Below are 72,089 nucleotides of genomic sequence, written 5' to 3'. Positions count from 1 at the left end.
TTCGGCAATAGCCGCCTGGCATTATACTCCATGTTCTCCCAAAAAACTGCTCTCGAATCACTTCACAGAGAAGGTCCTAAGTATCCATAGCACCTGGTCCTAAATTTTAGCATATTTTGTGTGCCACCATAGTTTGGCATCACCTGTCAAGTACATCGTTATAGTCTTCACCTTTCTCGTCTTGTCTTTTACGTTTGTAGCAAAGAAGTATTGTTCTATATCAAAAAGGAAACTCTCGACCTCCTTCGCATCACGAGCACTATCGTAGGTGGACTTAGGAATTCGAAGCCTAACACCAAGATCATGAACAACAACAGGGGCTGCTCATCGCACGTTGGGGCTAACCAATATGAGTAGACATCTGCTCCATCTTACACCATATATCAGCAATGCCACAGCCTCCAAGGGCATCGGTCATTTCTTGGACCACCTGTCGATATTTCTCCAATTTGGAATTTAACACCGTAATCTCTTATTCTAGGAAAGAGACATTCTCCTCCAAATTTTATCACCATTTCAATTAACTTGGAGTTTTCATCCTCCTGGTTTGGGCTCGCTCACTAGGCGACATCGCTAGTCCCGAGTTCTTAGCATCTTGGCCCGACATTCTAACAGAATTTGTATGGGTCACAGCAACCCACCTAGGCCCCATGGTCAGGTATTGAGGCTCTGATAACAGCTGTCACGAGGCGCCTTTCGTAATATGAGGAAAATATCACACTGTGGCTAGTAGTCCGTAGTAAACGACTGCTTCTACTTGACAGCAATAACAACAAAATTCCTAGCGACACTCACAAAGGGAGGTGACAAGAATAGCAGCACGACATCAACAGCAGCAATACAAGCAAGCAGGGTGCAGTACAAAAGCAATAAATTGAGTGTAATTTCAAAATGTGGATTTTATTGATAGTGGAAAGCAATAAACATTATACATGATGCTAGTACAAAGGGATCGCCTTGAAGGGGTCACTAGCACGCAGACTACACCAAGCTTCAAATACTCATTCCTCCTATAATAGTCTTAAAAAAAATTCTTTCTATTTACAGCACTAGATATTGAAAAGGTTAAAAATCACAGCGTAGGACGCACAAGTCCCTCATGAGTAAATATAAGTATTTACAAGTCTACAAGGCAAAGGACCTATACCTAAAACTCTAAGAATGTTGTAGTCCAGCGTCTATGGGCGAAGGTTGTCGGTTAGCTTGATTGAGGGTTGCCTGGTCGAATGTGTGTCAAGGGTGCTTGGAGTGCGGGCTGCCCTTGACACCTCATTATTTGAGGGGTACTCGGATATCAACGCACATGCCACAACTTGTGAAAACTAGCTAAAGTAACGGAGAGCCCCTTCTCTCAAAATCTATGTTGGAACCTCTCAAAACAAATGAAAGAGTTTAGTTTAAACTGACTAATGCAAAGGCCATAATTTTGAATCACCTCTACTAGTAAGCGGTGGAGAGGGATAGAAAATCCGCTATCATAATAAGTAGCATAAACGGTGAATTACCCCTCAGCGGTCTCTCTAATCCTTTGCCCCAGAGAAGGAAGAACAAACTTATGGGTTGAGAGCAACTGATCTTCCTATGAATAATTAAGAGCACTTCACGACTAAGTGAGCATCTCACTCTCAATTTCCACAACATGGACTCGTGAAACCCCCTCCCGTTGACGATTTCCCCACCTACACCTAAGGCCATGACTGCGCTTAACCTCTATCACCTAAAAAACGTCCATCTCCTCCTATTCATCCTCACATACGGCCTCCTCATCCTGACTACCAGATACTTCCTCCTCCACATGTCCATCATTGAAATGAGACTCATCGCCTCCTAATTCACCCAAGTCAAAGTCGTTCGATTATGCTATATAGTCACCTGAATCAAAAGAAGCGCACTAAGGAAAATCCGTAATTGCCGCATTATAATCCGGCAAATTACCCCTCCCCCCCCCCAAAAAAAAAAAAAATTAAGGATGTCCTATTGACGAAACACTGAGTCGAATGGAGATAACAGGGCCCTGAAGCGGGCACCAGCTGGAGCTGGGAAACCGACCGTACTAGCCTCGAGCTAGCGAGATAACTTTCACAAGCCAGCTCTCACCTTTAGCTACTTGCATCACAACCTCTCTCACCTACTAACCCCTTACTGCTCTCCTAAATTTTGAAGAAAATGAAACAAGAAATGTAAGGAAGAAAGAGTGAAGTGAGCTAACCTTTGGAAGCCATGCCTTGTTTACTTAATGTGAGGATGTGAATGTATTGGGGGTGGGAAGAGATCGCACTTAAGAAGCTCCCACTCACCCACCCCTTGCTACATATTAATGAGGTTTATGGTGGCTATTTTTTCTTACTCTCGAACTACTTACTCGATAAGATCAGTAATTCGTCTGAAAGTGAAGAGTTATATGATGGATATATTTGTGATACCAAATTATTATTAAAGGTAAAAAAGTAATTTTTATGCCTTAAATACACCATAAAAATATATACCTTCTACACTCTAAAAATCCAACCTTCATTATAAATACTCAAAAGATATTATATTTTAATGCAAGTGACTATTTATGATTTGACTTACATCCTCTACTAAAAAAAAATCTCTCACTAGACCAAAATTAGAAGTAGAAATGTTATTGTTTTGAGGATAATTTTTTTGTGCCATCCCTTACTTAAAATCACTATTATATTAATAAAATATTAAATATAAATTTCAAATTATAAATTTTTTTATATAATATTATAATATTATTGTTAACCACATTCCATTGAAAATATTTATTTGAGTGGATTGCGTACAATAAAGCCCTAAAAATAAGGTACAAATATTTAAGGGATAATTACACTCCCTTCCTTGAGATTCCATATAATTATACGTAGATTTTTTGTGGTTTATGAAATTATATTTAACACTTTTGATATTTGTTTCCATCTATCAAATAAGTTCATCTATTAGTAAAAAAATCATTAAATTTACTAATATTAACGACTAAAAGAAAATTGATATTTATTCTCGATTGACTTATTACTGACTTATTGCAGGTCAAATAATTTTTTTTCGACTAAACTACTCTTACAACGGTGAAGATATACCTTTTCTCATGCATTAACGCATGAAAACGTATGAGGGTAATTTGATCATAAAAATATTTGTTTGACTTGCAATAAATTAGTAATAAATCAATCAAAGGTAAATATAGATTTTTTTTCTAAGTTTTTTTGTTAATATCAGCAAATTCAGTGAATTTTGACTAATGGGTGAGCTTATTTATTAGACGGAAGTAAACCACAAAAATGCTAAATATAATTTTTCAAACTATAGAACAGTTACATGTAATTATATTAAACTTCAAAGGAAAGAAGTGTAATTATCCCAATACTTAATTTCCACACGAGTAAGTCATCTCGTGATGCAACTAAAACCAACACAAGAGCAATGGCTTTCTTCGATTTTATTTTGGGTAAATTACTTGGGCACTTTCTAAAATTAAATTTTAATGGATTTTTTTAAAATCTGTATTACTACAAATACTTTTTTATTATTTATATAATTATTAATAATCTCTGAAATGAATGATTATCTAATAAATATTTTCTTGTGACAGCCCTTGTAAGGAGAAATGTGTTTGACGACTATTAATCCTGAGAAGATATTAGTAATATTATAAATAACGATGTGGTATTTTTTATTATGACAAATTTTATGAAAACTCATTATAATTTACCCTTAAATTCGATCACAGAAATATCTGTCTTTTTTTTTTGGCAAAATTATATTTATACTTTTCAAGGTTTGTAATTATAATTTACAACGAAACTATTTGAGGCAAAAAATTATAAATACACCCCTTAAAGTAAATTATATGACTAAAAGAGAAAATTTCTAGTCTTCTTGAATTTATATTGTGTCAGTGAGAAAAAAAAGGAAAATAAAGTAAAACCCATTCAACTGTGTATTTTTCGAAAAACTCAAACAATTTTTGTAATGTTTTCAATTATTTTTGAAATAATTAAAAGAGATATTATACCGTCCTCTTTTAAAATTTGATGTAACTACATGTAAATTTTCTGTAGTTTTGAAAAATTATATCTAATACACCTAACGTTTATATTTGTCCAATAAATAAGTCATTTGTTAGTTAAAATTCACTGTATTTGTTGATATTAACAAAAAAAATGAAAAAAATCAATATTTACCTCTGATTGATTTATTGTCAATCAAATAATTTTTTTCTGATTATTGGAGTGCAAATATAAATTCGTTTGATTTTATAACCAATATCAGTAAATTTAATAAGTTTTAATTAATGATGCAATTTATCTGTCAGACGAAAACAAACATCAACCATACTACACGTAATTTCTCAAATCACAACAGATCTATGTGTAGTTATACTAAACCTTAAGAGAGGATGGTGTAATCATCCTAGCTAAAAACTAGAAACAAAAATAGGAGGCGATAACAATAACTTCTACTTCATAAAGAAAATATCCTGTAATAAAAATTGTAAGTTAAACAGTTCTGAAAATGGACCAGTGTTTAAAAATAAAAATAAAATATAAATTAAATTATTAATTAAGAACAACTTTAATATTCATAATTTTAATATAAATTAATTAGTTTAAATAATTTAAAATATATATATAAATCAATGGTACTATTTATAATTTATTTCAACAATAAACTAACCTCCATAGATGCATAGATTACAATACACTTCTGACTCTCACGCGCCCTTTACTCGCGAGTGGATAAGTTGCAGCGTGTGCGCATCCCTAAATATACAGTGATGGTACATCCGCGTAAACCTGTGGTGGGGAGGAAAAGTCCAAAACTGAAAACAAAAAGTACAATATCCTAAGCACCCGCACATGTCCAAGAAATCCGACAAAAGCAGATCATGTGTGGAGATCCGCACAGTAGATATTTCTGCTCCAGTGTCGGGTTACCACACACGTGTCCTTTGGCTGATCGTCAGCTGCCGTAGATTCCGGATAAGATTCCATACCTGTCCATCAAATTCTGACAGCAGACGGTGTTTGTAACTGAATTTTAGTACTCTCTTAAGAATTTTTCATTAAAAAATATATTAATAATAGTTTTTATTCTTTCGTATTTTTGTGTTTTATTTTTTTATACATTCATTATTGATATTTATATATTTATTAAAAAATTGATACTAAAATTCTCGTGATTTTATTATTTAAATTTATGAAATTTAATAACTTAAGAAATTTAAATGTGTAGTTTGCTAATAAGATCATATCCGAAATCAAAATTAATAAGTATTTGCGTGAGTTTATCAACTTTATAAAATATTTGAAAGGTCATAACGTCGGTAAAATTTTTCAAAAAGTTATATTTATAAACTTTGAAAATAAAATATCGGGTTTATAAGCTTTTCTTAAAAAAGAAAATAAAAAGCTCCTAATTTATTTTAGCATACTCCTTCAATAGTATCATGTTAATTAAAAAATTATTATTACTAATATATTATAATTAGGCTTTATGATTTTATTTTATCATAGTAGTTGAAAATTATTTATAAAATTTAATATCTTATAAATTTTAAAATTATTTCAAAAAAAAATATGTGTATGGACTTAATTATAAGAATTTGCTTAAATAGTTTAATCCAACATTCTATTAATTAATGACATATATATACATTAAACTTTCTCATTAAAGACGATATATATTTTCATGAAATATATATTTTTTCAATTTACGAGGGTATTTTAATTTTATGGGTTCAACTTCCTAATATAATATAATTAGCCAAAAGATATATAAAAAAAAAAAACAAGACATGAATTTTTTTTATTCAAATCAAATTTGGTCGGTCAGACAAAATCAATTACATAACAAATAAAATATTTTTTTAATATAATTAATTATTTTTTTAAATTATATATCAATCACGTAATAAATATATAATATTTTTTTATTATATAATTAATTTAAATTTAACTGAACCTAATCTAGACTAAAGTTGTCCAATGGAACATACCAATTTGAAATTGGGAATATTCTGACGGCCATAATAGTAAAAATATTGCGTTATTTAAGTGATAAAATTAATGTTTCTTGAATATTTTAATTAATAGTTTAGTTAATTTAATTAGTTAATTTATTGAATAAAATATTAAATTCATCATAACACTAGAAAAAAGAAAAAGAAATTTGATGAGTGAAAAAGTGAATGACAATTTTAACATTGTTACTAATTATATATATTTAGTGAAAATAATATTTATTTTATCTCAATAATAAATTTTATAATTTCAATAGTGATTTTTATTTTGTAAAATTAGTTTGGTATATATTAGTAACAATTAGTAATAAAATATAGTGCGTAAAGTTGTCACCATAGACAATTAAACACATATATAATAATGATCTAGTGACAATAAATAATTTATGTTATTATATTTTATTTTTATTAATTTATCAATATAGATGCATCACTAATTATTTATAATTTTCATTATGAACAATCTAAATTTTTGCATTATTTTTAATTAAATCATGATCAATAATAATTATTTACCATGATTTTAATTTATAGATAGTGATGCATAATATAGGGTTAATTACACTTACATCCTCGGCAAAAATATGAATTACGTTTTCCCCCCAAAATGTTTGAAATTATATTTGCATCCCTCCAAGAATTCTCCATTTACAACCGTACTCTTTCTGTTAGGATCTGGATAGAAAATACTAACCTCATAAAAAAAGATACATAAACTTCTAATATTTTACGCATTATTCAACATTATGTATAAATTATTTATAATATGATTACTTTTTATTATAATCACACCATTTTGATTATATATATATATTATATTATATTATATTATATTATCCACTTACAAGTACAGAATCTGAATATGGTATCGTTGCAATAAATTATATGGAGTGCCGAATAAGGAGCAAAATTGAAAGTTTATATAATTTTTTCGTTGACGTCGGCATTTTTGTCCAAAACCCTAATGAAAAGAATATAATTATAAACGAAAAATTCTCGAAATGGCTGCAAAATGTATTTCAAAAAAATTTTGAAGAAAAATATAAATTTATATTTTCGGAAAAGTTTAAGTATAATTACTTCTATAATATGTAGAGATAGTGAATTGAAAGATGAAAGATAATGGATTAGTAAGATGGATAGGATCCAAATTATTACATTGAAATGAGAAAATAAGATTGATTGGATCCATATTATTAGGCTTTTGCCATCACACAAATTGTCATGTGATTTAGTTCCATATGAATGTGATATATCACAGATCAATGATTCAGCTATGACTTTTATTGAGTGGATGTGAGCTCAAATTTTTCTATGTAAATAATGACATATATATAGCAATGAACCATCAATTCATCACACAGATTCAGCTATCACTATCTCATTTTAGTCCCACACAATTTCTCACCACTTGTTTATGATTATATATCCTTAAATGAATCATTATACATATGACTTTTACATAAAATTATGAGGCCCTCCTTAGCTATTTAAGTTGTGTGGTACATGCAAATTATGCCTAAATAAAGTTGTCAAATTTAGGTTATGATGTGTAATTTATGGATAGATTTTTTTGCGTCAAATCCATATAGAAAGCTTCGATATAGATTTGGGTAACTTTTGATTTCTTTAGGTACGTGACCTGCATAATAAAAAATGATATATGCTGGAAAAAGTGTCGGTTATAAGTCTTTGGTGTCTAAGTTATTAATGTCGTATATTATTTAGAAATATGTAAGGTGGTATGAAAAGAGTAGGTAGCCAAATTTGTACGTAGGGTATGGAGACTAGTATTTATATATTTTTGTAGTTGTACGATTTCAAGTAAATCGTAAATTAAAGATTGATGAGATGGTGATCATGTGAGTCCAAACATTATTTAATACGTTCAAATATCAAAAGTTATTTAAAATACACCAACAATTATAAATTATTTAAAAATACACTAAAAAAGATTACACAAACAAAATAACATTATGAATCTTGAATACACCTAAAGATTGGGATTAGATGTAGACATGTCCGAGGACAGTCCAGATCGGGTATTTGGGAACTTGAGAAAGAAAGAAATCGTTAGACTAGTTGGGTAGTTCCTAGGAAAAAAAATTTAATGCTCAAGTTAGTCCATCAGATCAGAGTGAAAGTTTATAAATTTGGTGCGAAATTAATAAATGACATACCATAGCTCAAAATAGTTGTAGGTATTTATAACGCTAGATGTTCGTATGAGTACAGATCCACATGACGTCATCTCGAACTCTCAAGTACAGAATGATTAATTGTTCTCGTTCACCATTGTCGGGTCGGGTCAATCGGAAAGAACCCGTGGAGGGAACCATTTAAAGACACTGAAAAGGATGAGGTGCAGACGCACTCCATAATCCAAGCTATAAACATCAGGGAAAAATCATACCCGTGAAGTACTCGGGAGAGAAATGACCACGAGACCGAGTCATATGCCTTGCGAAGGTCGATATTGATTGTACAACGAGGTGAAATCCGTTTCCTCGAGTACTACCGCACCATTTCTTGCGCCAAGAAAATATTGTCGGTAATGTTGCGCCCTCCAATAAACGTAGATTGGCAACGGTCAATTAGGTGCTCCAATGCGGGTGCAAGCCTGTCCGAGAGAATTTTCGATGGCTTTGTAGATGACGTTGCAGCACGAAATCGGTCGGTAGTCAGCAATGGAAGAGGAATGCTCTGATTTGGGCACGAGAGCAATGACCGTATGGTTAAGTTGTCGTAGCATCCGTCCACTCCTAAATAAATCCAGAACGGCGCTGCATACATGATCACCCACCACATTCCATGCTTTCTTGAAGAAGTATGAGGAATATCCATCGGGGCCGGGTGCCTTGTTGTCGTTGATATTGAAGATTCTGTTTTTGACCTCCAGTGCTGTGACCTCTCGACAAAGTTCATCAGTAATCTCGGAGGAGAGTTTAGGGCTGCAATCGAACACTCCGTCATCGACTGGGATGGTGTGAGATTCGTCGCCCAAGAGTGATGTGTAGTAATCAACGAACTCTTGGGCAATTTCATCGGCAGCAGTAATAATGGTCCCGTCTGCTCTAGTGACTGCCGTGATGGAGTTTCTAGCAGCATTCCTTTTCACCATATCATGAAAAAATTTGGTGTTTCTGTCTCCGTCTTTGAGGTAATGGATCTTGGCTTTCTGGTAGAAGAAGTGTCGTTCAGCCTCGGCAAGAAAAATGGCATTCTTCCTAAGGTCTCCCAAAGATTCCCGAAGCGTTACATTTCCCGGGTTCCTTTCAAGCTGGTTCTGAGCATCTTGCAGTGCAAGGTCAGCCTCTTTGGCCCTGGTGGAAATGTGGCTGTAGTGTTGTTCGTTGAAAGCTTTCAGTACACCTTTAAGTGCTTTCAGTCTTTTGCAAAGATTGAATTGTGGCGTTCCCTCCACATTCATGTTCCATCGTTGCTCCATAGTAGTTAAGAAGTCCAGATGTTCTGCCCACATATTGAAAAAATGGAATAGTTTTGGCTTAATGGGAGAATGATCAAAGATAGTGACAATAACCGGGGAGTGGTCGGATAGGCATCCCGGTGGGTTGAAGTGGGCGCTGTAGTGTAAACCGGCCTCAAGCCATTCGTTGTTGTAAAGGATCGGGTCAAGTTTGCACCACATAGGGTTGCTTTCATTGTTGGAATACCATGTGAAATAGCAGCCATTATGTGGACGTCAAGCAGTCCAAGTGCTGCATAGCAGTCCACGAAATCCTTGAGTTCGTACCAAGTCGGGACCACTCCAAGTTGCTTCTCCTCGGGAGATTTCACATAGTTGAAATCGCCCATAATGAGCCATGGAATGCTCATCGTCTGTCCCAATTCTGTAAGCTTCTCCCACATACTCCTTCTATTGACAACAGAATATAGACCATAAGAAAACGAGATATAGAAGACTTATTCGTGGCACGGCAGTGGATAACTTGCGTGAGATATCCTCCGGTTGAAGGTTGATAACTGCCGGGTTCCAAATCACAAGAATCCGTCCACCGGCAATGGTGTCAAAGTTGTTGGCTTGGCACCATCCCGAAAATGATCGGCTAAGAAATGTCTGAATCTTAGATGTTGCAAGCTTTGTCTCCAAAATGCCCAAGAGGCAAAGCTGGTTATGCTTGATGAGGTGGTGAACTCGTAGGCGACCGGTTGTTTCCGGGTTATGCCGTTTGGCATAACGAACTCCACTTGGTCGACAAGCTTTTTTGAAGCATCAACTTCTACCAGTATTCTGGCATACGATACCCTTTCCATTTTCATCGTAAGGGAATCCATGGCAATAGGGTTGCCAATCCTAAAACCAATCTTGCCAAGCGCATTAGGGTGCCAGCACTCAAGGGGTAGTGATGGGAGGGGAGTATTTTAATTCTTTTGCATGACTAATTAATATATCCCATTATCTACGTTTGTAAAACTCTAATTCATAATCTTATAATGGTAGAGACTTCAATCTTATCATTCGATCAAAACTTTATCTGAATTTCAGAATGCTCACCAGATCCAATGGACCTGATGCAATTAAACCCTCATGAGAATGGTTTGTTATATGTAACTCATTTATACTATCAATTAAGGGGCACTAAAGGAAATGTAACTTTATATTATAGTTAATTATTATAATTATAAAAAAAATCACGATAAACTCTAATTAATCATAAATGTGCAACGATTGTTGGCTGTTATTTTTGTAGACCTTGTCAAAATATTAGTCGCGGCTAAAAATTATGGCAAATATTTTGATCACACTTAATATCGATTAACCAAAGTCAAAATTCAAGTTTTTGTGTAGGTTTTGTATGATTGTGGTAGATAATTTGATTTGTCATAATTTTTAAACTATAGTCATTCTTAATATAGAAAATAATCTATTTTTTTTAATGGGAATCTCCAGTGACGGTCTTGATTTTAAAATATTATGGACACAAATGCCCTTAATGTGTTTATTTCTTCTATAAAATAACCATCAATCTAATTAACCAATTGACTTTATTAATAAGATTTTATTTATCCACATTCAAATTTAATTCATTCTATTAGTTTTGATCAACGATTCATTCAGCCAAAAAAAAAAAAAAAAAGAGGGAAAGAAAGAGAGAGAAGATTAACAATAAAAAAAATCAAGTGATAATTTAAAATTTTCAGTATTTGTAGATATATTTAATGATAAAATTTTTTATTTTAAAACAGTGAATTATAATTTAATAGTGATAATGATTTTGTATAACTTATCGTTAGCAAGAATTAGCGACAAAAAATTGGTCATAAATTTATGAAAATCAATTAATTAATGACTTACATAAGAAGAAATATAACATTTAATCATGGTCACTTGTCATAAATAATTACAGACCGCCGCCGCACAACGGTTATTTGCCGTAGTTTTTGTTAGTGTACTAAAATATTTGTCATGGCAAAAATATTTATTATGTCTCATAACCATGACAAAAATAGTTTTTATGGTGGATAAATTAAATTTTTGCATCAATTTTTATTTTAACCATAATTAATAATAATTAATCGCCACGACTTTAGCTCGTAGCCAATAAAACTGTAGGCAATAATAAAATTTCTTCCATTGTGCCGCTATAATATATTGTCACTAATTTGATACTATAAATGTATATGTGTACGTAACGACAATTTAATAATAATATTATTACAACATTAAAATTATTGTCACGTAATATATATTATTAACAAGAAACTCAATTCCATTTGCTCAACTATTCCAAAATTTTCTTCCACCACAATACTTTATTCTTAATTAAATATTCGTTGACTCCAAGATGTGGTTAACATCTTAATAGCGATTTTCAACACAACAGAAATTATGCTCTCTTATCAACTTATTACAATATTCTTTCTTTCTTTCGTACGAAAAACAAATTATTACAAGTATACGTATACTCAATCATATCCTAAAACAGTTCTTATCCTAAAATGTATTTGGGGTATGGCCCATTTGGTTTTATTTTTATTTTTAATTTTCAGTATTTTTAATAAGATAAAAATGCTTTATTAATTTTATGCGATAAATAAAAATACATTTGTCATTACAAAAAATGCAATATTTAACCATGGATAATTGTCATATTAACGACAAAATAGCCGTATCTAATAGTTATTGACAACGGTCATGCAACGGGTTGTTAGCCGTGGTATGTGTAAGGGTGGCTAAAATATTTATCATGACAAATATTTTTACCATAATTTTTAATCATGACAAATAACTTTTTCTTGGTGGAGAATCTTATGTTTGTTTTCGGTTTTGGGCCATCTCAGAGATGGCCCAAAACAGAAGCAATGTTTGTCATTGCTTGTTTTGCCATGTTTTTGTCTTGTTTCTAAGTATTTTGTCTTGTTTCTAAGTATTTGATTTTTAAATACAAATATATTTTATTTTAATCACTTAATATTTTATACGTAATATTTTCTACATTATTGGAATAATTAAAAATTTTAAAAAATATAAAATAATATAATTATTGTACGCGGTTAATTCATATATTACATTATTTGAATAATGTATTTAAATTTATCACCTCGAATAGAACAACTAACAAAAAATATTGTTAATCCATTATTAGAGTGCATTTAATTATTTTTAAAAGTGTATTTACATAAATTATTTTTTTTCATTTCCATACATATATAATTAGGAAAAAATATTTATTTTAATCCACTCACAACTAAATAAATTATATATATTTTTATACATATATATAAATATATATAAAAGAGACATGATTTGACAATGAACAGTATTTTTTGTCTCCCCACTACCCAACATCAAACATAACATACTTATTTTATATTATCTCCAAAAACAAACCCAAACATACACACTATCTCTAACTTATTTTTATTTGTCTTTGTTTTTCTCTCTCTATCTCCACAAAATCCCCAAAAACAAGTTAAAAACAAAACCAAACATAATGTATTTTTTGCATCAGTTTTATTTAATCGTAATCAATAAAAATATTTACCATAATTTTAGTTCATAACTATTAAAATTGTAACCAATAATAATTTTTTTGTAGCGTGTGCTATACGTTTCTAAATCTAAATTTATAGGTATAAGAAATAAAAATTTGTTTGGATTTTATTTATTATACAACACATTTTGTAAATATTATATTTTGAATATAGAGTATAATATTAGTTTATTTTTAAACAGTCAAATGGACGTGACAACATGTAACGTCATGTCCTATATATAGCTAAAGACATAGGTAATGATGAGATCTAAGAAGCAGATTTTTGAAAAGTGTGTTTTCAATAACCCTAAATTGAAAATTTCCAGTGAAAATTGGACTTTTCAATATGATTGAGCTAATTAAACGAGCTTCCAAAATGTTGAAATAGTGTAAAATTAGAAATTGACCTTTTTAAAAAAAAATCAAACAACCCGATTTATCCTAAATGAGTCGTCATCCCAACATGAATTTGAAAAATCTCAAACTCTATCAAATATAAATTGAGATAATTACACACATTTTTTCTTAAATTTGGTGTAATTACACATAAACTCTTTGTGTTTGTGAAATTCATCATACACTATTGAGATTTGCTTCTGTCTAATAAATAAATCCCTTCATTAGTGGAATTGACTAACTAATAAATAAGTTGGTTTTAAGTTAATCAACGGTAAATATCAAATTTCATTAATTTTTTTGTTATCATTAAATGTAGTGATTTTGACGGGAATTTATTTGTTAAACGGAAACAAATCTCATGGATACTAAATATAATTTCTTGAATCACATGGGTTCTACGTATAATTACACACTAAAAAAAAATACGATTATCCCGATTTTTTTTTTCGATAAATGTATATAATTATCCCTATAATTTATTCAACAAGAATTTTTATCCAACAGCAAATCGAGAGATTTCAGCTTTATCTCAAATGCAAATATTAATTTGAGTGATGGGTTCACAAACTCCATCAAATTCCAACACTCACAATACACGGTACCAATACAATCCCAGTTGGAGACGTTGTGCGATCAAAAACACGTTTTACGCGTGATAGGATTAGCGATTTAAAGAGGGATAGCTGGCGCATGTAAAGATGTTAACTAAATTAGTTTCACATAACTTTCATTGACACACACGCTTTTTGAAAGTTTCCATGCGTGCTACAACCCTTTTGACTGGGGATAAAGTGTAAAGGAGACATCACTCAATCTCCCCCAATTCCTAGGCGGCTTTGGATTTTTGAGATATCTTTGAAAATTCTACCACTTTGATTTTCTCGTACCATCTATTTTTGAATTTCTTATACTTATTTTTAATTTTTATATAATTTTATCCAACTATTTATATAGTTGATAAAAAAAATTATACTCTATATTTCAAATATTTGTCGGGAATTGTTTTAATCTGATCGTGAACGCGTGCAAAAAATATAACAAGAAGGTAATTATTTAAAATTATGAGATTTACGATGTTTGGAGAATTTTTATATGTTCATTGCTGCTAAAGACCGACTTTCTATTACAGTAATTTTGTGTGGGTTGAAAAAAAGAAACATAATGATCGTGGGGTTTGATTGATGTAATATATGATGCAGTTTGTGAGTTGATCGACGCTTCATTTAGAGGGATATTGTCCGCTCTAACTTCGTATGGTTTTACGATTTTGTCTTAAAAATGCGCCCCATTAGGAGAGGGGGTCTTGGGGCTCATAAATCGCTCAAGCTCTTTGTCTCAATTGATATGCGACGATTCACTAGATAAAAATTACTAATGGCTACAATATTAATAGTTATATTTAAAAATCACAGTAAATAATTATTATTAACCACAGTAAAATAAAAAAATGCAAAATATTTAGTTTTTTCATCATGAAAAATTATTTGCTACAACGAAGTTATGGATAAAAAATTTTCCATGGCAAATAATTTAGCCACTCTCGTAAAAATCACGACCAACAACTGTTGTGTGGCTATGATTTATGGTCAATAACTATTTGCTATAATTATTTATTATTAGTCATAACAATAGCATTATTAGGTGTTATATTTCTTATAGTGATCTTGTTTACACGAATATGCATATTTAGAAAATGTTCTTGGTGTAAATAAAAGACCCCACTGTACGGAATTAGGGCCATCAATTTAAGAAATAGTGAGAATTCTTGTTCTCTCTCAATTTGAAAAAATTCAGAATTTGGATTGATGTCCTCTCATTGGTTCCTCCTAAATTGTGTTCATTTATCCTAAAGATTTTATTTCAATTGAAATTCGATTATTCACTATGTATGAGGATCCCTATTAAGCATCTATAGCTGAATAGTTAAAACGCCCATGTCATAATTGACAAATTCGTAAGTTCAGTTCCTATCGGCTGCACGTCGATGAATATATTGCATTTAGATACATTTTAATGTGGATTTACTATAAGAAAATATAATATTAATAAATAAGATATTGAGTGGGTAATCTCAAAATTGTCGCTACAGAGGCGTCACTAATTATCTATTCTAATAATTTTCTATATAATATTTTAATTGCTAGGTATTTTAGGAATAACTTTTACATGATAATTGTCACTATTAAGACTATGAACATATATGGAGACAAAATAAAACTTTTGTCACTTATTATGTATAATTATTGATAATTTTAATATTATTACTTAATTTTTCATATATAAAGTGTGCCGCACTTACTAGTACCAAATAAAAGAACAACTCAAAATGCGTCCCGAGTTTCAGCCCGCAACAAGAACAAAATGATTTTCAAAGAAATTCTAAGATGAATAGCAATTAACAAACGTATAACGATAATTTTTTGTTTTGTTTTAACATGCGTGATCAAAATATTAGTCATAATTAAAAATCACTACACATATTTTGGATGTAGCTAAAACAATGTCAAAAGTTTATCGGTTATGGTCAAAATTTCAAACTTTTTATTAATTTATTTGACCGTAATTATCAGTATGGACATTTCGTGGTGTTAAAACGACACTCATTAATAATATAGGGAATACTCAATTTTTGATATACCATTAGTTTTTTAGAGACAGTAAATTTTAGAATATTATATAGTACATGAATTAAAATTATTATAACATAATAATACATATACAAATATTAATAATATATATAGGTATAAGATAGAGAAATAATGAATGAGGTGAAATGAAAAAGGTTGGTGGGTGGGGTCCAGAGGTAATGAAGGAAGAAGGGATGTATTCATGTGGAACCATATGCTATGATGTAATAATTCGGTATTATTAATATTTTGTCCAGCTCACCACATGTGTCTGTCTCTTCATAATTAAAAATCCAAGTCCTCACCATCATTCCCATGGACCCTCCCACCAATTCCAATTCCTCCTTTATTTCCTTTTATTATTTATAATTAATTATTAATAGTAAAAAATTATATATGTATATATATATACACTACATTATATATAGCGTACGTATACGATTGTATTTTTTTTTAATTTTTTTTTCTTATTTGGGACAACCAAAAAGTATAGCTAAAGTGCTTAAATTTTTACGGTTGTCGGTTGAAATTATCATAATAAAAGTGCTTAAATTTTAATTATTTTAATTATATGCTTATCAATTATTTCACATGCCATTGGTACAAATAATGGCATAATACAAATAATTTTTGACCTTTTTATAAAATAATACTCGTTTTGTCCCAATGCTTTTTACTTGACTCGATTTAATTTTTTTTTAAAAAAAAAAATACAAAGTAATGGGCTCATGACTTAATTAATATTCCTATTGTGTGGGGTATTGTCCATTCTAACTTCATATGAGCTCTTATGATTTTGTCCTGATAGGACATCTCTCAAAAGAGAGAAGGCCTTGTGGTTTATAAACCACTCAAACTTCTCATTTAACTTCTCATTTTGCAACTATTATGAGATGTTTTTGCCTACATCACCAATCTCCCAGAAGACGGGCTTGGGACGTGCACGCAGACTCATTTCCACACACGCCGCCAAATGCTATTAGTGTCCCTCAAGAAGATGTATTGTTCATTCTAACTGAGACTGCACAATTTTTCTTTGAAAAATGCGTCCTGTGGGGGAGAAGAGACTTTGGGGCATATAAGCCACTCAAACTCATCGTCTGTAATTAATGTGCGATGTTCACCTAAATCAATTATAATTTTATTTAAAATAGAAAACTTATTTATTTATATTTTTGAATCATTGAATCATTTTTTTCCCATATAAAAAAAATGAAAGATGAGTGTGTGTATATATATATATATATATGTATGTGTGTGTGTGTGTGTTGCATTACAAATGTGTGAGACAAAAGCATAGGATAAAAATTTCCAGAGTAGTTGGTTGGTTTTGACTAACCAACGATTTGATGGAAAAGGTAAAATGTTGCACGTCTACTCTCTCAATCATTGTGGTTACTAATGCGCTTCTTTAACCAAACTATAATATATATATTAATATCACCCACTTTTCTTAAAACCACGCTTCTTCACCCCTTCCAAGGGTCATTCCACGCCATCATCCATTTGTTTTTATGTTACAATTATATTAAAAAAACAAAGAAGCAAAATATAGAGTTAAAAAAAAATAATAATAATGCAAATTCTCAAGACATTACAACATAACTTGATTTCTAAGTATTGATTTTTATAATTTTAAATGTGACGGGAGTGTGAAATTATCAAACCTCGAACTATTATGATCGTTATAATTTGTAACAAAATAAAAAATAGTAAACAATGTCTCCCAGGTAATTTCGAGGTTTCTTTTTAAAACTTTAGGTTTAAACTTTGGGTGTGTACGAGTACGGATGCCTATGTGGGATTTTTTTAAAAAAATGATAGAGAGCAATAAAATTGAGAGTATTTAAAAAAAAATAATTTTTATTAATCTGCGATCTTTTTAAATCCCATATAATAAATATTATTAATATAATAAAGTTAAAATAATAAAAAAATATGATATTTTTTTTTATAAAAAAAATTAAAAATAACTAAAAACACCTAAAAATATCTTTTTAAGTGCTTCTAACTTCTGACATAAAAAATTTTCTTTTAAAATTTATAAAAATAAATTATTTTTTCGAACGCTCAAAACTATTTTCTAAAGATACAAAAAAAAAAATCAGAGAGTTTTATATTTTTAGATAATTGCAAACACTCTCTAAAAATCAATTTCAATCACGTTTTTTTGTTTTTTTTTTAAATCAAGATATTTTGTGAGATGGAAAATTGTAAAATAATCAGACGGCGGTGAAGTTTTCCAGTTGTCCATTAACAAATTGTTGATCGCCACCCTATATTAGACACCTCAACTTGGGGTATATTATCTAATAATTGTTTGTCATCCATGATTGACCTTTTTTATTAATCAAACGGTCCCCATCAATTCCCATTCATCACGTACCATCCGTGGACGGCCTCGATCTCCCTCGGGTCCACGTGTAGCCATCGCGGCGGCATCCCGGTCAGAGTCTACGTGGACACACATCAGCAGATTAATAATTGTAATCAGGACAGTCACACGTCTGTACGAAAACAGTAAAAAGCACCACTGTCCGAGGAACACGTGTCCTAGGTTGGTCTCACCGCCTTTGATTGCATAGAAAATTCCTGATACGTCCAGTCATTTTAGATTTCTCTGGACCAGAAATCCTACACTTGGAACCCTCTTTCACTCCCCTTTTGAGTTACGTAACATCTTAATTAATTGAGTGATAATTTCATTAATCTTAACACTTTCAACCTTCACTGTTTGCAATAACTTTTATTTTTGTGGTAAAAATAAAATTAAAAATAATTTTACTTATACCCCTAATGTATAATCTATTTACACAAATTACCTCTGTAGTTGAAAAAATTACACATTTACCCCCTATAAACATCAACATCATTATACAAATTACCTCTTTTTTGGCTATCAGTGATGGTTCATGTAACTATGCAAAATTAAGGATAACTCGTATAAATAAACTATAAATCAAGGATGTAAACGTAATTATCTCAATAAATTATAAAGACGGTTATAAATTTAGTTACAGTGGTTGGAAACAAAAGCGAACAGTGAAAAGTGAAAAAAGAAAAAAATTGAAGATGCGTGAAAAAAATAACTTAACAATTACAATTTCATCAGTAAGCTGTAGAAGTAGTTAGGAAGTCACTTATACATTTTGAGCTAAATCAGCTTAACTTAAGCAGTTAATATAAGTGGAAAATAAAAAAAACTGGGAGATGTCGAAAATAAATACTTATCAACTTACGGTTGAAAATGTACTGGAAAGAGTGATTTTTTCTACAATTTCTGCTTTTAAATGCTTAATTAAGCTGATCTAAATCGAAAGTTATAAGCAACTCCTTACTAACTTCTGCAACTTACTGATAAAATTGTACAAATTTAGCTGTTTTTTGAAACACTCAAACTTCAACTTTTTTTCCCTCTTTTAATTTTCAAAAACTCACGACTTTTACTAATATTTAACTTATCATTTTTTTTTTCTCAGCAAAAAGCCGATAAACGCTTAAAATAAACTTGCACAAACACCCCTAGAAATCATTAAAAAAAATTAATGTATTTGTGAAAATAATTAAATTTATTAATCAACAACATTAGTTTCAAACAAGCTAGTATTAGTAAGACATTAATATATTAATATAATATGTAAAATTATTAATGTCTTAATTACCTTGAAATTATAAACTAATAGTACTTCTTTATTAATTTTTTTTTATTGTCTAAATATTACAATGTTAGAGTAACATTATCTTTTTAATAAAAGTTACATGCGCCAAAATCTACAATCACTAAGAAGAGCATCATTTAAATAATTTAAATGTTTATAGTAAATTGGAGACTGGCAACCTGTAGCATACTTCCCAATGCCAAATATTATTTTTTAATTAAAATATTTTATAAAATATTTAAAATTTATTAAACATTGTGAAACGTACGATTGATTCTTAGCTTATAAGTTTTCAAAATAAGATGTCCGTAGTTAATAAGCTGTTTTTATCGAAAAAAATAAGAAGGGTCTAACTTATTTTTGAAAATTTTTAACAAATTTTCTTTAAACATACGAAATTGTCGTTATTGACATTTTATTTTATACAAATATTGCAAAAACTTATTCTTAAAGTAAAATTTAACATATTCTAAACTCTAAAAATATTTTATTAGACGCAAAAACTTATAAGATCTATTAAATAAAAGATAAATTGTAACGACCTCTCTATAAGGTTTGGTATAATTACGAATACTCCATTATTATTTAAAAAATTGCCAATACTTTTTTGATTTTACTGGTCATCTAATAATTATCCCATTCTGTTAGACTCTGTTCGGTTTTCATTCATTTTTTTGTAGTGAACTGACCAAAATGCCCCTGTAGAATAAGAATTATAATTTTATTTATTTATTTATTGACTAAGTGAATGACTTTTCATAATTTTTTCAAATCTTTTCATCCACCCCGTTTAATATTTTTTTTATAAATCAAAATGATATTTGTAATTTTTCAAATAATAAATAAATATTTGTAAATATATTAAATTTCAAGAGAGATCATTGTAATTTACCCATTAAATAAATTGAATCATGACGGCAAAATAACCTCTTTTAATAGTCAAATATATCTAAAAAATCAGAAATGCATTATTATGAGTTCACAAATTGCATTAAGTGATGTAATAATAAATTTAGAAAACTTTTTTTTAAATAAATGTTGACATATTTTTAAATCAATATTTCAGAATCTTGCTAATTTTGGAACAGAATTATTCGGTGGTATATTGATTTTTTTTTTTAAAAAATTAATTTTCTTAGTCAATTTCGTGACGCAAAATGACTAATTTTGAGATTGTTATAAAATAAAAAATAACAAGAAGTAGGTAGTTAGAAATGTGGGCTGTCATGGCGTGGATCCGACGTGGCGATCTTATCGACCGTTGGGATGTCGACTAAATCAAGGAACAGCCCTCTTTTCCACCGTTGGATGCGTTGGCCTGTTCGTCCAATCCCGAACAAGAAACCGCGGGAGAGAGAAGGTTTGCAACTCAGCATCATCATCATCGACCATGGTATCTTCTCTCTCAATCTCAATTCACAGTGCCAAATCACCTCCCACCACTATAAATACCCCCTCCCTCAACACATCTCCTGCATTCACTTCTCGTCTCGCATTCTTTCTTCCTTTGAAGAACAGAAATCTATTATCCCCGAGGCGTGTTTCTTCTTCTCAGCTCTCGTTTTCTTCACCTAATCGCGTTCTCGCTTACAGGGTACGTTGTCTTTCTCTGTGTTTCTTGGTGAAATTTTTAATCTTTGTTTTCTGGGGTTGTGAGATTTCATCTGGGCTTTGGTTTGGTTTGTGGGAGTTGGGCAGATCTCTTGTTCTGTTTGGGAAATTGGTTATTGAAATGGCAGAACTTTGGAAGAAATTTGTTCCTTTTGCTTTTCTGTCTTGGAAGTTTAAGCAAATCTTCGGAGTGGTTTGTGCTAATGTTTTGTTTTTTTGTTGCAGGGTAGTGAGGTAGAGCGTAAGGAAGCTAATAACAGCAAGCAATCAGCCATGACGATCAAACCAGCTGTTCGGATTGCGGAGAGGAAGCTTGTGGTGAAGGACAGGACAATCCTCACCAACGTGCCGGAAAATGTGATCGCCACCTCCGGCGCTGAAGCGGGGCCTGTTGAGGGTGTGTTCTTGGGTGCGGCGTTCGACAAAGACAGCAGCAGTCACGTGGTTTCGCTAGGAACACTGCGTGATGTGCGGTTCCTGGCGTGTTTCAGGTTCAAGTTGTGGTGGATGGCACAGAAGATGGGGGACAAGGGTCGTGATATCCCACTGGAGACGCAGTTCTTGCTGGTGGAAACCAAAGAGGGGTCGCATTTGGAATCTGATGTAGATGGTGATGAGGAGAATAAGGTTGTCTACACTGTGTTTCTGCCTTTGATTGAAGGGCCCTTTAAAGCTTGTCTCCAGGGGAATGAAGCGGATGAGTTAGAATTGTGCCTGGAAAGTGGTGATACTGAGACTGTTGGATCGACTTTCACTCATGCTGTTTATATTAGTGCAGGAACGGATCCATTTGGCACGATATACGAAGCCATTAAAGCCGTAAAATTGCGACTTGGAACCTTTAGATTGAGGCATGAGAAGAAGTTGCCTGGGATTGTCGATTACTTTGGGTGGTGCACATGGGATGCTTTCTACCAGGAGGTGACTCAAGAGGGGGTGGAAGCTGGCCTTGCGAGTCTTGAGGCTGGCGGGACGCCGCCGAAGTTCGTCATCATTGACGATGGTTGGCAGTCTGTGGGATCTGATGAAAATCGACAAGAAGCGCCACAAGAACCACAACCAGAACAACAGCCTGGGCAGCCACAGATTCTGAGGCTGACCGGAATTAAAGAAAACGCCAAGTTCCAAAAGAAGGAGGACCCTTCTACGGGGATCAAGAATATTGTCAACATCGCAAAAGAGAAACACGGATTGAAGTATGTTTATGTGTGGCACGCGATTACGGGCTATTGGGGTGGGGTGAGGCCCGGGGTGAAGGAGATGGAGGAGTATGGATCAGCTATGCAGTATCCAAAGTTGTCCAAGGGGGTTCTGGAGAATGAGCCAGGGTGGAAAACTGATGCAATTGCTTTGCAGGGGTTGGGTTTGGTGAATCCCAAGAATGTTTACAAGTTTTACAATGAGTTGCACAGCTATTTGGCTTCTGCGGGGATAGATGGTGTGAAAGTGGACGTGCAGTGTATATTGGAGACTCTTGGGGCTGGTCTTGGAGGCAGGGTTGAGATAACCAGGCAGTATCATCAAGCACTGGATGCTTCCGTTGCTAGGAATTTTCCTGACAATGGCTGCATCGCCTGCATGAGCCACAACCTTGAGTCACTCTACTGGTAAGCTTTGACAATCTTTTCTTGTTACTCACGATTTCTTGGACTTAGTTTTAGTCTATTACCATCAACATCATCATTTGTTGTGCGATTTCAGTCTCTGATGTGTTTCTGTTCTGATGATTCCTGAATGAAACAGCTCAAAACAAACTGCTATCGTCAGAGCATCCGATGATTTCTACCCGCGGGATCCTGTTTCGCATACCATCCACATAGCTGCAGTTGCATATAACAGTGTGTTCTTGGGAGAAGTAATGCTGCCTGACTGGGACATGTTCCATTCTCTACATCCGGCGGCAGAGTACCACGGATCAGCCAGGGCTCTCAGCGGTGGACCTGTCTATGTTAGGTAAGGAATCCCACAATCTTGATCAATGCTCGATGTATCATATATTATATATATATATATATGTAGATTTATTAATAACAAGAAGTAATAATTGAGAGTCTATATGCAATAGTGATGCGCCCGGAAAGCACAACTTTGATCTTCTGAGGAAGCTTGTTCTCCCTGATGGTTCCATTCTCCGAGCTCGCTTGCCTGGCCGACCCACCAAGGATTGCCTATTTTCTGACCCCGCCCGTGACGGTGTTAGGTGAGAATTGATACTTTTCCTTAGTACTTTTGTTATTTTGCCAAGTGCTTCCAATTCCATATTGGTGGCTGTTATATCATGACAATCAATTTGATCCTTATAGTTTAGTTGGTAGTTGAAAATAAGTTTACCAGCGAAGTCAAAACGAAGTTTCTATTCTGTCAAAAAACATAATTATCTCCAGATCATGTGAGCTTATAATGAGTTAACTATAGTTGGGGGTTTGAAGCTGAAAATACAATTATAATTGGATTTGTTTTCTGAGCAATTCTTGTTGTGTTTCAGCTTGTTGAAGATATGGAACATGAACAAGTACACTGGAGTTCTTGGAGTATACAACTGTCAAGGTGCAGCATGGAACAGTGTTGAGAGGAAGAACACTTTCCACCAAACCAAATCCGAATCAATCACCGGCTATGTCAGGGGCCGCGACGTTCATCTCATTTCAGACGTTGCGCTCGACTCCAACTGGGATGGAAATGTCGCTCTCTACTCTCACAGGAGTGGCGACATTATCACCCTGCCGTATAATGTAGCCTTGCCAGTCTCCCTCAAGGTCCTAGAGCATGAGATCTTCACCGTCACACCGATCAAAGTACTGGCACCTGGGTTCCGCTTTGCACCATTTGGGCTCATTGACATGTTCAATGCTGGTGGAGCAATAGAAGGGCTCAAATATGAAGTGAAGGCTGCTGCACAATCATCAGAAGGAAACGGTGTTGCTGGAGAGAGAGTCGAGAACTTGAGCTCGGAGGTTGTGGCAGTCATTTCCATGGAAGTAAAGGGCTGTGGCCGTTTCGGTGCTTACTCATCGGCTAAGCCTAGAAAATGCACAGTGGGATCTGCAGTGGTCGACTTCGAATACGACTTGGCCTCTGGCCTGGTAACCTTCAACTTGCTCGAGATGCCCCGGGAGGATCAGAAAGTCCACAACGTCGTGATTGAATTATGAAGTTATCATTACTTCATTGCTAGATTTTGAGCATGATGAGGAACTATTGAGCTATGTAAAGTTTGGGGAGAGGAGCAGAGAGGTTCCCCTGAGATTCACGATGAGCCTCTGTACTGGGCTTGGAAAGTTAGGATATTTCATCCCATATCTGCTTAGGAACCCCAATTTGATTGTACCCTCAATTCATCTTCCTGCTAGGAAGAAACCCATACAACTAGAATAATATCAAATGGCTGCATTTGTGGAATTATGTAATTTTCACCCATCTAGTGAGAGCTGTTGTTGTTTGAGTTAAGCTGATGGTATTACAGTAATATGCAATCAATAAACACAGTTTCTACTATTTCTCAGCAAAGCTAATCTTCGAGTTATGAGAATACATGCCAGAATTTTTAGGTGGTTTATTGCATTTTTCATGTCCAGCACCGACACGACAATCTGACATGGTGCAAGATCAGAATTGGGTTGCATCCTCCATTCAGCACAAAACTCATCCTTTCAAGTACATAAAGTTATTTAGAAACTGTTGTCCCAGAAGAAAAGTTTTTGACTTGTTCAGGTCTGGAACAGATTCATTAGAGAAAAGGCTAAGTCCTTAATGAAGAGTAGCACTTGATAGCTGTGTACATATGACTTTCTGTACTTAACAAGTGGATTTGGCTATTCATTCGATTTTAATTATGGTAATTATAGTAGATAAAACTAGCCCCTGATGTATCACAAGACACTGCAAAGCAGAGCAACTGTATTCGTTCAAAGGGATGAAAAATGGAGTAAATGCCAATAACAAATAATATTACAGAATCCTTCTCCAGTCTACAGTGAATTACAAAAATAAAAATAATACTAGGAAAGTTTATTTTGGTCCATTCCAAAAGGGAAAAAGATGAAAATTCACTACAGCATGGAACAATTACAATAATGATGCTTGCTTGCTTTTCTTGACATGGGAGCTGTAGTCCCGCCATCCCCAGTTGTAAATGCAACTTGCAATTAGAGAGCTAAGAGATGAATTCATACTTGAGTTTGAACGTAAAGAAGTGGGACAACATCCACACTTAAGTGAGTCTTCAGCAAGTGTAGAAATCTACAACTTGTCCCACAAAGGCCAATTTCCCGTAGGCTTGAGCCGATCCTAAGGAAATGGAAAGTGTCTCTATCATACAAAAAAGTTTTACTCCAACCTAGTCCTAATAGAAATCTCCAGTGTTTGAACTACGTCTCCTCTTCTGAAGGATCGGAATGTTCAGCTTCTTCATCATCACATTCCAACGGTTGAAATAGCAAAACTTCTTCCAGTTCTTTACCAAAATTATCATTGTCTTGTTGCCTTTCAAGATTTTCGCAGGGTTCCTTTCGCTTCAAATTCTCATTTGAACTCTGTTGCTGTGGAGGTGCTGCAACAGAGAGATGACCAAAACCTGTTTGTTCATAGAACAATTCTTTCTGGGAATTCCAATCTGCAGCAGTCTTCTCGACCATCTCTCCAATCAATCTCTTATTTTCTGTTATGTGCTTTACATTCTGGACGTCTATCACTTGGCTAGCCTCTTTAAATAACAAGAAAAACAGAAATTATATCAGTAAACAATTTAACCAAGTACGACGATCAAAGTTCAGTGCAAAAGGAGCAAAACAAAGAATGGAACTTGGGGAACATGAATTTAGTTAATTTGACAAGTTGCTGTCTGTAAAAACAACACTTGCGATTCGATGAAAGTGATAAAAGATAACAAGGTGAACAAGTGGCCAGGACAGACATTGAAAAAACCAGGGAATTGCACATACAAGATATGGCAAATGAAAGGAAAAGGTTATCTTTTCAAAACATGCAATGACAAACACACTAGGAAATGCATAGACTCTACGTCATGCCTACGCCTGAGATTGGGGCTAATGCTTGACTATACAAAAATATTTAGGAATAAACTTCACTAATAAATTTCGGGTTCATTCCAGAAACCTACTCTCATACTATGACTCATATATCTGTAAGTAAAGTTTCTCAAGTGAACGAACATAACTGTTGAAGGTTGAGTTCATGGAGGAGTACAGTTCAAATATAATAGAAACTTTGCATCTACACGTTCTATGAACAAAAAAGATCCAGGTGGTAGCACAGAGAAATGATTTGTGAATGCAAGAGATCATTGACATGCAATGCAATAAAATGGCACCAAATGAGTTGCAAATCAGACTTCAATACCTTTGATTGCCAGCTCTTTGGCCAGTGCATAATCTGATGATCTTCTTTTGAGCATATCAACTTCCAGCTCCATGCCCTTACAAAAAGAGAAAAACAAAAAAGATTGACTTTTAATATGAATTGGATGCCTGAAGAAGATGCCCCACTGGCAGACAGCTACATCTGTAGCACTGTTTCTGACAGATTTAAGAAAACAAAACATTGCGACATAGATAACATTTAAAAATTAAAGGCTGCCACTGAACATAGATATAACCACTCACCTGATGTACAAACAATAACTAACCTGATCCTCGATAACATTTCATACAACTACCCAACTACAACTGTTACCAAGCACTTAGTCCACCCCCAAACCCCAAACAAAACCCTGATCCGAAAGATTTAAAATGTAGATGATGGTTTCTGCCAAAATTCACATATCTTTTTCCATGAAACTGTTACACAAAAATGTATACTGTTAACAAGCCATGATCAATGATGAAAAAGCATTTTCGACAAATTCATTATATTCTTTGGACAACATATTGTTGTTTGACTGCACAACAATGATTATTCAAGGATTTCATGGTTGGATCAGAAGCTTAGGATAAGTTGTTTGCTGACAACCAACCAAGCTACCAGCAAACATGAAAAAGCAAAAAATTAGCTAACATCACAAGACATATCAATGCACCATGTCAGGTTTGCTTATATTATTTCTAAATAATTATATTTTTCATCATTATTTGGTCTTGCTCAACCAACTTCAAGAACAAAGACTTGCTGATTCAGCTGGAACAATACCAGAAGTAACTAAATCACTTGCTGCTTCTGCCAGAATCTCTAGGTTTTGCCCATTAGGGATGTCAAGAGCACATAGCTCAGTTCAAAACCTGATAAGTTACAAAGCAAGGTTTTCACAAAACTCACCAAGTCCATGTGGATAAAGTGCTCCAGCCGAGAATTTGCAAATAACCTGTTGAGTCAAAATAGCACCTTGAGATACGGCGAAGAAAGTGCTGCTAGAAAAATTGCAGAAGGTAACAAATTAGGAAATAATTGAAACATGAGATAAATCTGAAGCTCTGGACTTACTTCTTATATGCTGCTTGGACACGAGCATTCTGTATGTCTGTAAGTTCATTTACTCTCTCGGTTGGAGAGCCCTCATTTGCACCCACGAAACCAAAAAGAAACATGTTCCTCTCTAGCATACTCTTCAGTAAAGCAGAAACCACTTTCAGGCCCTTTGCCTTTGACTCAATTGCAAGGTTCTTAAGCTGTCTCAACTCTCCTACAATAGAAAAAAAGTTAAAATCCAACTCTGCTTCCAGTCTAGTTGCAATCGTACACAGACCTAGTAACTAATGGACGATTTTGGTTTTATTTTTGTTCTTTCAGTTTTTCCCTATTGAAGATATTATGAGAAGCTTTTATTTGGAAAATAACGATATTATAGAGACAAGATTGATGATCACTCAATTTTGTAACGTAATGGTTTCCATAATAAGATGCTAATTTTTTCAGATTGTATTTCATAACCTGGTCCTTCCGATCAGTTAATGGATGTTAAGAGACTTCATTGATTCTTTACATATGCCAACACCGAGGACATTAATTCAACCGACTCAAAATCTTTCTATATATGAACTTTCTAAGAGTTCAATTTTAAGGTGTGGATGTCGTAAATAGCTAAGTGATAATGATCTGCAAGCATAGAGGGACCTAGCCTCTCTAAGCAGACATATAATATGTGCAATCATTACTTGCAAAAGATTGACGAACAGTTGGTTGCAAAGCAGTAAACTCCCATACAAATTGACAGCTTCAGAAAATCTTATGACTGCTTAATGAATGTAATCAGAGATCTTCGTTATGGAAAAGATTGTATCTCCTCAAGAACATAAAGATATTAGGAAGAAGAAGAGAGATAAGAAAAGACAACAGAGAAAATATTGGACTAGAATATTGAAGGACACAACACCTGATTACTGTGTTGGGCTGTTGCTAAGTAACTAGAAGTTCAGTAATAGATACTCTTATGAGAAAGAAAAACAAGAACAAAACTGAGAAAAATATAAGCAGTGGCAGCTACCATGTGGAAGCAGATACTCAGATACAAATAACTAGATGTAGTAGACTCCCCCATCAAATTAGAGATCACAGAAGCATGAGTCGATTGAAAGAAGTTGAATACACACCAAGAGACAAATATATTCTGTAAGGCGGCTTGAATGGCTGAGTCTCATACAGGCAGTACAAGCAATACAGCCCACCCAGTTTGTTTGAGAAAGAACCAGATGAAACCATGTAACCTACAACCACAACATTACCACTTATAAGTTAATGCTAGGAGTAATGAGACTGCAAACAAAGGATTTCCCATCAATGAATAGCAAATCATACATCAAATTATGGATTACATCTTAACCGAACGAAAGAATGGAATCAATGACTGACCTGATTAAATTTTAAACAGAAGTTAATGCAAAGAAATGCTTAAGAGAGAATGTAGAAAAGACAATATGTGGATAAAGGAGAAGAGCAAAAAGAACATTAATTATATAAGGAGGCATATGGCCAGCCAATGGACTGTTGGTGGGGGAATGTCATCCTTAACTCCGGAAAATGTCTTTGTCATGGATCCATACAGGTTTTGCCAAGGCAAACTACCTTAATTCACCTAATTCATCCAAAAGTTTAAACTTTACACTACATCTCCCTTTCTTCCTATATTGAAGGTGAAAACATAAAAAACACACGAGTTAATGTATATAGATCAAAAGTACAGATGTACAGTAATTACGAATTCTGAAATTTCATTTGAATTGGTTCATATACCTTAAATTACTCTTTTGAGTTCTGTTTATAAAACAAAAAACTTTAATACAGAAACTGCACCTTTCAGAAATGAAATGGCATTCAGAAAATCAGCAACCCAACTTGCAGATTGTCATTGTTCAGTGTTTGGTCTAAGACACCATAGTGCACCTAAAACAGAGGTGATTTATGTAAAACTAAGAATGGCATAACCTTTTACAACAAAATATATGAAAATGATAACCATTCTCCCCACTCCAACGTCCGTCCCCCCCCCCCCCCCCCCAAATCGTGCTATGAGCCGACAATTCCAAAGAAATGGTAAGATATGGGTAAGAGTTCTTGCGGATATCCCTATTACCAGAAAACCTACAGAAGTCAGAATGGGAAGAGGAAAAGGAAATCCTACGGGTTCGGTTGCTCATGTGTCCACGGGACAAATCCCATTTGAAATGGATGGTGTGAGTTTGTCAAAAGCCCAGCCTTCATTCCCACCAAAGCAAAAGAAAAGGTAGTTGAGGCAAGCTTAGCCACGAGCCCCCTTCCAACTACATAGCAAACTCTTGCTTGGGTAAAACCTTTCCTTTAGAGCGGGCAAGCCCTTTTTCTGTTAGTTGGCAGGGTGCCCCAGTTGTTGGAAACCAACCTCTATTCAGCCCAATCTTCGTCCTCCGCTATTAGCTAATTTGGCATGGAAAAGAGCTCCCCCCAACACACACAAAAAGTTAAAAAAAAAAAAACAAAAAGGGGAAAGAAGAGAAAAGAAGACACCACAAAGAAACACTTCCCTGTTGGGAACAAGGAGAAAGACAAAATGCCAACCAATTCAACAAGCTTCAAGATATCATATTCAGTCAACTTATTAAATATATAAATAATCAATAATGGACAAGCTACTTAGTAACTTACCAATGGAATGTGCATACAATGACTGCATAAAGAAACTTCGGTTAGTGGAAGGGCTAGCCTCAAATATGAATGAGAACTTTCTTGAAAGCCACACTCTTTTGAATTCAGCAAAAGTAGTTAACTCACACTACAAACCAGAAAAGCAGTAAACATGAATTAGTAAGCAGTGACTAGCATCAACATCAGAAACTATGATCACACTTTTGTTTGTTGCTAATACCTCAGCAAACTCATTTATGAGCTCATCAATGTCTAGCTTGAACGGCTTCAGGTCCATCACCTTCTCACAGTTCTCGTTTCTTGATAAGATATCAAATTCTTCTTCTGTCAGGCTAACAAAGTAACATCCAGAAGTTAATTTCTTTTTCTTGAGTCAGGCACAAGAAGTTTCCATTGAAAACTAAAATGGTCCGGGCACCCCGTTGTTTATCAGTTCATTTTGCAGTCAGAGTTGGTTGCTTTTACTTAATTCAGTATTTTTAAAACAAACCAACAAAATTCAGATTCCAGTTGGTATTTAGGATCATATAACGATTCCCGCCGTGCCCACGCTCCAAGTTGACAAACTTCGCCGTCTCGCCGCGCGATTTGCCTTCGCTCCGTCGCGACGCCACCTCCCTTCACCAGATCTTCTCGCTACGCCACCGCTCCGCCGCTGCTCTGTCACCGCTGACCGCTGCGCATCGGTGTCGTTAATCCTCCGTCCAGCGCTCTCACCATCCTCAGAATCGACAAACACACAATAATTGCAGTGACATCGCAGAGATATGTAGGCTAACCATTCCTTATAACCTCCATCATTGAGGTTGAGAATGTTTTGTTGTCTTCAATCCACCACTCTACTAAACTTCAGAAAAAGAAGGTGAAAATAATAATCAAAGTCTGATGGGTGTGTGAATTGGAGTTTTCAAGAAATAAAAACCCATCCCAGTGGGAGCAGGGGAGGCTGATTTGGGGAATAAAGCATCAGCTTGTGTTTTTTCAGGTTTTACCAAAACAGCGGCTCTCTTCTCCACATTTGCAACGCAAAGGGAAATGAGCCTGAAAATATTCCAAAAGCTACTATTGCTTATTACTTATTAGATAAATTTTTTTATAATTAAATTATCCTCATACATTTTTATGCGTTAATTCATGTGAAGAGGTATATCTTTTATTATAAGGGTAGTTTAATAATAAAAATAATTTAGCCTGCAATATCAAATCAATAAATGCAGTGTTATTTTATTCTAAATTTAGAATCACTCTATAAAAAATAAATCATAAAAAGTGATTCGGTTTCATTTGATTCAAATGATTCAAACGATTTAAAAAAAAATTTAATGACCCCTAGTTAGAATATATTCACTCTAATTCTGAACCCAGATGAAATCAAGTGAGATATGGTGATTGCGTAATTACAAAAAACAATCCATGATAATAAAAAAAAAAAATAGAAGTAGCTTGTATAATGAATTTTACGTTTTTGGGAGGTGTATAAAATAAAGATGATTTGTGTAAATAATATTAATATTTTTTTGTGGTCGTATGTGTAATTATCCAAAGTACATGGATGGTTTGTGTAGACAGATTATAAGTCAAGAGGGATAAATATAATTATTTTTTTTGTAACACTATTTTAAAAAATAAAATGAGTTCATTCATATATATATATATATATATATATATATTTAACATGATTTATTTTTTTGCCATTTCCTATATCACAGGAAGAGCTTGGAATTTTTCCTTTAATTTTTGTTACTTGTGCTAATTCATTATGTTACGTTTGGATGGATGAATTTGGAGCAGAGAATTTCAAATTTCTAATATATAAATCCTCTCGATTTATTTTGATAATTCATTTAAGAAAAAAATTCAACTTTGATTTTAAACTATGCTTTACAAAATATGGATGAACTTTTTAAATTCTTTTGATATGTAATTATTTGAAATATTTTTCTTAAATGCTTCTTTCAAATTCAAATTCTTCTGTTCAAATGTAAGCCTTAGATTATTTAAATTAGGTCCACTTGAAATGGTAGTCTTTAAATAACATATAATTTCATACCTTAGATTTAAAATATCGAATTTTAAGGTAGATTTAGATGAAATAATTTGAAAGTTAAATTACATTGATACCCTTGAGCTGAGGTCTAAATACACAAACACGTCATTCCCTTTGCAAAGTTACAGGCACACTCTCTCACAGAGGTATTAGTGTAATGTATTTTGGGGTATTTGTGTAAACTTTTGCCTCTGAATAAAATTGTAGTTAGAACTACAATTTTAAGGGATGTACTTGCAATTCTGCAAATAGAATAGAGTGATTGTGAATTTTGACCTAAATTCAAGAGGTGTCAACGTAATATACCTTAATTTTGAATTTGAATAAAATATTTTTAAAATAATTTCATATGACTTAATATTAAATAGCTTTGCAATTCATTGAACTAAAATATAATTCAAAATATGATTTCAAGGATTTGAGATCCTTCGTGAAGTGTGATTAGCCGAACAAGATAAAAAGATTTGTTATAGTGGATTTGAAATCTTTTAATTGAAAAACAATCTTATAGAGTTGGACAACCTAGCACAAGGTCACTGGTTTAGCCGATTGGATCGCGTTATTAAACTCGTCTTTTATAAATTTTTTATGGTGATTTAACTATTTTTACAAACAAAATGCCTTTTCTAACCCAACTGTAATGTTTTAAAAGCTACAAAGAGTTAAATATTATAATTCTGCAACAAAAAACAGAAGGAAATGTAAACGCGCAAAAGTCCAAAAATGTTGGAAACAAAACCCTAGCTTCAAACCGCTCTGTGGTATGTTGCCCTATGGATTGTCGGATGTTCACAATTACTTAAAATAAACATTTATCAATTTATAACTCAAAGTTGATAAGAAAGCTATAAATTCTTGCGTTTAAACTGCTTAAATTAAATTAATTTAAGATAAAAGTTGTAAACTGTTCTCTACTACTGTAACTTATTGGTAAAGTTGTGAACATTAAGTTGTTTCTTCAGATGCTCAAACTTCAACTCTTTATTTCTTTTCTTCTTACAAATACCTTTTCTTTGTTTAAAATTTTTTGAACACTCCTGAAATTAACCACTATCTACAAAATACCCTCCTATAATGTACTATCACGAGAAAAAATTTGTTAAAACAATCACTAATATGAGGACGATATTTATAATTTTTTAAAAAATAAAAAAATAATTATAATTATGATAAATTTTAAAAATATGATGTAATAAGTATTTATAACTTGGGACCTAAAAATGTATTTATAATTAGACTAAATGACAAAGATGTAGATGTATTTTGTTTTATATGTTATATATACAGCGAATGTTGATAATCAGGAGAACAAGAGACAAATATAACCATTAAAACTGAAGAAAAGTGAACGTTGAAAACCACATCAAAATACAGCATTTTGAAGGCAGAAAGTGTACCTGAAACGAGAAAAATGAGCAGTGAAATAGGGAGAAAAGAGCTATACCAAAGGAGGAAGGGTCAAATCAAATACAAGGATATATGAGCTACTTGAGAATTTAATCTAGACAAGTTTCTGAGAGTATTGTACAATAAGAGGTTCAAAGATGGAATCATGCAAACACAGTTTCTAGAACAAAATAATAACATCTCTCTCTCTCTCTCTACCTAAACACTTTCTAACAAATTTGGATGTAGAAGCAAACACTAAATTGGGGCTTCCATTTTCACAACCGGTAGCGCGGTTTCTACATTCTCTGACTGAAGCCAATCCTTTGCACATATGAGGGCCTCTACTGTCTCTGGTCGTAACGAGCACCTGTAACTATCCATCTCCTTCCGTACTGTGTCGAACACTGAGGTAGCCGGGACAGTGCATACTGGAATCGACAAGATGTCACGGGCCATCTTTGATAGAGTTGGGTACTTTATCCGGTTTAGTTTCCACCATCCTATCACGTCGAATTCATGTACACGGGGCAAAAGGGACTCTTCCAGATACTGATCCAACTCAGACTTGGCAAGCTGGCTTGTAGTTTCCATGATGTAGACGTCAAAGTCTGTAAGGCCAAGACCATTGCTTGAGATTCCCATTCCTTGTGGATCCTCAGGCTTGATGGATGCTCCGTTTGCTTCTTCAGCATAGGCAGGAGTTAGAGGCAGAGGAAGCGCAACGTATTCGAGGAATAGCTCATGGATCCCGTCGTCAACAACCTTCACATACGAGGCAGCCTCTTCGCCGTATATTTTTGAGAAACTGAACTCGACAAGTTTCATTTTGAAACGGGGATCCATGACTACCGCGATTGCTAGGATAAAGCAGCAACTCTTCCAGTATTTGTCAAATTTCTCTTGCATAAACTTTGTCAAGCTGCTGACAAATGGATCTTCGCTGGCAGCTGCACGTGCCAATTCCAACTGAATCTTCCATGCTTCGTGGAAGAATGTGTTTGTTGTTGGAGTAGCTGCTGTTGTTAGAAGATTTGCTGTGTCGAAGAGGGGTTTCAAGTAAGTGCAGAGGGTCTCTATTTGCTTCCAATCTTCTACTGACGGGGCGTCCTTGTAGTCGGGGTCTGAAGTATCCAAACAAGAGAAGACTTCCTTTAATTCTGATGCAGCCAACAACATTTCGTAAGTTGTGTTCCACTGAGTTTGGTCATCGATAGCAAGATTCTTAGAGCTAGGTACTTGAAGTTGTTGTTTGAGCTCAATAAACTTTTCCTCGCGCGATTCTGATGTTTTGACATACTTTACACTGTCTCTTACCTTCTTAACAATGCCCTCCACAGAAGCCAACGCATCTTGGACGATGCTGCTTAACGAACGAGCAAGGCAATTTCCAACCAACAACTGGCCATCAAGCACCAATGGGTTCTTAACAGAGAGCAAAGCTCTCAGATTATCAACTGACGCATCAGTAAGCGGTTGATTGATAGTAACGGAAAATAACTTGCCATCCATACTCCAATCAGACAAGCATGCAGCAACAGAGTGGCTGAAGGCAGTATCTGACTCTGGATAAGGTTCCATGATCACATTGAGAAGTTTTCGGTGCATTTTCCAGTCACTATCAATGAACTGCCCGCTTACAAACATGTAGCCAATAGTTCGAGAAGATGACCATAAATCCAGAGTAAGGCAGACACGCCCAGGCATCCCCTCAATCACCTTCTGGATGCTCTGTTTTTCCCTTAGATAAGTTGCCACGCAGTCCCCCTGCACAGTATTGAAGCTCACCATATCAAATCGAGGCTGTAAATTCTGAACAAACGCCACAAAACCGGGGTGTTCAACCATGTGAAGTGGATAGTCATGCATAATAATCATCCTAGCAATCTCATGCCGGCAACGGTCCGCATCAAAGGAAATTAAAGGGACACTGGCTGTCCGATAACGCCGTTTTGGTGTATCAGAAAATGAACTCATTTTGGAAGGTGCGCTATATGGGCTCAATTGATTTTTCTCCTGATTACGCAGTACCACTGGGCACGTCCCCTTTGCAATGTGACGCTTGAGATGACTTGTTCCAGCTACCTTAGACCCTGTGCTGTAGGCAAATGACTGTTTGCATTGTTTACAGCATGCCCTCCTACATCCAGCACCAACTGTTTCAATAGTGAAATGTTCCCAGACAATTGACTTCTTTTTCCTACGCTTGGTTGGTTGTTGTTCTGCATTATTTGGTGGTAGCTCTATATGGTTCGGCTGAGGCTCTAAAATGTCAAGTTGCATCTCTGAATCGAGAGGTTGTGTCTCCTCCATGGGTATAAGCTCATTATTCATGATTTGGTTTGAGTTTTCCACCTCCATCTTGAGAGAACGCTAGATGATCGAACTTTCTGCAAAATTGAAAAACACATCACGACATAAAGTCCCAAAACAACTTAAAGCTCAATAATCAATCTTAAACCATATAGCGGTGAATTAAACTCATACTGCACGCTAGCATGAGTATGATTGCAATCAACACCAAATGCAAATCAGGGACAAATGACATCAAGTAAGCAAACGATGAAAATTACAAAAGGCTGAGGGGCCAAGGTTGCATACATTAGATGAGTAGGAAACACTTGGAAACCGAGTGTCGTGCAGAGAGAACTCAGAACATTGACACAAAGGTTACCCATCACACATTTGACTTTTTCCTATATGAAACGAGAATCCTTTTAGCAAAGAAGAATCGTTGTCAAAACATTATTTTAACATGAATCAACACAGCACTGTTAGTGCAAAACAGGAGTATTCTATTCAAACATCACTTCTCCAACAAAACAGCTGCATCAACAGATGGCCAAAAACAAATTTTCATCAATAAGCACCTACTGTAGTTGAAAAACTGTAGACTCAACATCAATATGAGAATGCTTAGAAAAATAGCATTGGAGAGGCATAACAGATTAATCTCCATGAATTAATCAACATTAGCCTTTCAGACATTATAATCAGGAAAAAAAGATCATACAAATCAACAAGATAACACACCAATGAACAAATACATTATAAGACCAGTCTTATTGTGAACTCTTCGGTTAAAGTTTCTAAAACTTTCTTCCCAAACTCGATGGTTAAATGGTTTACAATTATCAAGACATAAACTGAATTTGACAAAAGAAGTTAACATAAGAAACCCACCCGAGAATTTGTGGTTATACAATAACTTATATTTTTATGCATGCATGAAATTTTCAGAAGGCCTCCACGTTTACCTAAAACAAAGGAGTTGCTATTCTGGAAACCAGTCATTCCTTCTCATTCCACATTTATGGACAATGTAATAGACAAATTAAGTGTACATGGATCAAATTTTCAGCAAATAATGGGTTGGACCAACCAGATTTGGGTTTTAGTGTTGAGGCTTGAGGTCTGAGTCTCAAGTCTTGGCAAACCCAAGTTGTTACCATCTCTATCCACTGTTGGGAATTCAAATTGAGCCATAAGTCATGGTTATAAATCAAAGTGTATATGTTCTAATTTAACCATCAGAGGCCCGCATGGGCCCGGGTCCTACACACCTAACCCCAGCAATAAGCTTTTACTTCCGGCCTCATGTACAAACTAGGACTAGTATATAAAGTGACCAGCGATAGATCAATATCACAGTAGCAAATTTACAAAAATAACCTCACTGTACAATCACATATTTATTGATTAACACATAACTTAAAGGGCCCAATAGACAGATTTCACCTCCAAAAACAACTCAGCACCAACAACACAAGGTAAAACAGATCTACAACTTCATCAACATGGGCTTCTATCCAAGCAAAAGCCCATTTCAAAAGCAGAGACTCCCAGAAATTTGAACTGAGAGATGATTCATGAACAGAGACCATCAAGCAAACTCTATTCAACAAAACAGAATACAAGCTACACAGGAAGTCAAATTTCTAGCAGATCTTGGACTTTTAAGTTAAGAAAGAAATAGGCACCAAAACCAGCACGCAGAACAATTCAAACGTCGAAAGAAACAAACTTCCTCAAGGAGAAACTTGAGATCCGACTCAAAAACCCAGTTTAACATAAGCACAACTGCGTAAGAATTAAAGTCGATTTCCAGACAACATTAAGCATGAAAAATAACAAGAAAAACCCACCAAATCCACAAACTAACAACATAAAATCTGACTCAACACAATTATCACGAAACAAAGGGTATAACCAAGAATAGAAAAACCAAACACGGCAAAAACTCCCGAAAACGCTCAAAACCAATCTCAAACTTCCCATACCAGCAAAAACAAGAGTTTCGAGGGAAACCCAGATGAAAAAGATCCGTTCTTGGGCCGAATCCAAGGCGGAGGAGGGGATTTCCGGCGTTTCCCAGCTCCCAGATCTAGGGTTTCGAGGAGAGAGAAAGAGAGAGGAGAGAGAAAGGGAGAATTGGGCTTGCAATTGGACCTAATTTTTTGGGGGTTCGTTTGATGGTAAGTTGTGATAAGGTTTATTATTTGTTGGGGTAGGGAGATAGAAACATTAAAGTGAATTGGATATGGACTTTGAGGTCCATCTACTTTCTTGGTGGTTTAGTGTGTGAGCTCTAAGGTGTATTAGTGTGTGTTCTTGGTCCTCCCCCTCCCGCTCCCTTCACACACAACACACACAAAAGTCATCATAGTTGCTCACTCACATAACTTCATTCTTTTCTTGGTTTTTAATATGTGACCACACAGCCCACCTTTAGTGTGTGTAGCCCACTCCTTCATAGGGCAAAAATTCAAACACCCCTTAGTGGTTTTCTTGTTGTGGGGGCCTACAAATTTTGGGCAGTTTTGAACTTGGAATCATTCTTTTTTGGGGAAATATTTTTTTTATTTTTATTTTTTTAAAATTTTTTAGCCCATATGATGTGGACAACATTTATTTGTTTTTTTTCTTACATCAAAACTTAAAGAAACGAAAGAGATCTAAATCCCATGTTCATAAATTCAAAAGAATTGGTCCAAGGCCTATTTTAGTGATGGGGGTTCCGTTTTGGTTTGCTTCTTTTCTTGGGTTCAAAAAAGAATAATAATAATAATAATAATCAATCAATGATTTTAAAATAATTTATTTATTACACTTAATCATAAGTCAACTTCAATATTGCCACCTAATAACTCCTTGTACTTTGCATTAATTCAATAGCCTCTTTCTTTTATTTTTTCTTCTCATTCATTGGAATTATTTTTCACACGTTGCCCGTCTATGAGGACGTCTAGACGATCTTACGTAAGATCAAGATATAAAATATTAGAGCTTATAAACTTTTTTCAGGAGAATATTAAGAAGTTTCTAACTTATTTTAAAATCATAACAAACTCTTTCAAATGATTTAATCACAAAATTCATAATTACGAACATCAGCTAAACTCTACTATTTTATTTTATTTTATTCAAACAACTTAAAAAAAATTAAAAAATAAAATTTGATCGCTTATAAAATCTTTTAAATAATTTCAGCCAAATAACTTGTATTCTTTTGCAAGAAAATGAAATTTTATATGCCCATCTCAAGACTTTTATTTAATTTAATTCTATAATGAAATGTAATATTTATTAATAGTTAATATTTGTACTTGGTTAGCATAAGAATTAATGAGAGAAAATGGGTGGGTAGGAGATCTGGTAAGCAAGTGGTGAGTGGTAGATCTACTTCTTTTCCCAATGCCATTAAATTACATAGGTGTTTGAGTTTCTAACTCCACCAACCCAAATTACAGATATATTGTCAAGGGTGGGTTTATGATCTGAATCCAACCCACCACCCCTTGGCTCAGAAACCACACCCTTATAAACTTGATATTTTGACATTAGGATCCATTCACATCCTACAAATTTTCGGGTTATGTCTAATTATTAGAATATTGGGAGTGTTTGCATGAGTTCCGTGAAAGCGTTTTTCAGTTTCTAACTTTTAAAAAGTATTTTTGAGGTGTTTGGAATGTGAATTTCTACTTTTAGAATTGCTGTAAAAAAGCGCTTTTAGGTCAAAAGTTAGAAGCACGTTGGAGGTGCTTTTAGTTGCTTTAGCTTTTCTGTAAATAAATTCAACGTTACTACTTTACGTCATTATAATAATCTTGATTTAATTTTATCTTTTTAATTTATTTTAAAATTTTATTTTTAAGTTGATATTGAAATTTTAAATAATTTGAATAATTTAATAATAATTAAATTTACACTTCACACATTAAATATTGTACTTGCTATATTATCTAATTATACTATTCTTTTATCATTAAAAAATATAAATTAATTGGCAATGATTAATTAATGAAATAATTTTTTTTTTTATTTTGCATTCATGCAAGTTTAATTATTGTGTATGAATCAATAATTATAATACTCAGTGGAAGCATTATTAAATTAAACATTCACTTTTTCTATTAATATTTCAAAAAAATTAAATATGATGTATACTAAACAAAATAAATTTTTTATAAAAAAATAATTATTATTGACAAACAACAAATGAAATCTTTAATCAATTGAGTCTGTTTTAGAAGTGATTTTTCTCCAAATACTATCAAATTTAGCTTTTGTCTGTTTTTACTATTTTTACAAACATTAACCACTTTTGATTCTACTACAACTTTCAACTTTTTCTACAAAAATCACTTTTATAAAAATAGAAGTTTTCGTAAACACTGCGATTGTATTATATATATGGAATGCACCAATAAAAAAATTGACATTTTTTTCATTTTCATTATATAGAATATATCGGTGAGAGAACTCATGCTCTGGACAATAATAAAATAACTTTTTTGAATTTGTCATCTCAAATCTTTTTTACATTGCATTCACAAAACTTTTTCTCTTCTATGTTTAATTTTAAGGTAAATGTCATTTTTGAATTTGATATGGTTATTAGAACGATTGATTTTGATTTATCTCTAGATATTTTTTAACATTTTTTTTTTATTTTACTGATGCTATAAGTAAAATTTCTTATTGTAAAATATTTAAAAAATAAACTTGGTGAACTGTTAAGGGCACTAACTTCCTAAAGCAAGCCCGTGTGTTCAAAATTTTGTGAGTCCATTTACTTTTTTTTTTTTTAGTAAATTCTTTAAAACTAATGAATAAATAATGGAATGACCAAAGTTGATGAAATTTTTAAATTTGAAAAACTAAATTTGATGAGAAGGAAACATTAGGAACTAAATTTGGATAAATGATGTAGTTAAGGGACCAAAAGTGATATTTACTCTTTAATACTACAACACTTAATGAAGTACTTGAAAGAGAAATTTTTAAAAAATAGATGAATCATTGTTGTTAACTTTATCCCATATATATAGGAAGTAACAAAAAAAAAAGACCAAAAAATGATTTGTTTTACCATTACAAAAAAATACGGGACTCGTAATGACCATTTTGGAACAACCTGAGCTTATTTAACAAATTCGTTAAAATTAACGGATATTTAATGGAAGGACCAAAGTTGATAAAGTTTTTAAATTTGAGGGATTAAGTCTGATAAGGAGGAACATTAGGACCAAATATGGATAAGTGGCACAATTGAGCGACCAAAAGTGATATTTACCCTTTAATTTTATAAAACTAAATGAAGTACTTGAACAAGAATGTAACGACCAAGCCAAATATGAAAGCATCTGTTCCAGCACTCGTATAAAAGATAGTTGGAAATTGGTAATGCTCTCTGGCCGATCCAAATGCCGTTCCTATTGGTATGACTTCTCTATGAAAGCAATTTTTAGTTACAAAGACCATTCTAGAAATGACTTAGTCTAACGACTATATTTTAACGACTATTTTTGTCACCCCAACAACCGATTTAAATAATCTTATGTGTATATATATGTGTTGCATGTTGTTTTCGTTTCATTTCTTCTAGAATTGATTAACCATGCACACTCTTACTCTCAATCTCTCTCTGGTTTTCGAGCATATACACTGGATCAACTACATTTGCGTCATTTTATCGTGTACTGTTGATCTCTTTAGTTGGTTGACGACCAGGTAACAACTTGAATCCTTTTTGGTAATTAAAATGCAGTTTAATTATTATCGTTTTCTTATTTATATATTTGAATGTTAAGTATTATTAGTTGAAAGAAATAATTTTTAGGTTGACATATAATTGCATATGTGTATATAGTGATCATCATGTTCAGAGAATTGAGGAAATGAATGTATAAGAGGAACCTCCTAGGGAAGGTAGGTCTTACATTGCATTTTGAGAACGTTGTTAAGATTTTCATAAAATGGTGAAGTGTCGTCGTGGATATGGACGAATGCAAGATTAGGTGCCCGTGTCGAAATTACAAAAATAAAAGGTTCAAAACATCTGACGAGGTCAATTTGGACTTATATATGCAACGGCTTATGCCTGAATATTATAGGGCATGGCGAGGAGATAGTATAGGAGTACTTTGATGGAGTAACAACCCCTCTAGTATATGAGGAGCAAACCCCAACTGCTCAAGAGGAGGGTAGTATGCATTAGGGTGATGAGCAGTAGATGGATTCAGCGTAGAGGACTTTTTTTTTTTTCTTGAAAAGGTTTTTTTCTTTTTTTTTTTTTTGTCTTACCATGAAGGTGTGCCTGATGATGGTACGAGATCCTAACCTACTGATGTCAGTCCTAGTTTGTGGTATGGTAGGGGGCCCTAAGTTTATGTATTAGGATTGTCAGACTATTTTTCAGTGTAGTGCACAATGGCGACCAACTATTGTAGAGTAGTTGTACCCAATCTCAGTTGCCGATGGTTGTTGGATTGCATTTTTGAGAGATGCTATGATCAGGTATCGCAGTGGGCTAATAATAAATTGCTCTCTGATCACAACCAGCACACCGTTTACTACAATATGAAGAAGTTGATAAGGGATTTAGATTTACTATTGAGAATATTGATGCATGTAAAAATGATTGCATGTTGTATTGGAAGGATGACATTGATCTCGAGTATTGTAAATATTTTGGAGACGCTAGGTACAAGTCGATTAGGGAGTGAGACCCCTGCAACAAGAATTCTCGTATGCCGTTCTTAGGTACCTGCCTCTTACTCCCCAACTGCAGAGGTTGTATGCTTCGACAACAATTGCAAGAGCACATGATGTGGCATGCCATCCGTTAGACGGAGGAGTAGGAATGGTAGACGAGTTGAGCCGGCTCGCGAAGCTCGAGTTTGAGCTCAATGTCCTTTGTTTCATGCTCGTGAGTTTTTTCTATTTTTTTTAATTTTTTATATATATTTTTATTTTTAAAATTTGTATACGTTTAATTCCATATTCAATACTTTATCAATTTTATACTCAAAATTGGCTATATATATTATAATTATTAATCAATATCATACATTTTATTTTAGATAATAATAAATATATGGTACTTTTATTTATACATTTAATCTTTATACGAAAACAAGCTTAATAAAAAATTTAATAAATTCTAATATTTTTCTAAAATATTTTTTTAATATGACACATATAATTTATGTTATATTTTAATCTAGGATGTCATCCGTGGCTTCAAATTTTCTTGATTCGCCACGTTTCTAGTAGTCTGGAGATATATGTCCTTTTGCTCCGCATGTCCAGCAGTTGCAGTCTTTGAAACTTTCATTGTCTTGGGTATGGGCTTGTTTGAAAGTTCTCCTTGTAGGGGTTCTTCTTGTGGATTTTGCATCTGTTCGTCTAGATCCTTAGGATGAAGCTCTTGTTGGTCTGTTTTTTTTTGTCTAGATTTATATGATCTGGCCTTTGATTTGGACCACAATGATCTTCGCCTGAAAGAGGTTACCCTGGAGCTCTTAAGGTAGGAGTCACTGTTCTGGTTCTTCCACTTCTTTGGCTCGCTAGATTCTCCTATAATTGTAGGAAAATCGTTGTTATCACAACAGAAAGGAGTTCTTTTGATCTTACATCTCAACCTTTTCATGTTCTTTTGGATGGATGTTTGATAACACTAATTCTTGAGCTTGTCTTTAAGAAAAGACATCCTCCTTGGGACTGAATCCAACTGTCTTTCGGGTATTTTGTATTACTAGATCAACATTATCATTCATGGACTACATATTTTCGCAAAGAACATTGGAGCTGCTACTTCTGTTGCTACTCCACTCTGGAAGAAATACTTGTGAAACCAATAGATGTATTCATCCACTGCGCAAATACTCCTTAATTCAAGGCCGAAAAGAGCTTGTGCATACTCTCTAGCCTTTTTCACTCTATTTCTTTCGAAATATCCATCTCCGATGAAGTGTATCTTGATAAACCTTCCTACCCGATCTGCTATTGCGCCTTGTGAATCTCTGGGAAGGATACTGGCTTTGGTGTCTTCTGGGATATTATCAACTTCTTGATGTTATGGAAGTCAATAACATCCAGGTTGAGTACGGCACCATATGGATGCAAAGGCTGGAGCATGGTCCTTGCCAAAGGTGTATTTTCAGAAGCGTTCTTCCTGAATTTTCTCTAAGTATGGTTCCCACAAACGTTGGTATCGCGTTGGTGTGGAAATCTATACTTTCCTCATTGGATGATCCTATGGAGGATCATTGGAACCTGTGTTTCCCTCCGGCAATGGTAGTGTTAGAGTGATTTCATTGGTTTGAACGTTGACTAAATCCATAATCCCAAGTTGGGAAAATGATTCAGCCAATTCTTGTTGAGCTGATAGATCTGCCCTCATTACCTCCATTACTTTATGGATTCGATGGCTTCAATGATCAGATCATCTCTTGTGAAGGGCTTTGGAAGGTCCGCTGCCTTTCCCTTCTGATGTACAAGAGATACTGTTCTAAGGGCGTCCCTGATCTGTTCTTGTCTGGATCTGGATGTCTTAGGGTTTTTTCTTTAATTTCTCTTTACATCTGCGACTTCTATCTTCAGATCTGTAAAATCCTTGTGTAGATCTGGAAGGATGTTAAGGATCTCATCCATCTTTTGGTTTAAAGTTTCTATTTTTATAGATATATGGATTAACCTATGTTCATAGTCTTGAACTGTCTTTTAAATTTCTCTCAGATCTTGTGAGATCTTGGAGGTGTCCGGCTCCAGTTCTTTCCATTCAGTTCCTTTAATCATAATTTAAAGAGCTGTATTGATAAAGGAATTTACCCAGTCTGGTTCTCCTTGCTGGTACTCTACCATGGATTTTGGTTGCTTGTAGGCTTTTTACCGCATTTCTTGATAGCACCTTCTGGATCTGGTGAATTCTCCATCATTCTTCTCATTCCTAATTGGTAAGAGGTTCAGGATCCCACTTTGTTGTGCCTTTATCTAGAATTCCTAAGACGAAATTCTTTCTTTGTCTTTCCAATATCTGAAAATACTCATTGTTGTCACTCAAACCATCATTTAGTATTTGGAGATAAGCTTTCCATTTCTTGGAATTTTCTTAAAGAGAATTCCAACTTCGATCTTTTAGAATCTAAAAGTATTTCTTGTTGTAACTCGAACTTTCATTTGGTTCCATTCTCTTAAAGAGTCTCCTCCGTTTGTAGAAAAAAATTTATAAATAAATATTTTTTCAATAAACTTAGACTCTAATACCATTCTGGACGAACATGGGTGAAAAATTGAAAATTGAGTACAAATGGACTAAAATGCTCTTTTCCAAGCTGTGGAGGGTAAAACTGTCCGAAATACCATCTGTGGACTCTATTTAAGCAATTTCTAAAGTTATTAGACTAAATTTAAAATACACAAATTTAATGAATTGAAATCAATAGTGGGCAAACTTAATGGGCCAAATGAATCCTCTTCCTATAAAATATGTTGAAAAGACATGGATTAATTTAAAGTTGAATCCAAAAGTGAGGGACCAAATGAATTTTACTCCTTGTGTTTGTATTCCTAGGATAAAGAACAACAATGTTAGAAAATTTGGTAGTAGATCCTAAATTTACACACTGTATAATCTAGAACGAGACATGACTCAATTCTTCGGAGGATGGTGTACAATTTCCTTTTCAGAGATGAAGTCTAAGCAAAATAGCTAATAATTGGGTCCAAATAAAGTCATATCAAATATGGGCTTCATAAATTTCTGATATGGATGAATCCCCAATGAAGTATAAAAATATTTATTTACTTTTATTAACTAATTGAACTGAGACATAAATGCAGGCCATTAGGAAATGATCCACCAAAAGTTTCATAGTTTCCAAGCTCAATAGAAGTGACCTCCAAGCAAAAAAAGAAGAAGAAAGAAAGACTTACCGACTATTTGATAATTTTAAATCACATCATATGGTTAAGAAATTAATTTCAATAAATAATGGGGTTTACACCACCTTATCAAGCAATTATTACAGGAGTTACTCTAAAATTATAAATACAGGTATTTTTCAGCAATCTCACACAATACGTCAAGCCAGACAAGAACATGATAAATTGGTCAACACATAAGAAGTCAAGTCAAACGACAAATCAAGTCAGAAAATAAGTTAAACAATAAGTCAAATCAAGTTAAAGAATAATTCAAAAACTCAGGTATTAGCTTATTTTGGGTGAAATTATCCTAGATTTTTTTGTTATGAGTTTTTTTATTTTTTAATATTCCATCTAAAATTAGTTTCTTTTAATTGGATTCAATTTTTTATAGTAAAACATTTTAGATTAATTTTTGAAGTTTGAGATTTGTAATCTTTTCATTAGTGGAAAATTAAAATTATCTCAACTAATATTTGTTCTTCAAAATACTTCAAAGTTAAACAACTCATTGCTACTACAACGTGGATCTCATGCATAAAGGAGTCAATTTAATGTTAGGGATAGCAAACTTTGGTGCATGTCAGTTGATGTAGATGATGTGAACGTTTTAACAAAAGATCCACATTCATGCAATCAGTGGAAAACAACTACTAGACCTCTGTTAAGGTGAAATCATTTCGGTCATCATTCGTAATAGGAACACATATATCTCCCATCTGAAAATAGTCCACACCGCCTATCACGAAACCCCCTTTAACTCTATGCTAGTGGGTGTTAGAGGATTATCATAGATCAATCACTAAAAAAAAAGGCGGGATTTGGCACGGATAAGGAAACCGTTCCAAAATCCGTTTCATATTGAAATGGGTTTTGGAACACATAAGGAACGAAACTTGATACATGACGTCATGATCCCCATATTTTTTGGGTTATAATTTTGGAACGACAAATATGTGATCCAAACAAATAGTTACAAAATTCGTTGCAAAGGTCGTTCCAAAATAGTAATGATAAATAGTTGAAACTCTATTTGGAACACATTATTAGAATTAGGGATGGCCTTGGAATGACCGTTCTTATATGTGTGACAATGGATGTCCAAAAGATGACAGTTAGTAAATGTATACCAAATTGAGGTACAATTTGGAAGGGTTTGAGTACAAGCGTAATCAATTATGCAAAAAATCGTTCTTAATTATGAGTTTTACTTAAGACGGAATGTGTTTCAAATACCGTTCCAAAATCTGATACACTTTGGAATGATTTTTTTGTTTATTAATAGTGTATTACTAAGACCCTTCCAAATAAAGTAGAATGACTATAATTCAACTGTAAAAAAAATCATTCCTAAAGTCGTCCCAATAACTATTTTAAAAATATAAATTAACGGTTATTTTTTAACAGCTAAATATGTGACAGTACCCATTCCAAATCCTTTCCTACTTAAAATGGATTTTAAAAAAGAAAATCATTCCTAAATACATTATAGTATCCTACAGAAAAGAAAAGAGGAAAAATCAAAATATAGGAACGATCAATTTATTTTAATCATTCCAAAATTAGTTTCAAAAAATTTAATTTCGCGCCAAATGAAAAGTGAAGGAAAAACCAAACTTAATAACGATTTTTAAATATTTGACCATTTCTAAGATGAATTTAAAAAAAAAATCGTGTCTAAATGTATAAACTATCTGTTCCTAAGATGATTTTAGAAAAATCGTTCCTAAAGGAGTTCCAGAGCTGTTCCTAAATATGTCCGAAGTTCCTCATTTACTTTCCGGTTACAATATCTCAACATTCAAAAAAACTTGATTAATTCCAAACTTAAACGAATAATAATACTTTACATATGTAACATATCTAGCGGTTTGATCTAAAATCACATGGTCTGATGGATAATTGAATCATTTTTAACCTCATCGATTGTGTATCAAACAGGATATCTTAGTATCAGTATAACAAAAATGTTCAAAACTTCATTGAATGTAGTATTTTGTCAATTTAATCATATCCAATGATCTGATTAAAATTTTAACGGTCTGATCAAGCGATCCAATATAACAGTATAAGATACAACTTACATTTATGTAAGACTGACAATTTTATATATACAAATATACTTGATCTTCTAAACATGTATTAATTTAATTCAAAGCATTATATATTTTCAATAGCCTTAATTAATTTATTTCTACTTTTCTGTGATTATTAACATGTTTGAGACGGGTTTTTCTATATTTTTTATTTTTATGATTTTTAAGAAAAAATAATTTTGGCACAAAATTAGGAACAATTTTGTTAAAAAATAGGAACATGCCTAAATAAACCAAGAACACTTGACCAATGCTCATCAACTGAAACAACGTCGTTTTGGTTATTAGGAACAACCTTTGGAATATTTTTTTAAAAAAAGGCCCGTTCCAAAACCCGTTGAAACTTTCAGTATATATGCAAGATTTTTTTCTTTCCCTTCTCCCTTTCTCTCCCTCACTCTCGCGTCCTTTCTATCTTTCCCTCCCGCCCGGTTGTCACTCCCCCGTCGTCCACCGCCTTCAGCCGCCGTCGTTCGTTCCCCATCCCGACTAGAGGTTAGTGGCCCTTTTTTTTTCCTCCCCCATTTTTCTTCGTTTTTCCCTCCATTTTCACAAATATTTTTGAAAATATTTTCAGAATTTATTTCTAAAATATATTATTGAACGTATTTTCAGAAATATAATTGAAAATATTTCTATTTTTCTTTTTTGTAATTTTTAGAATTTTTTTCATATCTTTTGTAAATTTTTGAAATTTTTTATCTTCTAAAATTTTTTAATACATTTCTGTGATTTTAAAAATTTTCGAAAATTACATTCTTAAAACTTTTCTGAGATTTTTGAGAATTTTTTTTTCTAATTTTTATAAATATTTATAATAATTTTCTATAATTTTTTAAAATTTTAATAATTTTTGGTAATTTTAAAAATATTTAGAAATTTAAAACAATTAATAATTTTCTGTAATTTTTATAATTTTTCATAATTCTCTATTTTTTTTAAAAAGTTTCTGTAAATTTTTTGTGATTTTTAAAAAATTTCTGTAAAAAGATTTATTTTATGTAATTTTTGCAAATTATAAAAATATATATATTACACTAAAATTAAAATATATTTTACATAAATAAAAAAGTATTTTTCTGTAATTATAATATATTCTTTTCTGAAATTATAATATTTTTCTATAATTTTTTGTGTAATTTGTTTAATTTTTGAAAATCAATTGTATAGTTGTGTATTTTATGTAATTATTGTGTAATTTATTTTATAGTGTAATTATTTATGTAATTTATTGTATAATTACGTAATTTATGCAATTCTTGTGTGTTGTATCATATTGCTATTTTTGTTGTGAAACTTATTGTATTGATGTGCAATTTATTGTATAATTAGGCTAATTGATGTAATATTATTATTTAAATGACATTAGGCTAATCTTCTTAATAATAATATTATTTACATAATAATGTCAATAATCACAAAATTAGATCAATTTTCTCAGTAATAATATTTTTTATATAATAATGTAAATAATCACAAATTTTAGACCAATATTGCCAATAATAATAATATTTACATAATAATTTCAATAATCACAAAACTAGACCAATATTCCCAATAATAACATTATTATAATGTCAATAATTGTAAAATTAGACCAATATATAATTCAAATAATAATATTATTTAAATAATAATGTCAATAATAAAAAATAGACCAATATTTTTAATAATAATATTTTTACATGATAATGTCAATAATAATAAAATTAGGCTGATATTCTCAATAATAGCATTATTTACATATTAATGTCAATAATAACAATATCATAATAATATTTTAAATTAAAAATACAATTACATAATCATTACAATGGCCACAAATTGAGGATAATATTTTCAATAATTAATAATTATTTAAAAATATGTAGTTCCGTTGTAACAACGTACAAACAGATCATGCATGACTTTAAGTTTATTTAGCCCACTCAAGTGAATTTTGTCAGTAGATATAGTTAGTTTTATCCATCTTCATTGTCAACAAAAGACAATGTTGATAAAAAAAAAATGGATAAATTTAAGTAGTATTTTAAGAAAAAGTTCACGTAATAGGCTAAAGAAGCTTAAAACAATGGTTGGCCCGTTTGTATACGCACAAGAGAATTATATATTTTTAAAATAATTAATGAGTACAATAATCATAACCTCATTATAATATTTTTGATGTATAAGAATTGTTTAATTTTTTTTTATTTACATATTAATGTCAATAATCACAAAATTTAGCCTAATACTTCTCAATAATTTATTTAGATCATGTCTAGTGGTATGCTCCTATACCATGTGGTCGAGGATGTGATCGTGACCCACCACTTCCAGCAGCGCCATTTGATGCTTCTTAGGTTGGGGAAGCAGTATTTTGACCATCCCCACCACCTGATATGACCGCACTATCACCCACTCCGGCAGACTCCAAATGATGATGGACCATCTGGAGCTGCACCAACAGCTGCTCCACCACCACCACCACCACCACCATCAATAATCCCCTCATCATCACCGCGCCAGTACATCGACCTCGAAAACACAAGGTAAATTTGTTTATTAAATTTTTTCAAAATTATTTTATCTTAAAAATATCTAATTAGTATGTCCTTTTAGGTCTGACCATCCCTTCCACGAGCGCATCAATGTGGTAGTGCGGGGACACTTTCCCCACTCGTGGCCATATCTGAGGCAGGTGCCGCCAGAGCACCAACATTTCTGGTTCGAGAGCATGAAGGTAATGTACTTTAAATTAATTTGATATTATCTAATAATCTAAGTCATTTAATGAATTTTACTAATGATTTATTTAATTTTATTATTGTAGATGACCTACTGGTGGCTCTATGACAATGAGTTCATGTTCGAGGTCTTCCACATGTTGGCGGGAAAGTACATCCCCAAGATATTTTCCATTGCCCGATCGAGCCTAGTCAAGCTACTTTAACTGGCCAATGAGGTCTTGCTCCAACTCCAAGCATACTGGCCAGCGAGGACTTCCAGTTGGAGTCCTCGAAGAATAAGCGAATTGGGCGGTGAACTTCACAGCGTCCTCGATGGTGTACTGCGGGGAATCTTCCTCTGTTGGCATACAAAAGTGTAAGTTGGTAAGTAAATCACTTTTTGTTTAAGGTTTATCATTATTTTATAAATAAGATACTAACTGTTTTATTCTTCTACAGGAAGCAGAGTTCGGTCGACCGCCCAAGTAGATGGAGTTATTTGAAAAATGATACAAGAAAAAGGAGGATGACGGCTGGAACGGGCTGAGGTGACTAATGTGGCGGTAAGTTGCTTATTAATATTATTTTTTTTTAAAAAAATAATTTTTGGTTAAAACTACTAATAATTTTATTTGTTTTGTAGGAAACGTTCTAAAAGCTGATGGAGGATCGTCAGCCTCAACCCACGGCCGAGGACCATGATGCCCTGGTCGAATTAGAGGCTTTGGTGGCGACGATGGAGCGGCAGATGTGGTTGGCTGCAGTCGGGGGCAAGAACAAGGGCCGAGTATTTGGCCTTGATTCTGAGGCCCACGTTTTCAGCCGGACCTTCACATCACCATCGCTACCGCCACAACCAAACCCGGCCATGGAGGATCATATCGGCCGCCTCAAGGCGATGATGGCTGACATGGTGTCATGATGAGAGAGATGCGGGCTTCCTCCTTGACCGTAGCACCGCCTCCGACAGATCCCCTAACCTCGAACCAGGACAATATGGTCGTCGTTTTTATATTAGGTTTTAATTTTTTTTAATTTTGTAATTAGATAATTTTTTGTATTAATATAATATTTTTCCTTAATTTTCATGTTTCATAATGTTTTTTACATTACATTATTTCATATTTAATTATTTAATTTATTCATAGATATAATAAATTGAAATTTTATTAAATTAATATAATTATATATTAAAATTTATTAAAATATATAAATTTATTTATTTACTAAAATTTATTAAATATATGAATAAATTATAAAATATAAATAAATTATAAAATAATAAATAAGTTATAAAATTAAAAATTAGGGATTGTTTTAGTAATTGTAAAGAAAATATTACAAATAAATGAGCATTCCTAATACCATTACTAAAATAATTCTAAATGCATGTTCTTAAACTGTATTAACCATTCCTAAATATTTATAACGCCATTTAAAAGGGCAGATAGTCAGTCGTTCCAAAAATCGATCCAAATTTATTCGGTCACTTGCAAACCGTTCCGAAGAAAAAAAAGAACCCGTTCCTAAACCCACCCCAAATCCTATTTTTTTTTTGTTTTTTTTTTTTTTTTGTAGTGAATGATTGATCTTCGGACAAGACAAGAAAACTCATTTCTCTTTCCGAAAGGGATGAGAGCAAGAGAAGAATCCTATGTTGCATTACAGACAAGACCCTCTATTTATAAACTTTCCTTCAAGATAGAGTTCAACTTTTCTTCTTCTTCTTGCAAATAGGAAGAAAATTTGATATTACTTCTTGCAAAGAGAAAGATAAATTTGATATTTCTTCTTGCAAAGAGAAAGATAAATTTGATATTTCTTCTTGCAAAAGGACAAATATGATTAGAGGAAGACAAGTTCGTTTCTTCTTCTTGCAAAGAGAAAGATAATTTGGGTTCTTGATCTTATGAAGAGACTTCAACTTTGCTTTTTCATGTTATGAAGAGACTTCAACTTTGCTTGTTCTGCTTCTTCATCATATGCAGCAAAATACAAGTTTGCTTTTTCATCTCATGAAGAAAAAAACTACTTGGCTTCTTCATCTTGTTTATCTCATGATGAGAAATTCAACTTTGTTTCTTCATCTTATAAAGAAAAATACAACTTGGCTTCTTCATCTTATGAAGAGAAAGTTAACTTGCTTCTTCATCTCATTAAGAGAAGTTGATTTTCGCTTCTTCATCTTATGAAGAGAAGTTCAACTTCATTTTTACATTTTATGAAGAGAAATACAACTTGGTTTCTTCGTCTTACGAAGAGAAGTTTAACTTTGGTTTCTTTATCTTATAAAGATTAATACAACTTGACTTATTCATCTTATAAAGAAAAGTTTAACGACGCTTCTTCTCGCATAAATCAAATTGATCCGGGTCGAAATCTACGCGACCTCCTTGGTTCTACCTCCCAAGCGGTTCGAGGTCGCTCCTCCCCCAAACTAGTGATTGGGCCTGAGAAAAGAAGCAGATCGTTAGGCTTGCTGGGGTAGCCCCCAGCTAAGGCCCTCTGATGCTTAAGTCAGTGTTTGGTTCTGAGGTCGAAATATGGGGTCGCTTAGAAAAACAGCGAGCTGAAGCGACCTGAAGGTAAAATACGGTCAAGACGACGTACCTTTAATGCACTGACTGGGAGGTATTTATAGAGAACCTGGGGGTCCATTGATCCGCTATGCGCGTGCCACGTGTCTCAGGTCGTCAGGTCGGGTCGCGACCCGACCCGGTAAACGAGGCGCGGGTCATGCTGACAAACTTGCGATTTTGGGCCCCATCAGGGGCAAAGTTGTCTTTTTATGAGAGAATAGGGTTTTACCCACATCATTACTCCCCTACTTTTCTTAGTGTGAGTAGCACGCTGAGGAAAGTCGAATGGTCCATCGATCTCGTCCTTTAGATCATCACCGCCATCTCGATATCCGACCGTTGTCTTCGACACGAATCTCCATAAATTTACCTCTATAAATATAGGGGGGTTCGACTGCAGCTTTGCTCTTCACTATCAATCTCAATCGTTCCTCGCGCGACCTGCCTCTTCCAGCTGCGACCTGCCTTCTAGCCAGGTACTTCCGAGCGACCTCCTTTTAATATTATGTCTTCCAAGCCTAGTAGTTCTAGTAGCTCATCTGGTAGTTCATCGAGTAGCTCTGGTAGTTCATCGAGTATTTCTGGTAGCTCATCTGATAGTTCATCAGGTAGTCCCGGCAGCTCATCTGCGACCTCACAAATGCCCATAGCTCATAGAAAACAGATAGAATCTTCTAGCGCAGGTAGAAGCGACCCGGAAATAACGATCCCGCTGACGACCCCAGAACATAGTGAGGGCGAACCGACTGACGAACCTTGGCTAGCCATTGAAAGTACTTTATACTGGACAGCTAATGCGATTAGAGAAAAGTATTATATTCCTTTAGATTTCGAAATTATTCTTCCTTCTCCCTCAGATCGCATGAATCGACCTCCACCCGATAGTTGTCCGATTTCTATTGTACACTTAGCCGCAGGCTTGCGTTTTCCCCTTCCTCGCACCGTCGCTAGAAGTTTATCTAGGCTAGAGATATGTCCCATGCAGCTAGCTCCCAATTCCATTCGTCATATTTTAGCTTTCATCATCATAATGGAATACTTCGAGCTTGAACCCGATTTCGACAGCTTCTGGTCGCTTTACAAGTTTACGACCTCGAGGAGATCAGGCGACCAGGGCTTCTTCTATCTCACTGCTAAACCGAACTGCGCTTTTGTTACCCAGTTAAAGTCCAATGTGGGCTCTTGGAAAGATAAATTTTTCTTCCTTCGACCTCCCTCTAACCAAGTCTGGCCATTCCCTTGTGACTGGCGAACTACTAAACCCGAACCCAAAGTCCGCGGTGTAGGATTAGATGACGATCTGATCGGTACTCTCACCCGGTATCAATATGGAGCCAAATTGCTTTTGTCGGAGCATACCTTGAAGCTTGCAGGTCTCAGCCCGACACCTATTCAAACCCGGGGTTCTTTAGGTGATCCATCTCTTTCCTCCCTCTGTTCACAATTTATGGTATTTAGTGGTGACTGGATTTTATCTTTGCAGATTCTATTGTGATGGATGCCCGCATTGCAAGAATGGTTCGCGCCAAAAGGGCTAAGCAAACAGTTCCTCCTTCGGAACCAGACTCCCAGCGTACTCCATCTGCTCCAGAAAACGCGTCGAGGTCGCATGGAGCTCTCTCCCTGAGTCCATCTGGCGCGACTCCCATCGAGGTCGCTAGTGAGAATAACGATCCCGTTCTTGAGCATTTGCCGATAGACTGCGAAGAACAAAGTGATCCTGAACCGCTCATACGGAAGAAGTCTAAGGGGAAACAGGTCGCTTCGGAGTCGTCCAAGAGGAAGCGTAATTCCCTGCGACCTAGTCCCCCCTCTCAAAAGAAATCCAAGGCAAATTCTTCAGCGGAGAGCGAGAATCTGAAGGTAGTTGACGAGTTGACTGCTTGGTGGAGAGAGACCCAGGTGGACCTCCAATCGCCTTCATATAGCCCTGCTGCCATGGAGGGTGAGAAACTGATACCGAACTGGGCCATCTCGGGCCAAAGTTCTGTGCTGAAGACCCATGTTGGCCAAGACTCCTAGGAGTTGTATAAATCCACCATCCTGCCTCGCGATCAAGCTCTCCTCGCTCCCATGTCGCTTATTCGGGTCGAGCAGAACTTCGCTCACTCCCTCTCACAGGTAGTGTTCTACCAACTTCATCAACTTCTTTTGCTTTTGCCTTACTAATTCTCAGCTGCTATATGTAGGTCTCAGCTTTCGGAAATCATTTGTCCTTGAAGTGCAACTACTGGCGACATGAGAAGATGGTCGCTGACAAGCTACTCGAGGAAAAGAGCTCGAAGTTAGCGACCTGCGAGAAAGAGAAGGTCGAGCTCGAGGCTCAGAAGTCCGAGCTTGAGGTTCAATTAAGAGAGCTCAGGCAGAAGTTCGCATCTTCGATGGAATCGGCTAAGGCTGAAGGATTTTCAGCGGATCGGGTGGCCGGTCGAGAAGAATAACTCTTCTTAGAAGAGTATCAACACCAGCTCGAAGTTGCCCGGAATCAAGGTCGCGATCAGTACTTGAGTTCTGATGACTATAAGAAGACCTTGGCGGACACACGGTTGCAGGGAGCTCGAGATTTCATGAAGTCTACCGCCTTCACGACCGCTGTAGAAGCTAAGTCTGCTGACTATCTTGTTAAAGGTTTTGATCGCTGCACTTCCCAAATAAAGAAGCTGAGAGGGTTCGTAGATGGGTTCGACACGAACTGGATCGACCCGACCTTGGATGGCAATCTCGCGGCGTTCCCTGAAGAACCCCCTTTGAAACATGATGATGAATTTGGGGTTTTGGTGGAGGAACTTGAGAATATGGGCGAAGATGCAGTAGATAAGTAGGCTCTTTGTATTTTCAATTTGTAATCGTTTACGTAGATCACTGCGCTTACTTCAGAGTCGAATCTGTAAATTATCTTTCTTCTCAATGAACTTCCTTCTTTATAAGAGATTCCCCTTTCATCTTCGTATTCCAAGAATTCCCATTAGATAAGTAAGATAATCATTAATCCGATCTCAAATATAGGGAGAATTGGAGAGATTTTCGAGCACTCTTTCCCTGATCGCATTGACTGGTTTCGGGTGACATGGAGGATGCATCCTTTTAGATCGCGTAACCAATGGTCATCAGACAATTTTGCACCTCATGTTGTCCTGACGGGTTGCCCCCTTTCCCGACCTCGTAGTTGGTCCTTTATAGACGAGGGGTCGCGCCTTCTGCGGGTCGCGTAGTTGACGGTCTTTGGTAGACACAAGGGATCGCGCCTTTTGCAGGTCGCGTTGTTGATGGTCTTTTGCAGACACAAGGGATCGCTTGTTGACGGTCTTTGGTAGACACAAGGGATCGCGCCTTTTGCAGGTCGCGTTGTTGATGGTCTTTTGCAGACACAAGGGATCGCTTGTTGACGGTCTTTTGCAGACGCAAGGGATCGCGCCTTTTGCAGGTCGCGTTGTTGATGGTCTTTTACAGACACAAGGGATCGCGCCTTTTCCAGGTCGTGAAGTTGAGGGTCTTTCGCAGACACAAGAGGTCGCGTCTTTTCCAGGTCGCGTTGTTGAGGGTGGCATGGTATTGCATCGTAGAATAAGGTACCACCGAAGAGCTATTCATTTCATGCGAACATTCATACATGCTAATACTACCAAATATCGTAATTACGTACATGATTGGTAATAAAAACACTACAGCATCATTTCTGCAAAAAGATAATCATCCGTTATGGAAACTGAGATACGAATATACCCCCTTCTTCTGGGTGTCCTAGCGCTATTAGGCCACTGTGGCGGACTGCTATCTTCAACCATCATCACGCTGGCCCTCTGGAGGTGACCATCGTCGTGTACTAGTGGTACTTTGGCGGAAAAGGTATCCCCTCATGTTACCTCCGCCTATCTCGACTTCGATCTCGATATCCCTCCCATTCTCTGTCCTTGATTGCATTCATCTCCTCCTCGTTGATATACTTGTGTGCCAAAAGCATCAACTGTTCTACATCTCAGGAGGATCTCTAGCTAACGCTGATGCGAACGGTCCCTTCTTTAAACCATGTACTAATATGCTCATCATCATATCGACCCGCAGATCCTGCACCTCCAATGTCTCGTTATTGAACCTCCCTATAAAGTCTTTAAGAGATTCCTCTTTTCCTTGCCGGATCGCGAATAAGTGGGTCGCTGATCTTTTTTACTTTTGTTTGCTGGCGAAGTGGTATGCGAACCTATGTATCAATTGCTCATACGATCCAATGATCCCATTAGGCAAGCTGGTGAACCATTCTTGTGCCTTCCCTGTCAAAGTAGTCACAAACAGCTTTGCGTTAATAGAATCCGTTTACCTATATAGATTCATTACCATTCCGAACGTAGTGATATGCTCGCGTGGATCCTTCGTCCCATCGTATCTAGGTAGATCGGGTAGTCTAAAATTTGGGCCAACAACTTCGGATAGAATTTCGTTGGTGAAGGGCGAGTTCATATTTCGCCTAGCCAGGTCGCCTCGCTTCTTCAGGTCGCTTCGTTTTTTCAGGTCGTCTAGCTATTGCTTCAATTTCTCTATCTGCCTTCTTACGCCTTCCACTTCAGCTCTGGAGATCGCCGGCTGTCCTGCCTTATTGTTGCTAGATGCGGTAGCTGATCTCTCTTTCACCCAACAGGTTCCTGGCATTACTTTCTTATTCTTCTTCATGCGAACAGTTCCTTCTACTTGACCACCCAAGATCATTTTCCTCCATTCTTCCGTCTGTCTTCCCCCCGACGGTTCCCAAACAGATGGGCAGTGCTCATCCATGACATTCTTACTCGCTCTCCCGATCATCCGCTGCTCCTCTTCATCGGTTAGGTGTCGCCTTCCCTCTTGTTCGCACCTTGATGATTCTGACATGGCGAATTCTTCCTCAAACCGAATCTAAAAGAGGCTTTCCTCAGTTCCCACAGACGGCGCCAACTGATCCGGGTCGAAATCTACGCGACCTCCTTGGTTCTACCTCCCAAGCGGTTCGAGGTCGCTCCTCCCCCAGACTAGTGATTGGGCCTTGAGAAAAGAAGCAGATCGTTAGGCTTGCTGGGGTGGCACCCAGCTACGGCCCTCCGATGCTTAAGTCAGTGTTTGGTTCTGAGGTCGAAATATGGGGTCGCTTAGAAAAACAGCGAGCTGAAGCGACCTAAAGGTAAAATGCGGTCAAGACGACGTACCTTTAATACACTGACTGGGAGGTATTTATAGAGAACCTGGGGGTCCATTGATCCGCTATGCGCGTGCCACGTGTCTCAGGTCGTCGGGTCGGGTCGCGACCCGATCCGGTAAACGAGGCGCGGGTCATGCTGGCAAACTTGCGATTTTGGGCCCCATCAGGGGCAAAGTTGTCTTTTTACGAGAGAATAGGGTTTTACCCACATCACAAATAATTTAACGCATTAAATCAATTGTCATCTTCTTATAATTAATCCATTTAATTATTACCAAAAATTCCATCATGAATGTGTGACCCTTTACGTTCGCTAGTTAGCAAGACTTGGGCTTCTATTATATACAATTTAATATGTAGTTAATTTGCTCAAACTAATTAAATCATATTATATTAATCACCCTAAGTTAACTCCTTAATTGGAGGGTACCCCTCACCATGCATCGCCACCAAGCTGTGGTCTATGTATCTATTTTGTTTGTGTATCTCCTTAATCAATATAGGAAACCCCTTTTTTTATTTGCTCGACAGCCGTGGCCACAGACTTTGGAGAGAGCACAACCTTAAAAACATAGGTCACCATCATTAGTGATGGATCCTTTCTTGGTATACACCAACCTTCATATACGTTCTGACTACATTGGTATAGGATTTTTTTGCGTCCATGTATTACACAGAGCGTCAGCCAAAACTAAGATATAACCGTCGTTTACACAAGGCTACTACAACTTTGCAAGTCAAAGGAATCCTATACTATCGCAGTTATCAAGAATATCTAGTCATACTAATTATGGCTTATTGACTTTCATATGACAACTCCTGCAAGTTAATTTAATGAATTTGATAACTCCTTATCAAACACCTACTGAATTGCGCAGACATCATACGTCATTGTTAATAAAACGTGGCAATCATCATATGAACACATCATTTAGTGCAAGTATCTAAGGAATCATGGTCAATGCCCCGTCTTGACCAATTCATCGACTTGGAACATTTCAAATCAAACCATTGAGATTGATTTCATAATCGCAATCCTATGAGTGACCTAACCCCCCAGTATTATGATCTAAAGGATTCAACCAAATGCATACATGTATCCTGACAGATTTGGAAAGGAAAAAAAATCCAAACTTAATAAATAGAGCGTTGTTTTTCTGATGGTTGCATATTCATTGGAAAGTCCGCCTCTAATTGTGTTCGTGATTACGACCATGATTAAACCATCAGCAATCCATCGCACTTTTGAATTGTTTATCACATACGTTAGGGGTCTGTTTACATTTAGATATAAGTCTGGATTGTGCCTTTTTATCCAATAGTGTAAACTATTTCCTTTTCATGATATCGGCTCAGTTCGAATCCTACAAGCCTTGATTGGACTTGATATGAAATCAGACCACATGGTCTGATTGAGAAATCCAGGCAGAAGCGGATCTTTTCTTACTATTAAAACTTTTTCATCCATCACTTAATCTAATCAAGTAAACAACTTATAATTTTTTTATTAATTTATCAAATCCTACAACAAATCTCTTCGAGTCTAGTCAATCATTTATGCAAACCATGAAAATAAACGAGCCATAAGTGATAACTACTGAAAAAGAAAATATAGCAAAACCCGTTGGAATTTTTCAATAACTTCCTATCATAAAAACTGTCGGAAGTTTTGGTCGAATTGCATTTCGCAACATATTTCCAATGGACATTCCCCCCTTTCCCCTCCCCAAAATTCCAACGAATGTTTTGACAGTCCTCCCATTGCTACATTTTCGTGAGTGCTTTCCGATGGATTCGGCAACAACGTCAGGGCACCCGATCTTATTCATCTGAAATCTGAAGGTTGTCCATCGAAAAATCCCGCGTTAATATCTGTTATGTTTGGCCATAAAAAATATTCGTAACTATATATTAAACAGTCTTTTTGTGGTGAAAATTAATAGAGCAAAAGTCAAATATATTTTTTAAGAATGAATTGTTGATCAAATGAGGTTTCTTTAAATTAAAAGGTATTAATTCTGATAGATTTTTTAAACATAAAAAAGTTATTTCAAAGAGTTCTAGTAAAGTTTTCCTTTATTTCCACATCTTCATGTAATTAAAAATGGAATAATTCATAAATAAACTAAGTACGATGCGTATAATAACCAAATGCGTAATAACACATTCATATTAGCTATTTTTGAAACTTATAGCTAATTTTGCTACAGCTATTTTAATTTCCCCATCTATCTCATGGCTACGGATTCCTATAGCTATTTCTATAGGTATATAGTCTAGCGGTAGTTTTGTAGCTAATTTTATTGCAATAATGATGAAATATTTGATGCAAATATCTAATATTTTTTATAATTTTAACTATGAAATTTCTATTGCTATATTCATAGTGTCATGTCTTGGACTCACTCCCATGCACGTAGCACTTGGTCTCTTATTGCACTTAGTTCCCAACCTTGCTGAGCCCCATACCCGCAAGCCTGTTGGACTCGAAAATCGCCTCCAAACCCATTCAAGTGCATTATGAAATTCAATTATTAACAACTCATGGAAAAGCATTCAATTGATGAACTTGAGTTCTTTGCCCAATGCTTATATATTGTTTATCTTATTAGTTCATAATTCATGTGGGATGGGGTATCAACACATAGTAACAGAAAATTTGTAGCCAATATTATTGCAATAAAAATAAAAATTTTGTAGCAGTTAATTTTCAACGCCATAGATACAAAAATTATGTAGCAAACTTTTCCACCAAAATTCTGTAGCAGTGTCGTTACTATAGAAATAGAGCTTCTATAGTAACAAATAATACTGCTGCGGAATATTCATTGTTAGTCTATCTCATTAGCTACGGAATTAGTATCGTTGCAATATTATTTATAGTATATGCCTTGTTTTCTTATAGTGCCTTAACGAGACATTATTTGAAAACAAAATTCTAAATTCATACAAAATTAGAACGGATAAAATCTCGCACAAAAAAACATCAATTGAGTATCAAACCAGCAATATGCATTATCTTTAATCCGAAAGAGGGAAGGAAACTGAAAGTAAATGTAGAATATGAATAATTACATGTGTGTGTGCTGTATATATAATTATTTAACAAGATTACCTAAAAGAATAAGTGTTTGCCAGCTAACTAAAACAATATCACCCACTAACTTCCATTAATCAATCAAGGGTTTGTATAGCTGCTTTATGATCATGCTTTAACGTGCAAACCCACATCAAATGACCTCTCTTTGTCGACTACTGTCCCTTTCTCTTTCACACACCACACACACTAGGAGAGAGACAGACACAGAGACAGAGACAGAGACATATATGCATTGAAATTTAAAATTTTGGAGAGAGAGAGAGAGATAATTGATCGTATATATTAATGTGTGTATGTAACATAGTATAGCTGTCGTGGTACGTATTATTTGTGTGTATGAAATTTTCTAAAACTAGAAGACAGCCAACACATTCATGTGCATCAAATTTCACCCTACTCTTTCGTTTTATTTATTTCTTTATTCTTTTAATAAAAAAATAGATTGGAATAAAGAGGGTTAATTAATTACCATTAACCATTATTTTTTGAACATCGTATTTGATATAGAGAAAATTGAGCGTATTAATCGAAACTTTTTAATATTATTACTAATTATATGTGTAATGACAAATATTGCATTTTAAGTAATAACCTTTTGATTGTTTTGATAGTCATAATTGATTTGTAAAAAATCATTAACAAAAAATAATGGGAAAAAACTATGAAAAGAATGTTAGTATTAAAACAATTAGTTACGTACATATGCATAATAATTGTCACAAAAAATGTGTGATTAATTATAGTTTGAATCTTACAATTAATTAATCCTGTAATTTGTTAGAGTTGTAAAATAGTTCTTCACCTTTTCTGATTTCGCAATTTTGGGAGATAACTAGCCGGAATTATGACATCATTTTTCGGCTAAATTTGAGAATTTTCTCTAATTTAGACCTAAAATCATGAAATTTAAAAAGGTGAAAAATCATTTTACATTCATAACAAGGTGCAGAATTAAAATGAAAATGACTATAATTACATGACTAAAAATACAATAAAATCACGATAATTTTATGTATAACTTTTTGTTACTAATAATCATATCGTAATAAAATCAAAATTATTATCACTCGTTATATATATTTTGCAGACAATTTCAAAATCATAATTTTGATAATTAATTATCACGAATACTACATATTATTGCAGTGGCTGCTGAATTCATCAATCCGAACAGCATAGTGTATTTATTGATTAATACAATATACATATATATATATATATAGAGAGAGAGAGAGGGAGAGAGAATGGGGATTAAAGTATTGGAGTAGTGTAGGTGGAGGAAGGTGCATCGAAGAGAACGAAGATGTCGAGCAGAAGGCATAGCCGACAGAGAGACCTTAGTCCGGGAAAACCGGGGTGCATGTCATCTCTCACGCTGTGGGTCACCCTCACATGCCACCATGTGCCCACCCTTTCACTATCTCTCTCCCCTTTTTTTTTTTTTCATTTTATTATATTAATAAAAGTAAAACACTAACATAATGTTTGTATTCGTTTTTTGAGTGTTTTGTTATATTTTATGGAAATAGAGAGAGAAAAATAAAGATAAATAAGTGTGTGTTAGAGATAGTATGTATATTTAAATTTATTTTTTAAGATAATTTAAAATAAGTATTGTATGTTTAATGTTGTGTTTTGGAAGACAAAAATTACTATTTATCGTCAAATCATTGTCGAATCAAGCTTTTTTTATATATATTTATATATGTATGTATTTGTGTTAAAACAGTTTAAAACACCTAAATAAGATGTTTTTGAATGATGACAAACATTAAGTATGTTTTGACTTATCTCGAAAATAAGTTGGAAATGAAAACAAATATAGCGTAAGAGTTTGAGTACCTTATTAGGCTCAATATCTATTTTTTAACGTGACCTTTTTTTAAAATAAAATTATAAAACTCATTCAAATTCAGAACGACAATACGTCACACAATAAAATAGCACTGTTTCGCCATACAATACCACAAATATAATGTTTAATTATGGTTGATTGCCATTGTCGATAATAAATAACCGTAACAAATAGTTATTGACTACAAGCACACAACCGTTGTTAGTCGTCATTTTGCGGAGGTAGTTAAATTATTTATTTTTATCATGGCTCTTATCGGTTGACAAATATTTTTTTTATAATGGAAAGACTAATTTTTTGCATCAATTTTACTCTTGATTAATAATAATTATTTACTATAATTTTAAGTTATAATTATTAATATTGTAGCCAATAATATTATTTTTTTGTAATGACTAGTCATATAAATTATAATGACAATACTATTAAATTGAAAATCCTATTATTATTAGCATGGATCATGAATTCCTTGAGTATATGTGTTAGGATGAAATTGTTCTGATGTATGTGGCCATTTATAATTATCATGAGAGGTATTTATATAATATTCCAGAAAAGAATAATCTTCCATGTGATAATATCAATATTAGTGATGAGATAATTAGCTGATCAGTGTAATTAAAAAATTGTAATTAAAAGTCCAATTTTTTATTTTTGAAGTGGTAAGTACGTAGATGATTATATCAATATCATAATAAATTAAAAAATACGCGAATTCAATCAATATATCAATATAAATAAAAATAATAGAATAAATTACAATAATTGAACTCATGTATATAAAGTAAGATAAATATTCACTCGTCTGATGGAACTCGAACCCCATGACTTCAAATTAATTTGTTCATAGGATCTCAACCTTCACAACTAAATTAATTAAGACATTAATAAATTGTTATTTACGAGCTGTTGCGGCATGCCGTCTCTGCGTGATATAATAAATGAACTTAAGATATCATCGACATAACAAAAGCATCGATGTAGCGACATAAAAATGGTTTTGTAAGAAAAAGATTAATTGCAATTAATTTTTAAAAATTACTTAATTAGGATTATAATTATCATATTTAAAAATTGGTGTGACGGTATCATTAACCACTGTTGTGAGTGCAGATAGCCTTTATTTTTAATATTAGTGATGAGATGAAATCTACAACATGAAATAAAATGTAATTATGGGAGAAAAAATAACGAAAACTCACCAAAATAAGGAGAATTAAAGAACTTAAACAATACTAAAAATTATTCCAATAGCTAAGAAAATTAGAAAGGAGAGTAAATTGGTTGATAATTAACAACGAATTTAATAAGAGATAAGAATTTTAAATTTTTATGTTTTCAAAATTTACATTAAAATAAAATATTTCCTTATTATAATTAAAAAGAAACATGATTTTAATAATCTACATATACATCCCTAATTAATAATGAAGAAATAATGTATAATTATGAAATATGAACCCCCATCTACGTACTAAGTCACCCTATACTACTCAACAGAGTGGGTGCGCATATATATATATATATATATATATATATATATATTATATAAAAAGACTATTTTAATCCACGAAGAACGATTAATTACACTGCAATACCAATTTTTTGAATTTTCAAAAATATCTCTTTTGTATTTTCAATCACCCTCTATTCAAATTCTTATATATATATGCCACTAATTTTTTATCAATACTCCTAATTAGATAATTTCAAAAATGAATTGTAATTAATTTTTTTTTCTTTCTCTTTTTACAAAAGTGATACCATTAATTTAATACCACTACACCAATTTATTTATCATGCCGATAATGTATTAAGTTTGTTTTTATTTTTTTTTTAAAAATTTAATTTGTTGGTTTATATATGATATTTTTATTTATAATATATTTTAAAATATTAAAAATTATTTATTATATACACATAGAGAAATCGTACCATGCAGTTGGTATATAAAAATGTATTCTTGGATTATTATAGTGATATCCCCCACGAATGGACAGATCTAGGGAGGGACCCTTCGTATGTAGCCCCATCAGGGCAAACACCACCGTTGGATCCGGTAGCCGGCATCCTGGCCACACCTATAATCATGATATATGTGTACTAGAATTTGCTCTTCTGTTGTGTCTTTTAGTGTAATATAATATTCCTTTTTATTTTTAAATTTATTACTTTTTATTTTTGTGGAGAATATTTATTTTTGCTATAAAGAAACTTTCTCTTCCAAAAATTCCACATTACTCAAATAACAATGTATACATATATGTATATATATTATACAATCAATTGATAAAAGGTCGAACGTAGCCGTACCTACAATGTGGGTTCAAATTCATGTCAAGACGTTTAATGAGGTTAAACGTACGTTTTGATCTTAGTATTGGTTCCTATGTGATTACGTCGATTAGCTCTGATCTATATTTGTGTTGATTCCCACATAATTAAACTTTGATTTTTGATGACAGTAAATTTTATAGAGATTCTGATCAGGACACATGCATAGCATAGACGCAATCTTTATTAGCGGGTATATGGGGTACCACCCCTTCTTTTTTCTTTTGTCTACCAAAAATATATGTACATACATATATATATCATATTATTAATTTTTTTAAAACAAAAAATTTATGTGCGGGTGTGAAATTTGCAATGAATAAATCATGCAAAAACAATCTATATTATGTAGATTTTTTTGTGATTGTTATTGTTTAATATATATATATATATATAAGTTTTGTTTTTGAAAGATAATATTAGAAAAGAAAATAATAATAAAAATATTCTGAAAAAGGGTCTAAAAGAGGTCAAAATGGGAGAGTAATTTTGGAACAGAAGTGCATAATATATATAAATAAATGCAGCAATGGGATCAAACGTAGTCAGCTTTTGAATAGGCCAATATTCTTCTCGGGATTGGTGGAAAAGACTTCCAATTCCCCTATAAATACTGCCCTCTCCTCTTCCCTCAAACCTACACTTTCTCTTCTCTCTCTTTCTCTCTCTTCATATTCACAAAGTTATACTATAATGTATAATCTCTGTTCTCTCTCTCTCTATCAATATATATATATATGTATGTATCTTTCTTGAAGAAACCCTATTTAGGGTTGCATCAGACTGTTCTTTGGGAGAGTTCTTGAGAAATGAATGGCTCTCTTCTTACCCTTCCACAGCTTTCTTGAACTGCACAGTACTGCAGATGACTGTACGTCCCGCAACCGGAGGTGATTATGTATGTATGCAATCTCTATGCGGTTCAATAAAGCTGTGGGAAGATATGGGGAGGGCCATGGAGAATTCAACATCAGATAAGGGTTTTACTGCATGGTAATTTTTGTCTATATATATATATATATATATATATCTCATCTTTCTTTGCTGTTGGATTCTTCTTTTCGGTACAGTTAGTTCGTGTTTTACTGCTTTACAGTAGTTCAAATAAATGATTAATTGCTTACTCAGCAGACCAGATCTGGTGAAACCCTTTTCAAGTTACCTCATTCTTACATTGTAATCTTAAAGTAAATCTTAATTTCTGTGTTCCGGATTTATTTTACTGATCTGTTTCTTTGATTTTCCTGCGGTTTCTTCTTTTTAGACCCTAAAATTGATGTGCCAAAGTCATTCTTAATAGCTTTTCTAGCTTGAATTTTACAGGATATATATATATATATATATATAGATATGATAATTGGTATCTCCTCAACCACACACATGGAGGGATAAGAAAAAGGATTTTCCTTTTCTGATTTCAGATCTTTTCATTCACATGTAACACAAAAGACATGATAATTTCCTTGTAATTAATTGTCGGAAAATGTTTAAATATTATACCATATAGTTAATATTCCGATCTAAATATATCGATGTCCTTGATTTTTTTTTTAATCTTATTCAAGAAATACATGAGAAAAGATTCAAACCCTTTGTTTCTTTTTCATGTATTAATTATAATTTACATAGTGTAAATGAATTAATTTTGTAATTTTTCATTGAATTTGTACAGGCTGTATTTCATCTCAAGCATCTAATTATTGCAGGTGTTAAATTTTAGTTATTGCAAGTTATTTATCCTAATAAGTGTATGTGCAATAACACTCCATATAAATTTACAATAATTCTTGGGGCTAGACACACACACACATATATACATATATATATATATGTCTGTGTGTGTGTGTGTGTGTGTGTTTGGTTTGGACCACACAGTTTGCATATTTGCCTTTATGTCATGCAACCACACCTTAAAGCCACTTATGTAAAGAATGTTTCAACAAATAAAGCTCTACCAATTTCAAATTGGTGAGGTAAAATCCAATTCAAGACTCTGAGTTTTGCTCCGGATTTCACCTTGGAAAAGAGAGTGAAAAGGCATTTGCAGACTGAAAGGCAGACAAACTTCAAGGGGGAAAAAAAAACTAGGGTTTTTTAATTTTTTTTCCCACCCCAAGAATGGAGAAAATTAAGATTGATGCAGTTTTGTCTTGTTGAGGGCTGTCATGACTATGGATCAGATCCTAATGTTGCTGTCTCCTCTTTAGTTTAAACATAATCCCACTCGAAAAATCAGGAGTGAGTAGCTAGGTCTAAATTTATGTATATCCAATCTTGAGTTTTTGCTGTTTAGATCTACAAATATTGCCAATTTTGGCCCATTGTTGAGTTGGAGAAGCTCGCGTACGCACAAACATGCTTTTACTTTAATTACTGTTTCAAAAATTGAAAACTGAAAATGAAAACACAAACGAACAGGCGTAGATTTTTGAAAATTCTGCATTAAGAGATCAATTCTTGCTTTAAGGGGTCTCCCTGAAATGCTGATAAAGTTCTTTGTTGCTTCTAATTCATTTATGGGCAGTAAGCTGTTCTTCTCTTTGGGACTAATTAATTACGAATATCTGTAAGTTTTCTTGTCTTAATTTGTTCTTGAAATTCTTGATATGCAGTAAGATTTCGACGTTTTGTCCATGTTGATCAGCTTCAAGATTCTTATGTTTATGTATATAAATTTGCTGCACCTTGAGCTTCAAGACTCTCCGGTGTTCTCGGCCTTTTGGCTCTTAAGCTGAAATATATGTGTCTCTATATCATTACAAGAAAATAGTTCAATAGCTATAACAAATTTAATATTAAAATGAACACTGAGATAATTAGTAAGAAAATCTTGCTAAATCGTTGCTACTTAATTCATATTATTTAATATAAAAAATTTACTTATTAATAGATTTAGCAACAAAATATCTTTAAACAATTCGTAATTATTTAGTCATTTTTTTTAGTATATATAATATATATATATATATGCTTTAGGATATATGAAGATATGAGTAATGTTGAAAAGTTTTCATGATATATCTACAATTTGATCTTCCATCTACGGCGGAGACAAAATTAAGCATCAAATAGTAGAAATCCAAAAGGGATTTATGATTGATGGAACCCCTTCTCGTTTGATCATTTGGTTGTCTTATAGTTAATTTTTTTTGCTACTGTCTCTGGTTCACAATGAATTATGGCTGCACTTTTATTTTCACACACACACACACTTATACATACATATATATATATATATATATTTGTGGTTTGTGGTTTGTACTTAATAACAAAGATTTTTAATTTCTCTTCCATTTAAATTTAGGAAAAAAATGCATACTCGTTCTGTAATATTTGAAATGAGCAAATTACTTCTTATGAAAAAAATACCAAATTACCTTAATGTGTTTTTCTAAATTATAAAATTACATTTATAATCTTAATTATCTAAGAACCATTAGATTTGATTTGAATTTAAAGTCCAAATTTGACTAGTAGATTAATGGCCCATATCTTATTTTAATTTCAAATCAACGGCCAGCATTTAAAACTATATTTTTTATGTGAAATAATATTATATAAATATATAAATGATTTTATGTTTATATGTAATATAGGATAAAAGAAAATTTTCGTCCTATAGATAAGAATTCTTTTTGGTCCTTTAACTTTGACAATATTAAATTTACTTCTTTATTTAGCAATTTTGCGTAGATTCGGTCATTTAACTTTATTTATGATATTTTTGCCCTTTTGATGACAAAGTTTAATAATCCATCCTAATTCTTTTAAAAAGGCCCAACATGCTTCCAAAATAAAACTAAGCTTTCATAAATTTATATTTTGTTTTGATTGCCTTATTTCCTGGTATTCCAAATTCTTGATTTAGTTATAAGATGCAAAATGAATTGAGATAGAGTAAATTTACCCTTTTAAAAATTGTGAAGGGGTAAAATTATTCAAAATTATGTTAGAGGACTAAAATTACGCATTTTTGAAAGTTATAGGACTAAAATTAAAATATGTAAACTTAAAGGACTAAAAAAATAATTTTTTTATGTAATATATTATAAATATATATATATAAAAAGTATATATATTTAGAGAGAGAAAGAAAGGATGGTGGAGGGCGGTGACGGGGAAGGGTTTTTGGAGAAGGGGAAGGGTATCGGGGAAAGATTTCAGGGGAAGGAGAAGGGTTTACGGACGAAGGGCTACTCGAGAAGGGTTCGCTAGATGGGGGAAAGGGATCCGGGGATTGCGGGGCGACGACTGTGGGAGGGTTTCTGGGGAATGGGGTCGACAACAGGGGAAGGTTTTATGCCGCCACAGCTATGGTGGCGACGGGGAGGTTAGCTTTTTTTAATAATAAAGATATATTTATATATATTATATATATAATATAATTTACATATAAAATAATATTTATTTTTAAAAAAACTAATAAAAAGCGTTAAAGACGCGTGTAATGCACCAACTCTTTTGAGGGGCTAATTTGCTTCTTTTAGAAAATCACCGAAAGGTAATTTAATATTTTTTTCACATGAGGTAATTGCTTATTTCGGATTCACACGGGGTGGTGTGCATTTTCCCTTTAAATATAATTACATGGAAACTATGTATTACCCTCTCATAAATATGTCGTTTTTTAGAAATTATTATGTGGTTATTCAAAATTAATTTAATTACTCAAAGCTAAAGTCTTTAACCAAATTAAAAGTGTGTAATTAATTTATTTTGCTTGCTTTATATAAATGTATATATGTTGTAAATTAATATAGAAGGTTAAGAAGTAAAGGAAAGAATGATGCGATTTTCTAATTTTACAGAAAAATTAGCCAACCATGAGACGTAACTATGATTTGCACATAACCTAATTAATGAACGAAATAGATGGAATTCTCAATTTAATTGGATCATATGCAAGTCATATGCAACTTTTCAACCAAATTGGCTGGAAAGGTATAGGTATTAAAATTATAAAAAAATTAAAATTAAAGAATTAAATTGTAAAATTCAATTTGTGCAGGAAAAAAACTGCAATCATTAAATTGTACTTTGGCCTATATGTATATTTTACCAATCAAATATAAATTAGTAATTCTTGTTACTAATTTAATTTTCATAATTAATTCCTAGATATAATATCATAATATTAATTATTTATTCACAGAGTAAATTTAAAATATATATGGATGGAAGGATGATGTTTTTGCATTTCTTTATTTTAATTTTGTCATCTTAATTCAACTTATAATGTGACATCCACCATTGATGTTATGGTCCACTACCATCACATCAGCATCGGTCCGTTAAAGATTGTCGATCAAATTTGTTGATTACAGGTTGAGGGATATGAGCTGCAGAGGCCAAAAGGACAAGACGACGACGTCTGCTGTACGTACCGTTCCAAACACGTTGGGACGGAATTATTGCCTCTCCGTTGGCATTTTTCTCCCTTTATACACACATGCTGTGCCCTTCATGGATTCACATGCTTTCATTTGCTTTCGCTGCTGCCTCAACTAACTCAAAGCACACTATCAAAAATAAAATTAAATAAGTATATCTATTTTTTTTATTTATGATTTATTTTTACAAAAATAATTTGTGTTCTTTAAATAATTATATATACACATGTATATGTTAAAACCGTCGACATCATTTACATAAATCACTTATATTTTTTGAAAAATTATAAATACATCCTCATAATGCCAACGATATTACACAACTATATCTACTTTTTGGATGCTAAGGATGATTCTGTAAGGGATAATTGCATGAAACACACCCATATTTTCATTTTTCTATTGAAAAAAATCCCATGTCATTAAGCAGCCTAAACATCCCCCCATATTTTAAATGAGGATTAAAAGGAAATTTTAGTCCGGTAACTGCAAGCAGTTCTCATTTTAGTCCTGTAACTTCCTATTCATTTTAGTCCTCAATAACTTGAAAAAGCTCAATTTTGGTACACATTTGGACGAAAAATTGGTTCAGTCACCGAAAAAAGGCACATGGTCATCACGTGACTTTTTTAATTAGGGAATCCATTTTTATTGGCCAAAAACGCACTTACATGGCGGAGGATATGGATTAAAAAAAAAAAAGAGGCGATGATGTGGATTTCTTATCCACGTCATGTGCTGACATGGAATTGGGGGGAAAACACAGATTAATGCCTCTTCGATCTTCAGCCCTAATTCCTAATCCCCTTCGATCTTCAGCCCTAAT

The 72,089-nt window shown here is 33.8% G+C and overlaps 3 protein-coding genes and 1 long non-coding RNA gene across 5 annotated transcripts; 2 read left to right on the top strand and 2 right to left on the bottom strand.

Moving 5' to 3' along the window:
• Nucleotides 1–21,145: 21,145 nt before the first annotated feature.
• On the top strand, nt 21,146–24,817 carry LOC105162125 (putative galactinol--sucrose galactosyltransferase 6). The gene is made up of 5 exons (XM_011080080.3): nt 21,146–21,305; nt 21,548–22,929; nt 23,066–23,275; nt 23,388–23,522; nt 23,808–24,817. The coding sequence occupies exons 2-5, from the start codon at nt 21,596–21,598 to the stop codon at nt 24,472–24,474; spliced, it is 2,346 nt and encodes a 781-aa protein (XP_011078382.1). The 5' UTR covers nt 21,146–21,305; nt 21,548–21,595; the 3' UTR covers nt 24,475–24,817.
• A 419-nt stretch (nt 24,818–25,236) lies between these two features.
• On the bottom strand, nt 25,237–31,430 carry LOC105162126 (Small nuclear RNA activating complex (SNAPc), subunit SNAP43 protein). The gene is made up of 7 exons (XM_011080081.3): nt 30,612–31,430; nt 30,392–30,518; nt 28,864–28,977; nt 27,758–27,956; nt 27,593–27,638; nt 26,681–26,756; nt 25,237–26,024 (listed from the first exon to the last, which is right to left on the bottom strand). The coding sequence occupies exons 1-7, from the start codon at nt 30,666–30,668 to the stop codon at nt 25,690–25,692; spliced, it is 954 nt and encodes a 317-aa protein (XP_011078383.1). The 5' UTR covers nt 30,669–31,430; the 3' UTR covers nt 25,237–25,689.
• Nucleotides 31,431–33,916: 2,486 nt separating this feature from the next.
• On the bottom strand, nt 33,917–38,481 carry DAYSLEEPER (BED zinc finger and hAT dimerization domain-containing protein DAYSLEEPER). 2 transcript variants are annotated; one of them, XM_020693730.2, is made up of 3 exons: nt 38,105–38,481; nt 36,426–36,520; nt 33,917–36,214 (listed from the first exon to the last, which is right to left on the bottom strand). In XM_020693730.2, the coding sequence occupies exon 3, from the start codon at nt 36,183–36,185 to the stop codon at nt 34,083–34,085; it is 2,103 nt and encodes a 700-aa protein (XP_020549389.1). In that variant the 5' UTR covers nt 36,186–36,214; nt 36,426–36,520; nt 38,105–38,481; the 3' UTR covers nt 33,917–34,082. The 2 variants fall into 2 exon arrangements, with proteins under 2 accessions (XP_020549389.1, XP_011078385.1); XM_011080083.3 differs by lacking the exon at nt 36,426–36,520 and having other exon boundaries at nt 38,105–38,480.
• A 10,010-nt stretch (nt 38,482–48,491) lies between these two features.
• LOC110012008 (uncharacterized) lies at nt 48,492–51,923 on the top strand. Its single transcript, XR_002287152.2, has 6 exons — nt 48,492–48,628; nt 50,387–50,664; nt 50,735–50,855; nt 50,946–51,225; nt 51,301–51,404; nt 51,485–51,923. It is a non-coding gene; the product is annotated as an uncharacterized LOC110012008 (long non-coding RNA).
• Nucleotides 51,924–72,089: the final 20,166 nt, after the last annotated feature.

Source organism: Sesamum indicum, linkage group LG5 (genome assembly GCF_026168435.1).
Source record: "Sesamum indicum cultivar Baizhima isolate 11 linkage group LG5, ASM2616843v1, whole genome shotgun sequence".
Classification (NCBI taxonomy): domain Eukaryota; kingdom Viridiplantae; phylum Streptophyta; class Magnoliopsida; order Lamiales; family Pedaliaceae; genus Sesamum; species Sesamum indicum.
This window is presented reverse-complemented; position numbering and strand designations above follow the sequence as displayed.

Excerpts from the sequence above, each read along its gene's own strand:
- LOC105162125 (XM_011080080.3), top strand. The coding sequence starts at position 21,596 with ATGACGATCAAACCAGCTGTTCGGATTGCGGAGAGGAAGCTTGTGGTG. Across the intron at positions 22,930-23,065 it reads AACCTTGAGTCACTCTACTG|CTCAAAACAAACTGCTATCG; the intron begins GTAAGCTTTGAC and ends TGAATGAAACAG. Across the intron at positions 23,276-23,387 it reads GGTGGACCTGTCTATGTTAG|TGATGCGCCCGGAAAGCACA; the intron begins GTAAGGAATCCC and ends TATATGCAATAG.
- LOC105162126 (XM_011080081.3), bottom strand. The coding sequence starts at position 30,668 with ATGGACCTGAAGCCGTTCAAGCTAGACATTGATGAGCTCATAAATGAG. Across the intron at positions 27,639-27,757 it reads GTCCAAGCAGCATATAAGAA|GTTATTTGCAAATTCTCGGC; the intron begins GTAAGTCCAGAG and ends TTGACTCAACAG. Across the intron at positions 26,757-27,592 it reads ACTTTATCCACATGGACTTG|GGCATGGAGCTGGAAGTTGA; the intron begins GTGAGTTTTGTG and ends TCTTTTTGTAAG.
- DAYSLEEPER (XM_020693730.2), bottom strand. The coding sequence starts at position 36,185 with ATGGAGGTGGAAAACTCAAACCAAATCATGAATAATGAGCTTATACCC.